This window comes from Homalodisca vitripennis, chromosome 4 (assembly GCF_021130785.1).
Source record: "Homalodisca vitripennis isolate AUS2020 chromosome 4, UT_GWSS_2.1, whole genome shotgun sequence".
Classification (NCBI taxonomy): domain Eukaryota; kingdom Metazoa; phylum Arthropoda; class Insecta; order Hemiptera; family Cicadellidae; genus Homalodisca; species Homalodisca vitripennis.
This window is the reverse complement of record NC_060210.1, coordinates 6,181,767-6,242,714: the sequence shown is the minus strand read 5'-3', so window position 1 is coordinate 6,242,714 and position 60,948 is coordinate 6,181,767. Positions and strand designations below refer to the sequence as shown.

Here is a 60,948-nt window from a genome sequence, read left to right as displayed (position 1 = left end):
CACCCTAGTTAGAGAGAAAAAACAGTTCTTCACTTTACGCTCTCCGCCTCCACCTATCTTACTTTACCCTCAGTACCAATAGTCCTACTGACTGAAGCTCACATTGCACCTAGTTACAAGGGAGAAACATTCTTTACTTTACAGCTCGTCGCCTCCACCTATCTTACTTACCCTCAAACCATGCAGCTACTGACTGAAGCTCACTTTTGCACCTAAGTTAGAGGAAAACATTCTTCACTTTACGCTCTCGCCTCCACCTATCATACTTAACCCTCCACACCGTAGCCTACTGGGACTGAAGCACACTTTGCACCCTATGTTTAGAGATTAAAGCAGTCTTTCCAATTACGCTCTCGCCTACCACCTATTCTTACTTACCCTCCACGCCTAGCCTACTGACTGAAGCTCACTTTGCACCCCTAGTTAGAGAGAACCAGTCTTTACTTTACGCTCATCGTGCCTCCACCTATCTTACTTATTCCTCCACCCGTAGCCTACTTGACCCTTGAAAGGCTCACTTTGCACCCTAGTGTAGAGAGTATATGTGAGCTAACATTCTTTCACTTTACGCCTCCATCAGCATCCACCCTATCTTACTTAATCCCTCAGACCATTAGCCTACTGACTGGAAGCTCACTTTCACTTTGCACCCTTAGTTAGAGAGAAACATCCTTCACTTTACGCTCTCCGCCTCCACCTATCTTACTTACCCTCAGACCATAGCCTTGCTGGACCTGAAGCACACTTTGCACCCTAGTTAGAGAGAAACAGGTCTTTCACTTTACGCTCATCTGCCTCCAACCTATCTTACTTACCCTCAGACCATAAGCCCCTACTGACTGGAAGCTACACTTTGACAGCTCCGTAGTTAGAGAGAAAACAGTCTTCACTTTACCTCTCTGGGCCTCCTCCTATCTTACATACCCTCAGACCATAGCCTACTGACTGAAGCTTCACTTTGCACCCTAGTTAGAGAGAAACATTCTTTACTTTAACGCTCTCTTGCCCTCCACCTATCTTACTTACCCTTTCAGAACCATACCTACTGACTGAATAAGCTCACTTTTGCACCCTAGTTAGGAGAAGAAACATTCTTCAATTTACGCTCTCTCGCTCCACCTATCTTACTTACCCCTCCATTCCCTAGCCTATTGACTGAAGCTCACTTTTCACCCCTAGTTAGACGAGGAAACAGTCTTCACTTTACGCTCTCGCCTCCGACCTATCTTACTTACCCTCCACTCCTAGCCTACTGACTGAAGCTCACTTTGCACCCTAGTTAGAGAGAAACATGTCTCACTTTTACGCTCTCGCCTCCACCTATCTTACTTTACCCTCACACCCGTAGCCTACTGACTGAAAGCTCACTTTTGCACCCTAGTTAGAGACAAACAGTCTTTACTTTACGCTCCTGCGCCCTCCACCTATCTTACTTAATCCACCATCACCTAGCCTACCGGACTGAAGCTCACTTTGCACCCATAGTTAGAGAAGTTTATATTGAGCAAACTTCCTCACTTTATCGCTCTTCGCATCCACATATCCATTACTTACCACTCAGACCATAGCCTACAGACTGAAGCTCCACTTTGCACCCTAGTTAGATAGAAACAGTCCCTTCACATTACGCTCACGCCTCCCACCTATCTTACTTACCCTCAGACCATCACCTACTGACAGAAGCGCACTTTGCACACACTCCTAGTTAGAGAGAAACCATCCTTCCACTTTACGCTCCTCGCCTTTCCACCTATCTTACTTTACCCTCAAGACCATTAGCCCTACGGGACTGAAGCTCACTTTGCAACCCTAGTTAGAGGAGAAACAGTCTTTCACTTTACGCTCTCGCCTCCCACCTATCTTACTTTACCCTCAGACCATAGCCTAACTGACTGGAAGTCTCACTTTGCACCCTTAGTTTAGAGAGAAACATTCTTTACTTTTACGCTCTCAGACGACCTCTCCTCACCAGTCTTACTTACCCTCAGACCATAGCCTACAGACTGAAGCTCACTTTGCACCCTAGTTAGAGAGAAACATTCTTCACTTTACAGCTTCTCGCCTCCACCTATCTTACTTACCCTCCTCCCGTAGCCTACTGACTGAAGCTCAACTTTGCACCCTAGTTAGAGAGAAACATCCTCACATTTACGCTACCTAGCGCGCCCACCTATCTTACTTACCCCTCCACCCGTGAGCCTACCTGACGTGCAGCTCACTTTGCACCCTAGTTAGAGAGAAACAGTCTTCACTTTACGCTCTCGGCCTCCACCTATCTTACTATACCCTCCGACCCGTAGCCTACCTGACTGAAGCTCATCTTTGCAACCCTAGTTAGAGAGTAACAGTCTTCACTTTAACGCTCTCCGCCTCCACCTATCATACTACCCTCCACCCGTAAGCCTACTGACTGGGAAGCTCAGCACTTTGCAGACCCTAGTTTAGAGAGAAACAATTCTTCACTTTGAATTACGCTCTCGGCCTCCACCTATCTTTACTTACCCTCCACCCGGTAGGCCCTTACTCGACTGAAGCCCACTTTGCAACCCCTAAGTTAGAGAGAAACATTCTTTACTTTACGCTTCGCTCGCCTCCACCTATCTTACTTACTTCCGGTCCACCTATAGTCCTAGGTAAACTTAGGGTCACTTTGCATTCCAACACAGTTCAATAGATATATTGACAAAAAATATTAAATTTAGTAAAGAAAATAACTCAACCAAAACTGATCATCAGATTTCCTTAAAGGGACGGAGCATTAATTCTGTATAAGAAGGTCCTCGAATTAGGTACATATGTTTGTTAAAGTTCAATTCCCACGTACGAATTATTGTTTTTCCCACTCCATTACACAACTAGTGCTGTCATAAGAAATTCCTTCCTACATTGAATATAAACTTTTAAAACAAAAAATATTAGCAGATCATTTTGTTTTAAATAATTCATTAGAATTTAGACAATAAAAAAGTTTATTTTATATGAAGTGAAACATATTATTGTATTTATAAAATACACAGTTTTATATTGCAATTCTTAAGAAAAAAGCCGGTCTTCAGACGCACGGCCGGTATTTCACTAAGCGATCCGGGCACTTTTTTAGGAACAGGGTTCCGTTACTAAAAAATTCCTTCAAGGGGGTTAATACAAGGTCGCCCTTTTCGGGAGTGATGGATACCGAATGGACGAAAGACAGTTGAGCTCGGATATATTCTGAGGTCGTGAGAATTGAATAATCCATACAGCAAGTTTATTTTTAAGAGTTTAAAAGTATGGCTAATAGAAACCTAAAAACACCACTTTAAGAGATGTAAAAGTAAATGATTATGTGCATTTGCCGCTATTTTGCTGCCAAAATAGGAGTAATAGTGAACTATATTTATATATCTTGGCGGTGGTTGAAAGAATGGCTCAAAACGATAACAACGGTGGTTTCCAATATTTTTTTTGGAATTCTGCCTACGAACTTCATAAAACCTTACAAGAGACTTCCTCTCACGTTTATGTTGATTCACACACCCGCGGCGTCAGCATCAGATGTTTGGCAGCTGTAGTCACCAAAAAGAGAATATTAGGGAAGACTCTTTAAAAAAAAGCGCGAAGGTATTAGCATTTATTACGGAGACAACCTTATAATCACGACAACATGGTCTCGTCAAAGACCACATTACAACTACATCTGGTAATAAACTGGCAAATAAAACTTCAGTCATAAGGTAATTTAGCTTTACTATGACAAATTAGTACATTAATTACATTAGTATTCACGCCATGAAAGATCTCATTCATAATATCCAAAAATTTTGGAGACAAAATACTAGTGACAGTTTAAAAAGGGTTTCAAATAAATATATATATATATATAATAGTTATATATATTATATATAGAGAATACAATATATAAATATATACACCAATATATAATGCAACTAAAATAACGGGGTAATGTAACGAAGACCATACGTAAGTATTAAAGGGGAAATTTCTACTATCCAATACTAGCCCAAGTAGGACTGATTTAAATTTCTTTTCCTTTCCCTCGTTTTAAATTGGCATGTAGACTTTAACCACAGAACCAGTGCGGTTACAAAATCACTTACTTCTTCACCAAGTCGTAATAGCAAGGAATATATTCTCAGTCCCTTATCTTTTCTGGTTCATGTCAATGATATAAATCATCACTGACGCATGGTTCAAATCGTAAATTAAGCAGATGATACGAATTCTTTGCTTTAACGATATTTCAAATTCAGTTTGTTTGGAACGAAACCCTTTTATGGCTTCAAACAACTGCGTTTCAACATTTTCCACATCCTTAACCAACGAACAAAGTCTTCGAAATCCAATTAGTCTTTGCACTCGGTATACATCCCATGGTGGTCCCTGCCAAATGGGTAGACTCGACCATGAGAATGAAAATTTTTGTTTGTTTTGAACGTCGAGAAAAGATGTTGAATGGAAACAAAGGTGTTCGAAAATTTGACATCGTTCGGTCATACAAAAAAACTCAGTAAAACTTACGCTTTCGAGAAACTGCAATCATTCATTTCTCCATTCAGGTAACATAACGAAGTGAAAATCTTATATACTCCGGAAATCCTGTTTCCGTCAACAACAGCAAATAAATTTTACTCTTCAAAAATTTTCACTAGAACGAGCGTTTCAAGTAAAACCAACACGTCTGCTCAAAATTAGCCTCAGAGTATTTCATGCTCTGAGGTACCTTAGCCGAATACTGTTCATCAAAAAGGTCCTTAATACAAGCATATTATGGATTGACTTATCCACACCTCATCTGTACGGACTGGAGTTTTTGGGGGCATTTGCGCCACCTAGGTTCGTGAGAGTGTTTAAATAATTGCAAAAACAAATCAAATTACAAAGCTGAAATTCAAGAGTTTGGGTGCAGAGCCAGATTTTAAAGGTTTTTTTCAACTCTTGACTGTGCACCTAGAGGCAGAGACAACTACCGAAACTCCCGAAACAACAGAACGGTGATTACATGGAATCGCTTGCCCTCGCAGGAGTTCAATTGACCAACAAATTTAAAAATTATATAAAAATTCTCCGACGCCTGGGAGACTATAATCATAGAAAAAGCCCGTATTTAAGTGGGAACCATTGGGCGATGATTGAATGGAAATAAAAAAGTATGTTCTGTGTTGTGAAGAATTGGTGGTATGGAAGTCTAAATGTTTAGTTTACATTATTGTACAATGACGTTTGCTATAAAATATATTCGATCTTGCAATAAATATTTACAATATTAATATGAATATTAACATCTACAGCATCTGCTCCTCTGGGAACCTCCGATGGAATTTTTTTTTTTACCGCTGAACATCGTTAAATTATTTGTATCATGACGTTAGCCACATCCAATTGTTTTGGGGGGGGGTTTTGTTGAAATTTAAGATTTGAATACGAATATGGATTTAGCTTTTTAAAGTTTTGGGCCCCTCGGAAAAACTCGGCGCTTTTCCCTCTTGATCGATGGTGACCTATCCCACCCGCCAGCGTGACGCACAGAGAGTTTGGCAAAAGAGTGACCTTGTGCCAATCAGACAGCACTTGAGCCCCCCAAAATACCGCTGAAGTGCGGGGCCACTTCAACTTAAACCCTGTTTCTCTACTTTGTTTAACAGCGAGCTGCGAGTGGGCTGGAAATAGTGGAGAGTCATTTTTTTAACGGGTCTGTGGAGAGGAACCATTGGTGGGCAAAATGTTTAAATGTGAATTAGTAGGGGCACCCGTCCTTTCCCTGAGCCACAACAGAAACAGGGTGATTATTAGCTCTATTTGTGGCTGTGTCGATTATTCAGAGAGAAATCCTAAATTCCGGGAAATGTAACGAATTCAGAAACAAAATTTTTCCTTGGATATTCAAGGGGCCCAAAGTGAAAAGGGTTTTTTTAGGTTTTTTTAAAAAATTATAAAAAATTTTCCCTGCCGTGAAAGGGGTTTAAAAAACCATTGATTTTTTTCATATTCAAAAGCAAAATTTGAAATGGTAATGAATTTCATAAGCACAACACTAGAGTTAGCTTAATTTACGTCAGAATATCATAGTTCAGCTTTAGCTGGTAATTTACGACAATGCTGGAGCGATGTTCTTTCTTGTTTTCACCGTAATATAAAAAGAACCCAATGAACAAGATTTTTAAAAATCAATGAAAGAGTTCTTTTATCAGTTGGGAGTTAATTTATTGTTTTTTTTTTTTTTTTTTTTTTTTTTAAATACATTAACAGGTAGAGAAATTCATGAGCACAACAAATGGGGGCATAAATTTACGCCAGCCTCCATCTTTCAGCTTTAGTGGAATTTATTGACATTGCCGGAGCGGTTTTTTCCCCTTGTTTAAAAGAAATATAAAAAAGAACCCAATGAACAAGATTTAAAAGTAAACTGAAAGGTTCTTGATCAGTTGGGAGTTAATCATTGTTTTTTTTTTTTTTTTTTTAAAAAAATACATTAACAGTAGGGGAAATTCTGAGCAAAACCCAGAGTGGCATTAATGACGCCCAGCCTTTTCCCTCTTTCAGCTTTAGCTGGCAATTTGAATTCCAAATATGAAAACCTAAAAAATTTAAAAAAAAAATTTCCGGGAGCCGAGAGTCGATTCGCATTTTAAAACTACAGAGCAAGGAGGTTTATTTTTAAATCGAAGAGGAAGGTTTATAAGAAGGAAAACTATTTTAAAATCGCACTATTTTTTGACGAAACGGAAGGGAATCAAAAAGGGTTAAAATATAAAACAATTTTTTTTTTTTGGGACTACTTATTTTGGGGGGGGTATGGATGTATGTCTGCACGGGGAACACTGTATGTTTATGTTTGCTTTCAAATTTAGAATACGGTTTTACCAAACTTAAAAAACCATTAAGGAAACACTTGATCTGAACTATCAAAAGTTGCGTTAATGAAATCTTTGGGGAAATTAAAAAGGACAAAACCACAAAACCAAAAAAACATACAACATTTTATATGAAAAGGGAAAATTTACGAAACCCTCTAGCTTATTAGTTTTTTTACAATTATTTCATAATTTTTTATAAAAAAAAAAATATTCCGTACCCGGGGATCTAAATTAGGGGTTTGGGGAGAGATGTGTAAAAGGCATTTTTGAGGGGTAGTACAATAAAAAGTTTTTGTTAGCAATTTTTGTTTTTAGCTCTATTTTCAACTACCCAAATTAAATGTTTTATAAAAATTTATTTTGGATTCTGGGAAAAAGTAGAAAACAGCATATATAGAACAAAAAATAGATCTGTGTTACAGATAATTACGATTTTTTTTACAAAATTTTAAATTTCTGTTTTTATTTACAATTTTTTTAAAAATAAAATGAAATGTGGTAATTATTTCAAATGTTTTAAATGGGTTGATTTTAAAAAATTAAAAAAGAAAAAATTGTTAAATTTTTTATTTTTGAATTTAAAGTTGTGTTTGTAAATTAAATGTAAAAAAAATTATATAAAATATATGAATTTTTAAAAAATAAAAATTTTTTATTAAAAAAAGATTTTGTACTAAAATATTTTTTTTGTTCTTTTTTGTAAAAAGTTTTTGTTATTTTAAGCTCGAAAAGGTTGTAATAAAATAGTATAAAAAGTTTCGGGGTTGGTGTTGTCTTAGTCAGTGGGGGGGGGGGGGGGTTCAATAAATAAAAAATTTTAAAAGAAAAAAGAAAAAGGGGAAAATGACAAAAACAAACGGGACCCACGCAGTTTTTGGGGTCATTTTTTTAAACCCTTTTTTTTTCCCTTTTCTTTCTGTTCTTTATTTTTAAAGTTTTTAATTACGTCTCCAGACGAAGGGGGATAATTCCAACCCTTTTAAACGTTGGTTACCCTTTTGAAAACATATACGTTGGAAAAAATCCGAAATCGGGGACCTTTCAACCGTCCATCTCATTAAAAAAACAAAACAAATAGTATCGTCAGTCCCGGATTGTCTTACTTTATTTTTCAAAGGAACAGGATTTTTCCGGGCATTTTCCATCGTTAGTAAACCAAAATCATAACACTACGTTTCGTGATGTTCAATCTTTAGATCACTTCGGTAAATAAAGTTTTTCGATTTTTTTATAATTTTTTTTTGATTGCATTTTTCTTAGTTTAATACGCGTACAACTGACCGCCGACCAAAAAATATTTTATATCATAGTCAGAAAAATAGGTATGGAGTTTGAAAGTCGCCCTTAAAGCGGTACCAAGTTTTCTGACGCTGAATTTACAATTTTAAGCGTTTGACTTCTTTTAAAACTAATAAAATATGATCAAATTTTGAATTATATAATTTAAACCACTTAAATATTCTACTCAAAACCACTCGCCTGAAACTCGAAGCATTATTAGGGGTAAAAATTTTTTCAAGTGCAGGTTTTTCTTATCAACCAAGTTGGTGTTCTGATCCGAATGGGAATAAAACAATGAAAAATTTTGTTCTACTTTGCGAAGAAAGTAAAAACGAAACTGAGTTCATGATAATTATATCTCCAACTCTAATTTATTAAAAAAAGAAAAGTTTTTTAAAAACAGTATAATTAAGGGGAAAATAGGGTACTTTTTAAAAAATTTTATGGAGCATAAATATTTTTATTTTTAAATTTTAAAATTTTTTACAATCTCTTTAGGTCTCTACAAAACCCTGGCCTTTTATTTAAAATTTTTAATTACATACACTTCAACAAAGCAATTTTCATTATAAACAATTTTTTAAAGTTTAAAATATCTTTTTTTACTACGTGAAATCAAGACTTTACTAATTACAAACCCTCCTAAAATTAGAGAAACCTATAGATTATAAATTTTATTTTGAGAAAAAAATACTTAATATATCAAAATAACCTAAATAAAAATTTAATCGAAATTGGCAATTCAAGAAGAAAACAGGGCGATAAATACACACAAAAATTGAAAAAAATTTTTTACAAATAATGCCCCGTTTTCTTGTCTAGACCCTATTTGTTACACTGCTGTTTGCTCACCACTTTCCCAACTTTTTTCGCTAGTTGTTTTCCACATATCTAAAAGCATTAATTATTGTATATTTTTATAGAATTAGTAGGCTTTATTGTTTGTGTTATCCAATATTATTAAATTATTTCTGTAAATTTGGGGGGATACCGTTTCGATGAATAAACATAAAAAACAAATCTTAAATACAGAATATACACCAAAAAATCAGGAAACAAAAAAAATAAGAATTAATGCATTATAAATATGAGGCCCAAAGGCAAAAAACATAAAAACTCGACAGGAAAGAAGAAACACAAGTTCATGGGTACAAAAAAAAAACCTTTTTTTACAATCTTAACAAAAAAAACGTTTATGACAGAAAAATAAAGGGCACACAGGTCCGTAGCGACACAAAATGAAAGCCCCAGGGAACTATTTAGTTTTGCTTTACATCAATTGTATTGCAACCACGATTTCAATATTAATAATTATTACATAAATAATTATATTTTTGTAAACAAACGCATTTTATATCTATCCTATCTCGATTTTGGCATAAATAAACAATTCTCGCCATATCCCTTTGGTGAAAAAAATTCATTGCTTAGCCTAATTTCCCTTTTGGGCAATTTTTCCTAGGGTAACATATTCTGGGCAGGATACCCAAAAAGGGGTCCAAGAACTTTTAAAAATGGATTTTTAAAGTTTTTATAAAAACAATTTAGTAAAGTATCAAGGAAAAATGGTTTCATTGGGCAACTAGTAAAAGGATAGGGAATTTATTGAACAAATGTGACATTGCGATTGCTATCCTTGTGTTTATATTCAGTGTATGGTAAATACATCTTTGGGAAACAAGGGGGGTTTTGCAATTTTTTAAGGTTTAATGTCTGGTTAACTATCATTGGAAACACCCCCAATCTCAGTAAGGCTTCCGGGCCTAGCTAATCGATTCTCAAACATCGGAAAAAGGGCCTGTTGTTACAGCAAAAAGGCGATTTAGACCCAAAACTTTAAAATTTCCAACATCATACGGAGCTAAAAGAACTATTGCCCTTAGCTCCGCAGGGCCTTGTGGGAAGGCCACAGCACAAAGCTTAAGCACATCGGTTAATAAGGTCTAAAACTATTCCAGCTTTAAATTACAAGGATAGGAAAATATAAAAAAATTATAGGAACAAATTCAAGGCCTCAAAAAAACTAATGTTGAAAAAAGGCAAACTTTTCTCTATTATAGACATTATCCAATTACCTAACATCCTAGCATACATTAAAGGGGACCCTACAGACATTTTGGGGTTATGTTTTTTTAGTTGTTATTGGGTGGAAGTGGTAGGGCCTTTAGTATTGAGGACGTCTTTATTATTTCTACAACATTCTACTTACACGCTTTCCCCCGGGCGGGACATCAACATTTATATAAACAGAAACATCTGCAAATTAAAAAAAATCTTTAAAGCATTAAAATGAATTGCAAAAAAAAATGAAAATACCAAAAGTCAATAAGTATTTTGGAAAAATTATTATTTTAAAAATTTTTAAATTTTTTGACGGATTTCTTTATTTACCAAAGGTGGGAAAATTCATTGAATTTAGGGAAAGTCGAGAAATACATTAATACCAAATTCATATTTTTTTTCATCCAAACTTATTTTAAAGTCTGGGACTACTTCTTACTAAAATTAAACATGATTAAAGCCTAAAAAAAATTTTTTTTTGGTTGGGTTTTCGAAAAATTTACAACGCAATGTCTTTTTTTTTGTTTGATGTTGCTTTTGACATGCAAGGATCTTAGGGAAAAAGGGGTTTTTTGAAAATTTGCCATTTTTCCCGTATAAAATTGTATTATGTGATAGGTTGGTTAATCTTTGAACAGAGTCAGATTGCAGCTCGCGAAAGTGTGTTTCGATTTTTTAAAAAATGCAAAGACCGAAAATCATTTTTCCTTCAAGTTTCTTATTGGGGTAACGCAGACCCTATAAGGGTTTTCCCGGCACTGTTATGAGTGAAGGAATTTTGGAAGTGCAATAGCGGGGGTCTAAGCCGTCGGCTTGGATCTGTGCTAGAGAGGTGTAGGTATAAAACTGTATTTAATCGTTGACTTTTATCAGTATCATCACCTTTTACTGATCGAGTCTCCCCCTTACCGATAGTAGATCCCCCCCTTTACTCCAGTGGCATGAGGGAAATCTAAGGCTTAAAAAGGGTTTGGGTTTCATTTTTTAAAATTTTAAATTACTAATTTTCTGTTGTCAAAAAGTCTTATACGAAACGAGCCGATTAAAGGGTTTAAAAAAAAAAAAGGGGCTTGGTATTTTACTATTCAGATAAATTTTTAGCTAAGACCTGATTATAAGATTTGAACCCAACTAAACTTTTATTTTACTTACTAGTTGCCTGTTTAAGAAGCATGCTAGTTAGTTTTTGGCCACGCATCTGAACTAGGCTCTCAACATGGGGAGGGTTTTAAAATTTGGTTATAAATAAATTTATCTCAAAAAACCATGAATGGGTTTCCCCTTAAATTAGAATTTAGTGTTCATTACTAAAAAAAATTTCATTTAAAATAGGTTTCTTTAAAGAAAATCTATTAAAAAAGATGATTCCTAAAAATTAAGCCCGGCTGAAAACAGAGCCCAATTTTACATACTACTAAAAGCTCTCTTTTAATTTTTGCTATTGGTGCAACTTATAATTTTAATATTTTATTTATTGATTTTAAAAATTATTCCCGGGGGATTTTAATAAATTTGGGAAGAGAAATTGGCCAAATAAACCTTTGACATTTTTTGCTTTATTTTACTTTTTTATATGTAAAACTCCATAAACAGGGTGAAAGCTCTGGGTTCCGATTGTTAAACTGATACGTTTTTTCAGATATTAAAAACGGAATTAGCGAATAAACAAGGGTTTTACCCTTATCTACACGCTTACATTTTTATCCTTCATTCAACTTTAACTTAAAATATTATGTACTTGGATTGTCGATGTCATAAATTTGGGAAACTCGGCTCAAAGAAAATCGACCTAATCAAATCCACGTTCTTTTCTTGAACAACATGTCAATTTTATATTAAAGTTTAACTATGAAAGTTTCCACGAAACTCATAAATCACTTTACAGGAGCTAGACTTAAAATGCCGGGTTCATACATTTTGGTTAAGTGAAATTAAGGACTGAAAATTTCTTTTATAAATCAAGTTTTTGGAAGCAGTTAGACCAACCTTTGCAGATCGTCGTGGCACACCTATGTTCAAAAGATGGTCATGATGACAAAACTCCATTTAGAAAAAAACATTTCAACCATATACCCCGGGGACAAGAATTCTAGAAGAATACTTTTTAATTGTACACCATATTGGAATATGGTGCTTTAGCTGTCATTTAAACATTGAAAAAAAGTTGGAACAAATTGTTGATACAGGATGATAGCAAATGCTTTGAAAGGGACTGCACACTTCAAAGTCACTGAGAGTGTCACGAAGTATGAAGAGGTATTGAAACATCGTAAAAATGAGTACAAAACAAGCAAATAAAATTTTAAACATGACTAATTGAAAATAATGATCATTTTGATGTCCCAGAATAAGGGTATCGTCTTCATTTATTCACTGTAAAAAACGTTAACTAAAAGTAATTTTTGTTAATTCTGTTTTCCACAGGAGGTTTTCCCGAAATTTAGTATTAATTACTCCCACGTAAAAATTGTTTTACACTAAATTTTTATTCTAAGAATAAGAAAACTTTACTACCGTAATTTCTAAACAATCTTAGTATTTATACGATGAAGTAAGCAAAAAGTTTTGAAAACGTTTCTGAGATAATAATTCAAAGTACACAACATTTCAGTACATGTGAAGTAATAATCTTCAAAATTTTTGGCATATCCCGTAACTCAGATAAAGTAATAATGTAGGTGTAGTACAACAAGTATGTGACAAATGTAAACATTGTCCATATGGGAATAAAAACAAGAGCGCCATAATTAAGGGCTTTCAAAATTTCAGGGTATCCATAAACTCCGATCATTACTGCAATCTTCGGAAGGTGGTTACTGAATAAACTACGATTCTCGCCGACCTTTAAAAGTTATTTCCAACTTTACACAAGTGATTTCCTAAGTTAAGAAATGTATTCCACTATACATTCATGAAGTGTTCACTAATGCTCAGCTAAATCCCCATGGGTATGGACATGTTGCCTATTAAGAAAATATATTAGGTCATTCTTTTCTCGATATATCGTGCGGACAGACATAATTGACATTTTTTTCAATCTACACGAGTATTTAGGACTTCAACAATCTATTCAATGATTGAATTTAAAAAATTGAGTTACGAAACTTCTGTAATGTTTTCAAGTACACCTCTTGTGAAAGGAACTCTAGTATACCAAAAGCTGAAGACTGTTAGAGCTACTACGGGGGCTGAGGAACAGTAGGAGTTTGTCGTTCTCACCTCATCAATCTATCAGCTGATTAAGTGGCAGTGGCGGTGGCATATGACACCACACGCACAGCCACAGCCTGCGATATAACTGCGACACTCCACTGGCCTCCTCGAAATCCTACTGTTGACACACGCGTCACGAGTGCACTGGCGCCTTATGGTCCCCCTCCTTCCCCCTCCCAGCGCACCCAGTCTTTCCCGTAGACACCTTCTAAAAATAAGCTCAAATTGTCATGCAATATTTACTTGTATAAATATAAACCACCAAAGTGATCTGCTTAAATTAATCCATGAGGGGGTTCAGTGCAGTGGCCGTATCTAGGAATTGAATTAAGGAGGGGCCACACAACTTATATCCAGGAAAATGTTTGGAGGGTCCCAAACAACTGATGTTTTTTCCTATAGTTGGACAGATAGTTAGTTGCTCCATTTTGTACCTTAAAAAACTATTTTTCTGCAGTAACAATGTCAGTAATAATACTGAATAAATAAATAATAGAATCGATTACTAAAAACGTAAATTGAACAAATTGAAAAAATTTGGTGGGCGGGGGGGTCCGGAAAACCTCTTTGCTCCCTCGCTGGATACGTCCCTTGGGAGGCGGTAAATTCAGCAAATCACTTTCAGTATTACGTTTAAAGATACAAGACATTTAAAATGTAACTAAAAACATCGAAAAATGGACAAACTAAACTGATTACTAGAAAACTATAATAAACCAGAACCATCTTCTTCTGCCATATTAAATGTCGATCTTCACTACTGAATAAAGCGCATAGTTTATTTCCAAATCATGCGCTAGTGCAATAGTCACAGTGTGCGAATACCTCCGTGCAGTATTCTACGATGGACTCAAACACATTTGAAAAAGAGAGGCCCGAACCCTATTTAAGCCTGTTTCTGCCTGAAACCTCGTGGCCCACTAATATGGTACCAAAAAAATAAATAAAACAAAGGTCAAATTAAATAAGGGTGTTTGGAAAATGGTACCTTTACTATCTAACAGAAATTATAGCTGAATTTCTTTCTTAAATTAATGTCTAGTAAGTGCACAGGAAATCCAAATATATGAACTACTGGCCGATCGGTCTACGACTTCGAGGACTTTGGAATCTATGTTGGAAGATATTCGCTAGTTCAGGATCCTGTTTGAGACCAAAGCAACTTTTTATCAGTACCATTTGACCTTGTTCTTGTATGAAGTTCTCCTCCACATTCTGTTTGATAAGATCCACGCACAGGCCCAGTGGTCTAATGAGGAACGCGACCAAAGAAGAACATAGACTTTGCGAATCGGGGCGCGCGGCTTGGAAGCCGGTAATCACTCACAGAGTGGTGGGGATGGCAGCGGATGAAGTCACCCACTACCGAGCGTCCGTGGTGGCTAGGAAGGGCTCGCTACTCTCGATTGTTTTGCTTTTGCTTGCCACCCGATTAAAGATTTCCGTATATTATTGGAAGTTTGGCATGTTTTTTAAGAATGATCAACACCCCCTAAAAAAATATACTTCGCTGGTAATTGGTGTACATGTGTATTTCATTTGTAAGTAAGGGAAATATAATACTGTAAAAACTATAACTGTAACCTGTATTTAATGTTAGATCCCATTCATTGGGATACATACGTGTAACACCAAATAAACAGTAAAACATGTTAAACTGGTAACAATCACATAAAAAGTAAACTTACTATTTAAGTTAGACATTTAAATTATTCCGTATTGTAAAAGGTTGAGAATTTGTAGGCTTTAAAAATCGTACATATAATATTTCATTTTTATTATGTACTTGTGGGTTTTTGAAACACGCTACGAACGATTAGTTGATTTAAAATCAAAATTTAATTTATTCCCATAATTAAAAGTTATTAATGTTTATAGATTTTTTGAGTATAAAAACAGGTTGAGCATTTAAACATTTAACCTATTTGTCAGCGTATTTGGAGGCGAGGCGGCGGGTACGTGTTTGCGCCGCATGAAATTTGTATCTGCTTTATACCTCGTTTCTCGACAATTCTGTTCACATCCATAAATTATAAAAAATTACAATACGGTAGAAATTTGGTTTTATTATCTCAATACTTTCTCGCAGACTAGAAACTCGCCTGACCAATTAAATAAAAAAAGTAGCAGCCGACTCATTATTTCATGTTTCATCCGCCAAAGCTTCAATTTGGTTTTTAATTAATAATATTTATTTTATAATACTTGTAATAAACTTTTAAAAATGTTTAATCTACTAACATCATCATTGTCCATAGTATTGACTACAAAATTGTGAAATTTCAAGTGTTTATCCCGAACTCTAACTGTATAATCCAACGGTGTTAATGAAACGCGGCGAATTAAAATGTATACACGCCGCGAGCTGGGTGGCCCGGCCCGGTTTGTCACCAGAGTGGGTGTGGGTTGGCTTCACACTGCCGTAATGTATTAGGTTATAGGGATTATCCAGTCTATGTTCTTCTATTGATTATCGCTGATGAGGACGGACCACATATACTGGGCCACCATCGGCGGATCGTTTGCCTGTGCGTTCACGCAACCGGAGGCGTGTGTCCCTTTAGGGCCCGCGAGGCCCGCCCACGGCTCGCTCTTTGTTCTCCGGAGAGCGTGTATGTCCGTGGGCGGGTAAACACGTCAAGTTTATAATTTTTTTCTCTGAATGCGACCTCAGTACTTTTATATGTTACGTATTTGCATTCTTTAAATTTGTTAATAAATGACAATAGCCTAATTTAATTTTAAATATACATTGAAACTCAACATTTACGGGACTAAAAACCCGGATCCCTCACTTGCTGGAATTCAACTTTTTACGATTCAATTTATTTTTTATTTGGGGACCGTTTTCTTTCGCATATGCTTTCAATAACCAAACTAACCTACGATCGGTAGAACTAATACCTGTCAAACTATTTTATTTACATTATGTAGTCTTTCTGGTCATAAGTTAGTTTGGTTATTTAAACACTTAAGTGAAAGAAACGGCTAGATGGTAAAAATAATTGAATCATAAAAGGTAAGGGTTCTGTGGTGTAGTGGTAAGTGCTACTCACCCGGCAACGTTAGAGATCCAGTTTTCGAGGTCCAGTGGATTAAGTACTTTTGTGATATTGAAATTATACATATACTAAACAAAGATTCGTTGGACTTAATATATACTTTTCCTACATCCAAAATGAGTGATAATCATCCCATGGAAAGATATCCAATCCCAAAATACTTGGGTCCCAGTTATAATTTTTAAAATGCGTTCTGAGAATTACAAATAACCAAACAAGTAATTGATAATGGTCAGATTCAACCGAATAAACTTAATGTTTGACTGATTAATCAGCCTGAAATGCGGTCTAGTGGTGATGTGGTAGGCCCTACCAAATATTTGAAGGCAACGTCAGAGTCCACCCGCGCTGCGGTTCTGGCCCTAGTGTTGAAACCGAATGATGCCTGAGTTCTGGGTGGAAATAATCATTCGAATATATTTGCTCTACAACCAATAATTTTTGTTTTTCATTCGTCGCTAAATCAGAGTACATAATGCTTTTTTTAATTTTCCAGCGTGCATTGTTTGGAAAAGTATAAAATTGTTGTTCTAATTGCTGGACAATTAAGAAAGACTGGAATAAATGTTGAAGTATAGCACTGGAATACTTATCAAATTCGAAAATTACAAATTTCAAATTCCTTTTATTGTCGTAAGAACAACTTTTGTTTGGTATGACAGAGTCAAGTGCATGCTGTAAATACATAGCCTTATAAAGTAAAACAATAAAAATACAATTGTTATACAACAGTAAATATTATACTAATTTTTTTTTTATTAGTCTACATAATTATAATTATTGTAAAAAAAAAAAAGCTAAAAAATGTATAACGAGTCACAACTTTACAAACAATTGTTAGTTTATGCCCGATTATAAAAAGAAGTTTACAATTCCAACTAATAAATAGCAAGAAAAAACAAAACAATTAAAACAAAAACATTATTATTCTAGAAACTCTCCCAGGCCGATGTAAAAACAAGCCCACTAAATGCTCCTTTAGTTTTCTTTTAAATTCTTCCTTAATTTGGAATGTCACTTCAGCGGTTCAGGAAGTTCCAAAAGCACCTGGCACGACATTGTGCGGTAAACTCGCTGCCCAAACGGTCCGGTGTGGAGTTTGGCGAAGGTTTACTCGAGCCCGGGCGTTGTGCTCGTGTACTGCGGAATCCATCAGTAACTGCTACACTGTTAAATTTTGCAAACATTAATTGTTTCAAAATATATACAATGACGGTAGCGTTAAGAGGTTCATTTCTTTAAAAGCAATTTTGCATGATTATCGGTTTTTTCAGTCCAGCGAGTACACGAACAGCACGCTTTTGCACACAAACACTCTATTAATTTGTGCTAGTGTAGCTGATCCCCAGACCAGCAGGCCATATCTCAAGCGAGACTCAACGAGAGGGGGTAGTATTTCAAGTTTAAGAAGAAACTTGTTACGGTATTTGGCAAGTTGGGAAAATTAGGAATACAGTCGAAGACAGCGACTGGCATACACAGTTGATATGAGTTGCCAGTGAGGTCATCATTTTTGTACCCCCAAATATTTGAAACACCTTTTTTTGTTGTACTACTGAATTATTAATTAGAAAAAAGGTGAATTATCTTCATACTTTTTAAAAATTCCAAAAAAAAATGTCTTTTTGAAGTTCAAATTCAAATTTAAATTTTTTTTAAATTGGTACAGCTGGTCAAAAATATATGACTATTAATTTCTAAGTCCCCCACTGTCCGCTAGAAAACCGGGCTTGTTTTTCAGGTAATAAAAGTGGTTATGGGTGGGGGGGGGGGGGGGTGGGGGGGGGGGGGGGTGGGGGGGGGGGGGGGTGGGGGGGGGGGGGGGTGGGGGGGGGGGGGGGTGGGGGGGGGGGGGGGAAACACCAAATTGAAAACAAATTTCCTTTGTTTTACAATGTGCTCAAGTATTTCTTGACCAAAATTTTCCCATAAAAATGTACGAACTAAAACTGACAATAAAGAATAGATTGATAACAAGATTACAAACTAATAAACGAAAGGAATTACAGAAATTAATAAACAAACAAAAAAGAAACTTTTAATGATAAAACAAGTAAATCTGAATACATTGTAAAGCCAACTTTGCAATTGGTTAACGCTGAATTTGGGAAAAACAAAAACACTTTTCACCAACAAATTGAATTGAAACATGAGGGAAAATGGTATTGATCAATATGAGGTAGTGAACTTACATGGTAGATAATTGAATAATTCCCAAAATAGTTAATCAGTTCTGTCAAAAGTAAGTGGTCCTCAGGTTATGATCAGATTCCTCCTAATGAATTAAACATTTTCTATACTGCCCTCATTATTAAAGGTTTGAAAAATGTATGTTAATACAATTGACCGATTACTTTGAAAATAATAACTTATTAGATAATCTTGGTTTTAGACAGAACAATAAATAAAATAGATAGTAATGAACAACTAATAACTGCATTTATTGATTTAACTAAAGTTTTTAACAGTGTGCCACACTTTATTTTGATTGAAAAATTAAGTTTTTATGACGCCGCTGGTAAAGATTTGGCTTTAATTTAAATCTTATGTAACAGATAGGCAACAATATGTTGAAACCACACAAATAACTAAGAATAGAATCTTAATAATAAAATATAAAACTAGACTAATTAAATATTCAGTGCCACAAGGATCTGTACTTAGGCCATTTTCATTTCTTTTGTTATATAAGTAAATTGCCACAATGCCTCGCATAACTGAAAATTAGTAATGCGTTTTTATCTATTTGTTTACGATATAAATTTAACTGTATTCGTCAAAATGTTGACAACATTTATCCTGGATTGGAATCAGCAATAAACACAGTAAAAAAAAACTAAACGCATTAGATCTATTGCTTGATAAAAATAAAACAATTTTTGTCAAATACTTATGTCACAATCCCAATAACTTGAGTAAAAATCAGCAAATTCCTGTTAAATTTCATGATAATACAACATTTTAGGATTAGTAGGAGATAGCACTATTGGTCTTTTCACATTGATCAACTATATTTTAAATTAAGTTCTGTTATTTTTGCAATTAAAAGGTTATCTCTATCTCGTAATGTAATAACGCTTAAATCTATTTATTTTGCTTTGATCCACTCACACATCTTATATGGAGTGGAAGTGTTGGTCAAAATCTCTTTATAATATGAATTGTATCCCTTACAAAAAGTCATGAATTATGTTAAATCTTAATCATGATGCACGTTGTAAAAGTCACTTCAATGAAATGGGAACAATGACAGTTTACAGTATATATACTCATATATATTTTATACTCAGTATATATATATATACATTTTATATATTTCGTCTCAGCGTACGAAAATTTATAAAGAGTTTTTCAATTTTTTATTTTTGCATGAAGATAATTCGTATTGATATAATTATGTATAAAACAGTTTTGCATGTGAAAAATATTATTGTCACATTACTTAGCAATGTTGACAAACATAGCTATAGCACAAGAAATAAAAACAATTTACAAATAATTAAACATGATACAGAAAATTGTAAAAAGAAGTTAACTTATATACGAATACGCCATTATTTTTTTTAACCACCTCCCAGTATAACGTAGCTATGGTAGGAAGGGTTGATTCAACTGAATTTTGAGTGTAGCTCCAGTTCACCTTCCTTTTATTGCAGCGTCTTCTATCTGACGCTGTCTCAGATTTGACTCCTGAAATCTGGAGTCATATTCGTCTGAAGAGATCCAAAGAAAGTCGGCGACAAAGAAGCTCAAAACAAAGCATTTACATCGTTTCGACATGAGAGACACCTTAGATAGGTGAAGTGGTAGTGTCATTGTCTCATCAGGTACACAATTGATGAGACAATGAGACTACCACTTTTATGTATTCAACATTTAATAGCCACACAGACTTCCAAAAAGGTAAACTCATATAACTAATGCGTTAGATCTACTAATAAAAGTAACATATATTCCTACACAGATAAAAATAACATTAGATATTAATATCACCGTTGATTTTTTCCTGTATGGAATCAAGAACTAATCTGTTGGACACGGCAGGAATACACCGGTACTATGATGGCATCGCCTAAACAAGATGTCCCACAACGTTTTACCCTATGGATAGTCAACGTTTACATTTTTTACATTCTTTAATCATCCAGCAGATAGTTGAACCATAGTTTTTTTTCTAATAGACAGTTATTCAGTCTAATTCTATTACTTATAGATAAACAGTACAAAAGAAATGTGTGTGGTTGAGCAATAAAGTTAATTATACTATCAGTTATTAAATATATTTGAAGTAAGGAAATAATACTTGTAACAAAATTCCATAATTTACTTTTGTTTTGGAACAAAGAATAAAAGTAGAAAAATTACGGTATTGTGCTACTTACATTTCAATAATTTAAAAAGTGTGAAATGTAAATCAATCTACTATTTTCGTTTTTATCGAAAGAGAATATCCGACAACCTTGGAAATTTATTTATAAAATAAATCAAAGATATAAATGAAATTAGTATCTTACATTTTTTTCATTTTAAAGTGTTTTAAAGTAATAATAAAATAATTAATATTGAACAGAAACCTGGCTGTTGAATAAATAATTTTGCATTGTTGTAATACTGTAAGTGATGTAAATAATATATTTGTATAAAAATCCCTTTTTCGACATCATCCATTTCTAGTGTGGTGTATAATCTATGATATTCAACCAAGAGCAACGTCCCTAGTTGATGTGATGCTTCTGCTAGCTTGTCAAGTGCTAAACATGCCAAGAGATAGTAGTATAATAGGGTTTGGTATGACTCATTTTCATTAAATCGTTTTATAGTGGATTAATCCTTAATATTTTGTACGGATTTATACAGCAATAAAAACAAATATTATTGTCAAACTTTTGAGATCAGTGGTAATCATCATTAGATTGTAGGTATGCAACATTTTATAGGTTAGCCTAGAGAGTTTTTAATATTACAATATGTAATTGAAAATACATTATTTTGTGTTATTCAGTTAATTTATAATTTAAGTATACAAATTTAAAGTCCAATAATTCTTTCTATGTTAGAAAAGTATTTCAGAAAGTTATTAAACATGCTTATTTATTTGGGACTTATTTCAATTTTGGAAAAGTAAGATATCACTTTTACATGTACTCTGGACACCAAAGGCTTAACTTATATTGTCAAGAAAACAGCTTAACATGTTTGGTATGAGTCAATCCATATGAAGTGATCCTTTAAGTGATCCATATGATTTTTTCTTTAAATAAGTATAATATAATTAAAATAAAAATATAAATAAGAATTAATTGCTTTTCAATGTTTATGCGTAGTGGCCATTTTTGTGAAAAAATCCTGCGATTTTTGGCTTTGCAGACATTAGCATTAAATTGATTATCTTTGGATTGAATTATACTAAAGCTTTCACACCATCACTATTCTTTTTAGAAAGATCGTTTCTACAATATTTGTTATCTTCTTTATAGCTCTAAATGCAAAGTTTAATTTCTTAAATAATGGTCTGTGTTAAAAATTGGGAATCTTAACTTTTTGAAAGTTTAAATAGTAAAGAACAAGTGATACTTTTTATTTATTTAGATGTTATAGCTTGTAACATATAATGGAGTTTTAGCCTTAAAACATGCTTCCTTTATTTTTTATAAATTTTTTAGATCTGAAATTTTTTAAAATTTGTAACGTTCAAAGCCCTCTATCTCTCTGGTAGGCATAGGACTTGTTATAAAAATCTGATTTTTGTACAGAATATACATTCTATTCCATATATATATATATATATATATATATATATATATATATATATATATATATATATATATATATATATTAAAGTAGTGTAAGAATATCAACTCTGATATTTGACTCAGAGCAAAGTTATGATGGGGTTTGGTGACCCTACAGGATTTCACCAAACCACTGTTTGGGAGATATATTTTTTGATAGATGTCTTACAAATTTAATTGGGGATTGAGGTGGAGAGGGTATATTTTATAATTAATAAAATAAAGAGTATTATTACACATGAATCACGGGTGGCTCATGCCACACACAAACTATATTGCTGACGCAGTTATTTCTCATTTGCGGCATGAGTCTTCCATGACCGTGACATGCACAGTTGTTTTCCTTATTCGTGCTAATTTCAGCTGCTTATGTTCGGAGTCTCCTGATTGATCATACCTACAATCTCTGTACAGATAACAATTCCAAAACGTAAAACCACTTCATATGAGAGATATTAATGTGCAATGATTCTAGGCTCTTCTACCCTTCTCAGACGGATTCGTTGAGGATTGAATGTAGGCTGTGTGTGGTTGAGAGTTAGTTAAAAGAATTGTTGCAGGATGTCAAGACAGTGTTGAGAATTTTCCTTCCAATAATTTTACTTTAATGGGCATCTGTAAATGAAGGTTTTAATTTTGTTATTTTAAATGCATGTGAAAGAGCTATATATTTGCTATGTCAAAATAAAAGTAAATGTTTTATTGACAAAGTAAATATGCTATTATGTGGCTTTTGTAGCTGTTTAAATAAAGAATAGCTGTTTTCTTTCTTTCCTAATATCACATTTATTTAGAGTTTATAATTTTGTCCTAGAATAAAACTGATATTTTAATTTAATAATTCTTAGGTTTTTATTATTCAATGTGATAAGCTAGTAAGTAGACCTTATTGGTCTTAACATTTTGGAATGTTCATATATAATTTTACTGTATTATATCTGGCAGATGGCTACTAGAACTGAACCATCAAGAAAGAGAGACATTGACTGGAATAAATTTGGTTTGGTTAATTCCCATCACTCAGAGACCGAAAATGGACAATCTGGACGATATGGTACTGACGGACACCAGCCCACAGATGCTAATGAGTTGTTTGCTGGAGAACAGGTAAGTTCTATGTGTCATGGATCTATCGTGTTTAGCTTACGTTCTTCTTTCTTCAAACTTTTATAATTGAGTATTTTGTATGTATTTATAATTATAAATGCCCAATGTTGCTTAGCTCAGTCATTGTGAGAGACCTCTGTAGTGTCAGCTGACCAGCTGACCAGCTGACACTACATGATACCTATACCTCTTTACACACTATTCACCCCCGGTCTCCATAAACTTATAGGCCCAACAGGAGAAGTGATTACTGATCCTCAGAAGATGGCAGATTTGATGAATATCACTTTTATAAAAGCTGGCTGATAAAGCACTTGCAGCTAATCCCCAATCAAATCAAGTTGTAGCAACTAGTAGTTCCAACACTCCAGACCTCTACCTACAACCTACTACAGTTAGGGAAGTAAAACATATTATAATGTCCTTAAAAAAGCAAGACATCTGCAGGAATAGACGACATATCCTCCAAACTTCTCAAGGCCTGCTGTAATGAGCTTGCACAGCCACTGACTCTTCTCATAAATTTGTCACTTAAGGAGGGTAAATTCCCATGTTACCTAAAATTAGCCAAAGTAATGCCTTTGTTCAAGGAAGGCAACTCTGCTGAAATTTGTAATTATCGCCCAATATCTTTAATATCAACATTGTCCAAAGTTTTTGAAAAAATTGTGCTGTGCCGCCTCTTGGAACATTTGAAATACTACGATCTACTAACAGCACAGCAACATGGCTTTATAAAGGGCAGATCTACAACAACAGCAATAGTAAGTCTAGTAGAATGTATTATTGACAAGCTTGAAGCTGGAGACACCACCACTTCAATTCTACTAGACTTCAGTAAGGCATTCGATTGCCTTGACCATCACCAATTATTAATGAAGATGGCACATTTTGGGATAAGAGGAATTACGGCTAGTTGGTTTCGAAGCTACTTAGAAGGCAGACAACAGCTGGTTGAGCTGAAACACATGGATAAGGGGTGTAGAAGATTAGTGAGATCAAAGCCCTTAACAGTCACAAGAGGGGTACCACAGGGGTCCGTTCTTGGCCCTGTACTGTTTATTCTTTTCACCAGTGACCTTCCTGGATTTCTGGAACAATATTCAACTACCATCATGTATGCTGATGATACGGTGCTCCTACTAAGTGACAAAATGCCTAGTAGATTAGAGGTTTCATCACACATTGCCATGGAGATGGCAATTCAATACTGCCACAATAACAACCTGGTGGTAAATGAGGCTAAATCGAAACAACTAGTTATGGGTAGAAGGAAACACGAAGTAGGGGCTATTACCCAATATTGTTCCTGTGGATGTAGCCAAGTACCTAGGAGTGGTTATTGACAATGACCTCAGTTGGACTCAGCACATAGACAACCTATGTAAAAAACTAAGTACTGGACTGTATGTGGTGAAAAGAATAAAAGAAATTAGTGACAAGAAAACAGCAACTGTTGCATATTATGCAGTGTTCAACTCACATCTCCGATATGGTCTTTGTTTATGGGGAAATTCTAGTTTACGGAATTTACAAAGACCTCTTGTTTTACAAAAGAGGTGCCTGCGAATTTTGGCTGGAATGCAACCAAGAGAGCTGTCGAACAGCTTTTGTCGAGTATGGTATCCTTACCGTAGTAGCACTCTACATTCTTCAAGTGATAATGTATGCAATAGACAAAAACTTGACAAGAGGCAGTAATCTCCACAGTCACAACACTCGTCACGCTGCAAACTTCAATTTGCCAGCTCACAGGCTAGCATTGTTTGAAGAAAAACCTTCCTACATGGGAGCAAAGTTATTCAACATGCTGCCTGATAACATCAAATCTCAAGAAGGAAGCCTGAACTTTAAGAAGGAACTAAAAAGATGGCTGCTGAGTCATCCCTTCTACACCATTGAAGAATTTCTGAGCTGGAGAACTCAATGGACTACATAAACCATTATGAAAATCTTATTATTTTGTATTGACGCTAATGTAATTCTCTAAGAATGCACAAATAAAGAATATTGTCTATTGTCTATTGTCTATTGTCTACACACTAGACTATGCTATTATTAAGTATTGGTACTATGCAATATCAGTTTGGAGCTAAATAACAAGTAAAATAATATTGTACCATTAATATATTTTATTCATATCTTGTTTGGTCTTTTTATATAGAACGCTAACCCCTGGTGGAAGTCTCAGTTCTTCATTTCTCAACCAGTTTTGTTCGGCACCTGGGACGGTGTGTTTACATCTTGCCTCATCAACATATTTGGAGTGATTGTGTTCTTGCGGTCAGGTTGGGTGGTTGCCCAAGCTGGTATCCTCAATGCACTGCTTATAGTACTTTCCACAGGTCAGTATGTAAGCTAAATACCTTTAAGACTAAACAAGATGCTAACAATTCTAGAGATATGGTTAATGAGGATCCTGTCTTGTACAGTTGGGGTGGCACTGATATCTGTGCTATCAGCTGTGGGCATCTGTGAGCGCTGCCGCATGGAGAGTGGTGGTGTGTACTTCCTGTTGGCTCATGTCCTTGGGTCTCGACTAGGGGGTGCCATCGGACTACTCTATGTTTTTGGACAGGTAAATGATTATAACTTTATGATATTTTACCTGTAAAATTGTTAATGAATTATGAAAAGTTAGTTATAATGCTAAACCATGTTAGTAACACATTTGTTGCCAATATAGTACACCTTGTTTTATTCTATCAAAGCTGATTTCAGATCAAGTACTTATTGTTCTCATTTAGTGCTTTTGGATAGAATGCTTAAAAATTTTTTGCTTTAGAAGCTGTATCGCTGCTTTCCATCATCAACCTCGTCGCTGGGGTCAAGTGGGTGGTGAAGCTACAGTTTATGGTCTGTGCAGGCTGTAGGATGCTCGCTGTTTGTGCTGGGGCTGGGAGAGTCCCTGGCTGGTCTGCTGGGGCTGGGCTTCAGTCCTTGGGCTCAGAGAGGGTTTGCCTCAGCAGCTGTATTGCTGCTGTCCATCATCAACCTCGTCGCTGGGGTCAAGTGGGTGGTGAAGCTACAGTTTATGGTCTGTGCAGGCTGTAGGATGCTCGCTGTTTGTGCTGGGACTGGGAGAGTCCCTGGCAGGTCTGGTGGGGCTGGGCTCCAGTCCTTGGGCTCAGAGAGGGTTTGCCTCAGCAGCTGTATTGCTGCTGTCCATCATCAACCTCGTCGCTGGGGTCAAGTGGGTGGTGAAGCTACAGTTTATGGTCTGTGCAGGCTGTAGGATGCTCCCTGTTTGTGCTGGGACTGGGAGAGTCCCTGGCAGGTCTGGTGGGGCTGGGCTCCAGTCCTTGGGCTCAGAGAGGGTTTGCCTCAGCAGCTGTATTGCTGCTGTCCATCATCAACCTCGTCGCTGGGGTCAAGTGGGTGGTGAAGCTACAGTTTATGGTCTGTGCAGGCTGTAGGATGCTCGCTGTTTGTGCTGGGACTGGGAGAGTCCCTGGCAGGTCTGGTGGGGCTGGGCTCCAGTCCTTGGGCTCAGAGAGGGTTTGCCTCAGCAGCTGTATTGCTGCTGTCCATCATCAACCTCGCTGGGGTTAAGTGGGTGGTGAAACTACAGTTCGCACTGTTGCTGGTTCTCCTGCTCGCAGGTCTCGACTTTGCTGTTGGCAGCTTTGTGCACACTGATAAGCGTGAGTTGAACCACCAGTTTCTTTTGTATTTTGCTAGTGATATGTACCAGAGCAAACATTTTGAAATTTAGAATTAACTCTATGTGGTGTTGTTAGGTTCAAGGCCAAAAAAATTATGGAAAGAGTATAACCATTTATGTCTTCAGTCTTTATTATTATTACAGATATGAACAATAAATTAAGTGCACAGAGTTGAGAGTTAACGTAAATGAATAAAACTAATCACCTTATAAACAGTTAAGTATTTAAGTATGGTATAGCATACTGTATATTAGCATGTATAGTGCAGTATATTATAGTGTGTAAAAAGTGTAAAGTGCAAAACTCAGTTTATGAAACCTCTTTGTTTCTATAATTTGGTAAAACTGAATAATTTAAAATTAATTCTGATATTATTTCTTATTAAGGTGGAGAAGAATATTTATAAAATTAATATACTATTCAAATTTGCAACTGACGTACTGTTCACAGATAATTTCATAAGTACTTGACTTCTTAGAAGTTTGTGCACATCAGTTGCTACATACAGATCTATGTAATATTGCACAAAAATAAAATCAAAACACAATAGTAGTTTTCATAAATAGGAGCAAAAGTGGTTGTTTCCGGTGCACAATCATGTTTTACAAGTGGGGTAGCAGAGCTTGTAAATATGATAAGGTACCGAAGACACTTTTACTCTGCGTGATGAACGTTTTTTTATCGTACGGGAAACAAAAATTACTGGTTTTAGTTAGTTTTTATGACATAATAATTCAACACAGTTATATTGCCAAGTGAACTTATAAAAACCTCTGTGTTTCATACAACTACTTCTACTGGAACATAACAAAATTTTAAGTTTTAACGTAGTGAAAAAAGTTAAATTGTATGCCAGCTGAATTTTTAGGACCCTGTTACAATGTTATGTAGAATATTCACTTCATGGAATAAGTTTATGTATAAAAAACAGCTGTTATTTGTACAGTATGATAAAAACGCTTTTCTAAGTGGTATTAATTGTTTTGATATCAGATAAATAATTGAATAAAAGTAGTAAATAATTAGTTTAGTGTTTTAAAGTAAAAAAGTTTTACATTTGTGTTAGGAACTGGTATGTGGAATTAGTAAAAGAGAAGATAACAGCTCTCGAACTGCATTGCCTGTCTCACAGTGATTGAGGATTGGTCCTTATCATGTCAATTGTTCTGAGCTACAAGATCAATTGTTTCAAACATGGAAGGTACATTTGAAAATATATAAATAAGGCATATTCTTGTGTGTATTTTAATGGCAATAAATACAAAAAGTGAATTTTTCAATTTCAGATAGTGGATTCCAAGGATGGCTTTCTGGTAACTTTGAGGAGAATCTTCTCCCAGACTACTTTGATGGCTACAGCTGGTTCACCACTCTGGGTGTGTTCTTTCCGACAGTGACTGGAGTTCTTGCAGGGATCAACATGAGTGGAGACCTCCGTCACCCTTCCACTGACATCCCCAACGGCACCTTAGCTGCCTGTGCTACTGGGTAACGTCTTGAAATCTTTTTAATGTTCTTTGAACATATTGTGATAATTCTAAGAAAATTTAAATTTTCTTAAGATGGAAGTAAAGTTTTAAATATTTATTTATTATAAACTTTTTAATATTGATTCAGTGTGTCAACAAGGTTAAGCTATTTCATGACATTTTATTTATATAGTTTAGTTTATTAGACCATATTTAAATAAAGAAGTTTAATTGAGTATTTTTATTCTGATAACAACTTAATACAAGAAAAGTTAAAATTAAACTTTAATTTACTTTCAAACCAGATGTTTCAAATTGCGTATTCTTTTAGTTGGTCTGTAATTTTGTTACTCATAAATAATGTTGAATATCAGTCAAACATGTGAAAAAGCCATACATCTTTTTTGTTTATCTGTTAGCCTATGTATCTAGGACTATGTAAAAAAAATATGAACACTCTACCAGGTCTGAGACCTGAGATATTGCAATTTTAGTAAATCCCAACAACGGTTTTCAAATAAAAAAAATTTCTGATTATAATATTTTTATTATTTTTTGGAGTTGAGATAGGTTAGTGAATGTATTTTTCTTTATTTTAAATATATTAATTAAATATTATGCAAAGTTTCATGGTGATATCTCAAATAGTTTTCAAGATATTAATTTTTTAAGCTACAAGTTACAATGCAAGACGCGAAATCCGAGGCCTAAAATCGTGTTAAATTAAGAAAATTAAAAAATTTGTAGAAAAAAACTATAAGAGATAGAGAAATAAAATTTAGTATTTATCAATAGGATAGCAAATGCAACAATTGTGCCAAGTTTCATCAAAATCTAAAGAGGTGGGTGTCATGACCTGGTTGACTTGACATGGAATGACCCGACTTTAAACTAAACTCTCAAACAAAAATAATCGTAGCTTAGCCAAAATAAATTATTTGGATGTTGCTCTTTTATTTTTCTTATTAATGAAAATAAAAATTTAAAATAAGTACTGACCTATACCTGAAATAAATGTTTAGAATTAAGACAACTTGTTATCTTAGTTGGCCAAATTTCAAAAGGTGACATTGGTATTTTGTGATCATGTGGACAAGATGTTAAATATGATTAATAACTAATTTCCCATAGGCACAAGAATTGTAGTGAGTCCTTTGAACAATCATTTTTATTAACATAGTTATTCACATCCAAATACAGTCAATATTATTCCTTGCTGTACCACAAATCTAGAAAAGTTTCATAGAAATCTGTTAGAATTACTTTTATAGCTTTATTATCAAGTTTAATCTTTTTTCAGAATTTACTAAATACTTGTAGACACAGCTAATTTTATATAATGTTTTTGATAAATTTGGAATTTGTTTTAGAAAATGGTATTGTTTTGTATTTTACTGAATTTCTAATTCAGTAGTGAAAATAAAATAAAAAGTATAAGTTAATTCATGAAAATTATTATTATTCCTGATAATTAATCATAAATAATTAGCGATGTCATGAATTTTGTAAGTAAATTTCCATTTTTTGTTGTGATTTAGTACTGTAAACATTTACTATTTTGAAATTTTACCTTTATTTCTTATAACTACATACATTATTGTAATACTTTTAAACATACATGTTTTCTAAATTTTTATGTAATGGATCTTAACACCAAATATTTTATATTCCTTTTGTTCTACATATACCAAGTGAGCTAAAATGGTTACAAAACATTACCGTATTTATAGAATATTGAAGTGTATTTTCTTGTAAATACAGCAGCATGCAATAAGATGGGATAAATATGAAAACTACTTATTTTATGAATTTTAAAGTATACCTGCAAAGACACCAAAATTGCTTTGCTAGGATGGAGTTTCACTATTGCTAATTCTAGAGTTAGAAATATTAGATTTTTCTTGTAGTATTTATATAAATTGATAAAAAAGATGTAGGTGAGAACTAATTTAGTTATTTTTTGTTTAAGGACATAGTAAACCTGTAACTAGTAAACCTGTAACTAGTAAATATTAAAATTGTTTCATGAAATATTTAAGAACTGTTTTGAGATGTACAATGACTGAGTGAACAAGCAATTTATTTTATTATCTTAAAGACTCAATAAAAATAAAGAGTTTTATGTTATTGGTAAAATACAGCTACCTAAGTAGGCTCCAAATTTTATTTTTTAAGGCTTTAATAATAGCTAGTTAAATAATTTGTCAGGTTCGAAAGCATCCTCCCATAATACAGAACAATGTTTGTCTAGTCTATCTTTGTAATACAAAAGAGTTGTATAATATATCGGTAGTTTATTTTATATCTTAATTCTCATATGGTACAACACTCACAGGTAATCTAGTTACTCTGTGATTAAGGTGTATGGGTTGTTTAATCTAATATCTAAGTTGTATCATTTTAATTAATACACTACATTTTAGTTTAATTATAAACTAAATTTAATAATTTTGTTACATTACTATTTTGATTTGAAACATATTTTACTATTTAGAAAAAAGTAAAATATTAATGTTTCAGTTTTTGAACATAATTTTTAATTTATTGTGTTTACTAGGCTTTTCTAATACTTCTTTAGTTTTTATGATTATATTAATGAGTATAATATTATTTAATACGAATCTCAGCTCATTTAGTTGTTATAAAATGATTGTAAACTGGTGTATAGTTAATAACACAGATTTCCAATTTTTATAATTGAATTTGAAAGGGCAATAGGATTTCGGACATTTGCCATTATTATATGTTGCAAAATGTATAACTTTATATATTTCTGTATTATTTTTTTAACATAACGATGTAATAACGATGTCGAATATCTGAAATCCGATTATTCTTTCAAATCATCCATCATCAAAACTTTAAACAAGTACAGGTATGTTTACTAATTATAAATTCAATAATACTGATCGCGAGAGAAAAGAAGAGACCTGGATTCTGGCCTATCTGAAATTTGCAGGCGCTACTAGTAGTATGTTGCCGCGCCTTGTTTCGTAATTCCATTATTGTTTCACTGTTCCATTGCTATGATAAACAATTCGCAGGGTTGGCTGTGGGGCGAAGCGCCTGAAATTACCGCGCAGCAACACACTAGTACACAGCTGTGCGCCGGCACGAGCCAGGTCTCTTCTTTTCTCTCACCAACAGTAGGCTCCTACCTTATTAGCCAATATTGTGCAAATATTATTGCAGCTAAGGTTTGTTTGTTTCAGGACTGGACTCTACTTGATCTTTGTATTGTTTCTTGGAGCGACGTGCACTCGGCAAGCTCTCAAGACCGATTTTATGATCGCAGCTAAAGTTTCAGCACTTCGTAAGTTTTATTTAATATTTAAATTAGTCTGACTCACTGTGTGTGGGTAGAAATGGCATCTTGGATAAATAAGGAGATTTAAAATACAGTTGCTTGATTCTTTAATGGTATTATAATCAAGTAGCATTCTGGTAAATCAAGGAATTTATTACATTGATATAGGCCAAACAAATAAATTAAATGTTTAATGTAGGAAATCTACTTATTTAACTAAAAGATCTATTACAAAATGTGTTCTGATTTATAATTGTTGTGAAATCATTCTTCTAATTATTGAATGAAAATATGATTAAAGAATTTAGAGGTGAATGTAGCCGATTAATTAATTTTATATTTGGATAAAAAATGTTGTATTTTACATGTAAATTCCTGTTCAGGAAGTCAAGTATACGAGATTTGTTTGAAAAGTATCCTACCTGCATTCATATCCTTGCATTGGTGCTATTTTTCATCATTCGGACTGAGGCATCCTTTGAAGTAGTCTCAATTTAATTTAACCACACACTTGCAGTGGTGCTTCCACATATTAAAGCAGCCCTCAAACATAGATTTTAGAATGGCCTTCAGCTTGCACATTGCATTATTTTGAATCGTCTCGATGTTATTGAACTGCTTTCCTTTGAGCGCCATTTTCAATTTTGGGATCATCCAAAGCTCACAGGGAGCTGTGTTGGGTCTGTACGGAGGCTGAGAAGCTGTGCAGTCTTGTGTTTGACCAAAAATTACTGCACAAGATTCGATGCTCTGGCGCATTATCCTGGTGAAGAAACGCTTGATCAGAAATACAGCCTTTTTCATCTCACAGCATCATGCTATCTTTTCAAGGCTGCAGTGTAATATTCTTTGTTGATTGCCTGACATTTTGGAGTAAATTCTTAGTGCACAACACCTTCACAATCGAAAAAAATAATCAGCATTGACTTGACATGGCTCTGACTCTGATGTGCTTTTTTTGGCCATGGCTCGCCTGAACTCTTTCACTGTGAAGATTGTTAAGTTTCAGGATCATAACCGTAAACACATATCTCATCAACAGTAATAATCTTCTTAAGGACATTTTCATCATCACCATCCATTTTCATGTAGTCCAGAGCAATTTCACAGCAAAAGTTTTTCTGCTCGATCGTGAGCAATTTTGGAATGAATTTCGCAGACACGCGATAATGAAAGGGTTACCCGAGGGTTACTGTCAACAAGTATGCGTCTATTTTTAAACTGCCTGTACCATTATTTTATCTGTGTTGTGCCTATATTTTCATCCCCAAAGACCTGTATCATTTCAATTATCTCCTATATCTCTTGCCGAGATTGAAGCAAAACTAGATTAGTTCTTTTTGTCATTTTCAACAGTAGACAAATGCGACAAACAGAAAAAAACACTAAGTCATAAACACATGCTGTGTAGGACCAAGGTGTTGACCTAGAAACTACAGCATTCTGGTAGTTTGTGAGGGACTACTAGTTACACTTATACCCCGCAGAGGCTGCTCGGATGCTCTGGCACGAAGATTTAAACCCTGGTTGGATACTTTTCGGACAGACCTCGTTTGGTTTAGAATCCTGCATACTTCAGAGGTCAAGGCCATTTATTTTATTTCATACTTGTGTGATTTTACTGGACAAGTTAAAGAAAGTAAATACTACATCACTTTTAACTATCGAATCCATTATTAATAAAGTTAAAAAAAATCAGTGTTATTCAAATAAAATTGATACGTTTATCACTGGTTTAATATGCTGATCAGAACCATGCTTGTTAAAATATTTTATTTAATGTTTTACTTGAATGTTTTTCTGAAGGAAGTTTCTCATAGTTCTTATACTCAAGTAGTTTGTAATATAACATTCAATTCAAATTTATTAATCATACTCATGGTTTTTCCTGTTACTAAAAATTAGATATTCAACCTTCAAACAATCCAATGATCAAATGTTTCCAAGATGACGTGTTTTAACACATTCGAGTCTATTGTTTAAACCCCCGGCCGGCGCTCGAGCGTGACTCGAGCACAGCTTTGCCGATTGATATACGGAGTTGCTCGAGTGATATTCGAGTGCCGTCTACTGCATTAGAAAGCCAGCTTTGTTGGTTAGTTCAGAAAAATTCCGCTAGGCGCTGCTACGTCATACCCGCTTGAGGCTTTTGTTTATCCACTAACGTGGCCACAACAATAATTTTTTTAGCATTTGAAATTTTTTTGGCAATTAAAATTATTTGTAAATATGTATATAGTAAATGCCTTAAAAAAATGAAATTACTTGTTTTATTTATTCAAAAGTTAGTTTTCAAGTAACACAAGACATGCGGGAGTTTTTATTTTTCTTCAAAAAAGGTGTTTTGAAATTTAAAAAAAAGTTAATTAGATTTTATAGGAATACAGTTTTACATATCATTTTAAAGAGGAAAAATAGAACTTTCAAGAAAATATAATATAATTTACATAATATTTAACAGTTTTCTAAAAAAAAATCTTAAAACCAATTAATTTATGCAGACCAGGCTATAAAAACAGCAAATAGCGAGCCAGACTCCAATGTGTTAAGGCTATTTATTCCTTCATCATCGGACCTTTGTAGCCATGGTGGTGGATGGTAACATCATTAAATTAAAATATAAAACTTAACACAGACACAAATAAATAAGTATAACATTACACATACTCCATAAAAGAGACAGTTCGTCCACCTGCCGTTGCAGTGCCGCAGTCTAATGCATGCATTGTTAGTGTGCATACGTGTTTTATGTAATATATGTAAAGTGATATGTATTTGTATGTGGCTCTTGTGGTGCATATTTTAATTTTAAGATGAAGCCATCCAAAACCACAACTACAAAGTTTTGACAATGAAAGCCTTTGAAACATGTTATCATAGAAACACATGATTTTAGATTATTTAATGAAAGGATATAAACCTAATTTTTAATCATTACAAACCATCCTGGTCTATCCACAAGGAATTATAACATTTTAAAACTCTTCTATTTTCAAAAACAAATTTTAAACAAAGAATTTAGAACACAGTTTGGCATGAAAATCGTATATTTGGTAATCTTATAGTAGATACTTTAATAATTTTAGTGGACTAAAAACTTAAGTGGCCTTTAGAGTAAAAATGTAAAAAACACTAGGTGTTTCACTTTTTTCATAATTTTTTACAATCCTTGTACAATTCTCTCATTGGCACACTCTTTTATAATTATTTAAAAGCCTCAAAATATGAACTAGTTTTTATTAAAAACTTACTCTGTTGTTTAAAAAAAATAGAACTATAGTTCATTACTTTAGTTCCTCTCATATATAGAATGGACCAAATGTATCAAGTACCACTTTTGTTTAGTTCGTAACAAATGCTGGGCCTCAGAATTTTAGCTATCACTTGAGTTGTCCGCATACTGACTGCCTATTCTCGACGGTTTAGCTCTAAAGAGCCTATTTTTGGGTTGTGTATTTGTGTAATTTATCAAACTGCTTGGTGGTTCTTTTTTTGGTAACATAACATGCTAACTCTACGGTGTATTGTTTCTACCACAAATGTACTCCATTTGTAATTTGCAGGGGTTTTGTTTAATTATTAATTATAGTGGGCATTCTCTAACATGCTTTACATTAACAACCAGTATAATGTTATTAAAAATATAATTGTTAATCTAATTAATGGTTTTTACAGTGATACGTTATAAATACAGCTAGGGAACTTTTCTAATGGGTAAATCTATTTGGAAGACCATCCTGGTACAGAACATAAAACTTTTCATGTAACAATATAAAAATAATTAATTGATTATCATATTTGATACATTAACCCTTTAGGGTAAGCAGAAACCGTGTCTGTCCCATTAGTAATGAGTGGCCAAGTACAGCACGGGTCTGTCTCAACATACTAGGGTAACGTCAAATTTTCATCGTTCATGTGAAAAAAAGTTATATTTTCTTACGAAATTGCATTAAAAATTCGGATTTATTTTTTGCCTGAATTTTTTGAAGTGAAAACTTCTTTAGGCGCGTTGAGCGTTTTGGTAGAGGGTAAAATCCTCGGTTCGCGTCACCGACATGCTAATGATACTAACCTGCATGAAAACGTCAGTCTCGCTGTGTTTTTTAACCGTAGACTTGGCCGCGGACTACTAACCTGCATGAAAAAGTCAGTCTCGCTGTGTTAAAACTGTCCCGGCGGAGTATGAAAACAGACTGCGAAAATCAGTGACCTTTACGGCTTCCTCTCGCGATTTAAAAGTGAAGCCAATGTCGTACAATTCTGTAAGATGCGTCAAATTAAAGCTCTTAATATTGGCAATCTATTGGTTACATTTTTAAATATTGTGGCGTTTGCCACTTTATTTTGTTGGTCTTTGGACGGACCGGGAGCTGTTTCCTTACAGCTGGTCGAGCCATCTGTTTTACCAGATGGTTGTTCTCTTTCTAGAAGTTTCTGTGGCTTTCTGGCTTTTTGATTGGTGCTAGTATTTTCAGGTTTTCTAGATATCGGGAATTAGGTTTCTTGTGCTCTTCTCTTCTGACTTCGATAGGGCAAGGACATCTTGGAGTTTTCTGTGGTCGGAGTTACAAAATCAAAGCTGGCTGCCCGCTCCCTCTACGAACCGGCACGGTGTTTTGGTGTTAATATCGTATGCCTACCCTCCAATCAACGTTTCACGACCTCGTTTAATATTTAGGACCCAGTCTTTCCAAATTCAGTGTACGAATATCGTCGCATATTGGTAGCAGAGCGTGGTTTGAAATGGAAGGCTAGGCTTGTTGGTGGGAGCGGAGGAATTCTACACAGCTATGAGAGCTAAGTCCTAGTTTTAAGTTTTTTTAAAGGGGTAGACGTTTTTCTAAATTTTTTTTAGTTTTCTAAATTTTCCTTACACTGCCTTTTTTACTCAAAATGTTAAACTTTTTCGAAGTAGCTTGTTTTTAATGTGCAGGTCTGAGCCAAGCAGTTCTTGCAACCAACTGCTACCTAAGCCTAGTTGTGTAATAATTGAACATGTGAGTGGCAGTATTTCTTAAACTTTAGTAACTTATTCTCACTAATTATTTAGGCATAGGTATTTGGTTGATTTTTTTTCTAGCTTAAAAGTTTACTTTAAACCAATTTTAATAAATTTTTTTTCTCTCACCAAGTTAACTCTTAACCTAACTTTTACTTTCACCTACAGTGTAGCCTGTTGCCTTAAACATACCTGGTACTTAATTACTTGTGCTTTCTAAACTTTATTTAGCACCTTTTAGTATTTTAATTTAAACTTTGGCTCAGATCTGTGCAAGTAAAGTCGAAGGATTTCATAGATGCTGTTGGTGACTGCGTATTGTACTGCCGCCTATGTATAGCCTACCTTTTGTTTTTAAAGTTCTTAGCTTTCTGGTTAATATTTGAAACCCCCATTCAGTTTCACCAGATTATTTACTTTGGGTTGGCTTATAATTAAAAGTGTTCTTTTTTATATAACTTGCTTTCCTTCTGATATTTCATCTCTACTTCTGATTTAATTAAAATTTTTAACCTTTCCACACCTACCCTTAGTTCCAAATGCAATTAATTGTTGTTATTCTAGGATTTAATTAATTATTTAGTTATTTATTTATTCTTCCAGCGGATTTACTCCACTTGTACATGTTTTAAGTTGATAAGAGTTTAAATTTTTAATAGCACTAATTTGATGATTTTGTCTACTGCGTTGAATTTATTCGAGTCTTACACAATTTTGTTAATTAATCTTAGTCTATACACAAGGTAAGTGAAGTGTTACTGTTAAATTTATCTGATAATTTTTCTACTTAGAAACATGTCAAACTTTTATGTAGGCCTATGCTATTTGATTGTTCGGGGCAGTTCAAGCTTAAGGGGTTGATTTAGTCTAACAGTTTGCAATTTTTTTTTTAAAACCTTCTTCAAAACTTTAATGTTATTGTAAAAATAATAATTCTTTCATATTCTATTATTAAAAGCCCTTTGATTCTTTTGACTAGTGCCTGTTTAAATTAAAACAGTTAAAGTTAATATGGAGTACACCTTTAGTTTCAACTAGTATTGAAAGTAACATAGGCCTAGGCTTGTTTTGTAATTTTTTATGAAGTTGCAGCTTGGGGTTGGATTTGACGTGCTGACATACATATAAGTGATTTAATTACTTACAAAACTAAACTTTCTTTCCAAAATGTTGAAACATCCTTTCTTTTACAAACTTTTAAAACTATAGTTTGCCACCTTGAGGGTTCACTATTTTATAATATACCAAACCCTAGTGGACTCTTTGGATTGATTGATATGTCAGCTTGCTTGATTCAGCTTCGGGTGTTTAGCTTACCTAAATTTCAGTTTAGCCTAATTTAAGCCTTAAGTGGTTAAATAATTTTTTTTTCCTTTGGTCTTTAATTTCTTAATTTTTTAATTTTTCACTGGGGTTTTTTTTTTTGGATTCTTGGCCTCAAAAGAGTTTTTTTTTGGGGGTGTTCTAAATTATTTACAGTTTAAAGGGAGAGTTTACTATTTGGGCTTGTGTCTTATTCACTTGGGACTTGTTGAACTTTATGTAGTAGTTACCGGTAGCGCTACTTTACGACTCGCTCCACATATATATATATTTTTTTTTGCTCTTCTACGGTACAGTTGCTCTTGCTTTTGATTAATTTTTGTTTACTTTGTTTCCCTCTCTTATTCTTTTAGGTTTTGAAAGGTGTTGTTAGGTTTTTTTGAATACTTTGAACTTTCTCAACCTTTTGAGAGGAAACAAATTGAGTCTACCCCCGACTGATGGCAGCCGACTTTTTTTGTTCTGAAAGCCAAACTTGTTGTATTTTCTGCCTTCACCTGTTGGTGATACTGGAATTTGGTTTCATGGTAATAATAAGGAAATGTACTATATGCTTTTATTTATTTGTATTACTATAAATTTATAATAGTTTTTTTTACAACTTGTACTTTTTCTCACACCACAGTTAAATTGCTCTAATGATTTTCTGAATACTTTTTGCTGTGACTTTGAGGTGTCCCAAGTCAGGGAAACTTATTAGGTCGGCCCATGTTTCCCACCTAAAGAAATATTTTGGGCCTATCTAAGACCAAAGCACCGCTGCCGGGACGTTTATAGGGATGGTTTAGGGCATAGTGATGTTAGTTTAGTTTTTTCCCTCCTCCTTCTTCTTCTTCTTCTCTTCCTTACACCACATTAACACTCTGATACTTTTACTCCTCTTCTTTTACAGTACATATACACGGGGGGATCAGGATTAGCATTGGCTGTTTAGAGAATTTTTTTTGCTTCGGCAATTTTTCTAGGCTGTACATTGGGAGTGAATTTTATGTTTATTTATTTTTAACATTCCCTAATGCAGTCGCGCAGCCTGCTATCCTTGGTTCGGCCAACCCATTACATTTTACAACACAAGCTTACATTTTCTTTCCCTTTTCCTTTCCTTGTCTTTCTCTTGCTTAGTAGGGTCAGTCTTTTGGCAGTAGGTGGAATTCTTTGTTATTCAGCTAAGTTAGCAGCGATGGATAGGTTTAGTTTTTATTGTTGAAAATATTGTTGAAGATTGTAGTTTGTCTATATATTTTTTGTAGTTAGTTGTTGTTGTTATCTCTTTGTGTCTTTAAGACTTTATAATTTTGTCTCTGAAGCTGCTAGATGTTCCAGCGGCTATATTTATTGTTTGCTGTTTAGTGTTTATATTGGAAGTGTTTTTTTTACTGTTGTTACTGTTATCCTTTGAAGGCTTTTTATTGTTATTGTTTTAGAGGTTTATTCATTGTTAACCTAATTTTGTTGGGTTTTGGCCCAGTTAGTTTTTTTTGGGTCTCTTTTCCGTAGGTTTCAGGGTTTTTTTTTTTTGCCTTTCCTGGCCAACACTTAGAATCTAGTTGTTTTTTTTTTGTTTTTAAAGTTCCTAATTAAACCACTTTACCACGACCAAATGATTTCCTTACTCCGTTAAGCTCTTCCCGTAGCTCTACAGTTTTTCTTTCACGCCTTTTAAGAGCCTGAATTTATTTGCTCCAAGTCTCTAAATTTAAAAAACTAGTATGGAAAAATAAAACTTTATTTTGTCTTTTCCCACTGGCCACCAATTTTTTTTTCTCAGCCGTCCCGTAGGGGGAGGAGAGTACTGGCCCACTTTTGCTAAATTTTGCCAGTACCAGGTTTTTACCTTATTAGCCTTTACAACACGAACTTGGGTCTGTTGATATTATGATGGGTGTAATTTTCTCATATTTTTAATTTTCGCTTTGGAATGGTCTCTTCATCCCTTCTGTTCCTCCCATCTTTGAAGAAAAAAAATACAGACCTTATGTCTGGAGTAATACTCTCCCGGCGGTCCAAGGAGTTCCGCCAGCCGTTCGGGGTTTCCATTCGGGTGCTTAAGTGGCCCTTGGGTTCCGGGGTGGAGATACCCGGAGGGTGGAGACTTTAGGAAGTGCTTTGGCTAATAAGCTTTGGCTAATAAGTGTACACTAATTTAATTTCCTTCCCAACCTTACTGGAACACCCTCTTGTAGCCTTTTGACCACCAAGCGTATTAGTGATGTAGAAACAAACGAAAAAACCCATCCTTGTGTCAACACTTCAGACCTTTATTTATTGGTAGCTACCACAGAAAGTAGTTAATTTTGTTCAAGTTTTTTTTACTACTACTAGGCTTTTCCTCAAGCCTCTTTAAACTAAAAAGATTTAATCTTGAGTAGTGTGGTCAGTCGGAATGGATTCTAGCCGTTACGCTTTTGGAGCGCCTCGCGAGCGTGCAGGATATCCATACTAGAGCTATTTCTAGCTGTTTGCTAACGACAGCAGTACCAGTTGTAGTCTCTAATCTTTCCGTCCTTGTCTTCCTACCTTATCCTTTGAGTTTTTTTCTTTTCTCTCCCGGGGTAGAGGGAGAGGATGTGGCGTTTGCCACTTTATTTTGTTGGTCTTTGGACGGACCGGGAGCTGTTTCCTTACAGCTGGTCGAGCCATCTGTTTTACCAGATGGTTGTTCTCTTTCTAGAAGTTTCTGTGGCTTTCTGGCTTTTTGATTGGTGCTAGTATTTTCAGGTTTTCTAGATATCGGGAATTAGGTTTCTTGTGCTCTTCTCTTCTGACTTCAATAGGGCAAGGACATCTTGGAGTTTTCTGTGGTCGGAGTTACAAAATCAAAGCTGGCTGCCCGCTCCCTCTACGAACCGGCACGGTGTTTTGGTGTTAATATCGTATGCCTACCTTCCAATCAACGTTTCACGACCTCGTTTAATATTTAGGACCCAGTCTTTCCAAATTCAGTTTTCGAATAACGTCGCAATATTAAAAAAATTTCGAAATAATTTTGATTATTGTTTACATTTTACATAGCGTTTACAATGACAAGAAAAAAGTAGTAAGCGAGGATTTTTTTTATTTTTTGGTCAGACAAAATTTGTCAGCGAAAAAGTTGTGTGAAAATAGATGAATATTTTTTTTTGTAATTCATCATTTTTTTATTGGAAGTTTAGTTTAGCCTGTAGTAGCGTATGAAGTGATGAGTGAACGTTTCTGCCGGAACTGTAGTTGGCGCATTGGCTCACTGATACCGTATTAACTCAATAAATTAGTTTATTGTGCAATAAAAATACCTTTACGAAAGAACCAAGTTAATTTAACTAATTTATTAGTTTTAAAAATATTGTGGGTTTAATTGTTATTGCAATTATATACTTTATCCGTAGCAATAACTGTATTATTTACAACGGTGTTCAACTCACTGTTGTTCACTCGGTGTTTACTCACTTGTTTAATATTTGTACGAATATTTGTATTTAAATTTTAGCATTATTCATTTTAGTTATGTTTTTAATATTTAACCTCTTCATCATGAAATTAGTATTATTACGGTATAAGATTTATCTTACTAGCGTGGTAAAATAGATTTCTAATTATTTGATAATATTTTTTCGTGGATTTTAAAATTGGAAAATTAAAAAAATGTTATAATAATTTTAGATTTTAAGAAATATGTTCATTTATTGTTTTTATTAAGATATTGTTAAGATAATTGTATATTAATTATGTTTTCAACCACTTTGTATTTATATTTTGTTCATGATTTGTTTAACCCATCATATGTAACTAATAAATAAAACATAAAAAATTTCATATAATTTTTGCATATAGTTTTAATTACTCTCAACTTAATAGTTCCGTTTTCACTTCTATCGGCAGTCCCACGACTGCTACTGTTTTTTTTTTGTAATGGTTATGGTTTAATGAGTAAACAACTTACATCATTAGTTATTACTAAAACATGCTGTTAAAACCTATTTTATTTGTAAAGGAAATTTCACAATTTATTCATGTAATCAAAATTACAACCTTTCCTGTTATTATTGTGATCATTATTACTGGTATTGTAATAATATACAATCCTTTAATACTTTTAGATCAATAGAAAGTTTTGTAAACTTTTATTCTTTCAAAATTGGTAATTTAATTTTCTACAAGAAACTTCAAACCAATGAACTAAGTAATAAGTGAGCAATGCGCAAAGTGCGAGATTTGCAGCCAAGACAAGGCGGGTCTGTGCAGTGTTGCTTCACAAGGGCGGTCCGAGTCAAGTACTGCAGATGCCAAAGGGTTTAACGTAAATAATAATGGAATTATCTGGTTTCAATTGTTAAAAATATAGATAAAATTAATTTCTGAGTGTTGAAAAAGAAGCAGTTACCGTTTTATTCAATTTGCTAAAGGAAATGAGGTTGGTGAGCATATCAGGAAGTGGGGGACTCGGAGGTGGTCAACTTGGGCTGTAGATACAGTGAGGTAATGTTTATGTAAGAGTTGAGGAGGAAGAAGATGAAAGTCCATATTTCAAGTGTGGACGGTTAATATTTGGTAAATCACCATTATCATACTCTTAAACTAATGTGATATTTCTGACCAAATGGATATCGATCCTCTTGTTTTGTCTTGTTTTAGACAACATCCCATCATGATATTGGCTGCTGCAGATAAAGTGTCCTTTGTGAGTTTGTGTGGTGTGTTGGGGTGATATAAAGTGTGACATAGATAGTGTGACATATATTTAATGTTTGTGTGGGTGGTGGTCTAGTTACTTTAGGAACAATATTAGTAAAACGGGTTTTTTCATGTTAATACCTTCAACTACATAAAGTCTCATAACATCTCATTTTTGGTTTTTGGTCAACTATCGGTCTTTTGCCTAAGGTTCTCTATCCTTGGTAATATTATTATATTAAAAATTTCTTTATCTCAAATGCCTGTTCAAGCCTGAACTGTCATGCTTGCAAACATATCCTGCTTTTGCTATGTCCTTGCAGTTTGTTAACTAGTTAAGTCAACTATTTTGCACATTCATTTTATCAGGAAGGGGAAATAACTGCCAAATAACCTGCCATTGGTACTAACCTACTAATATATTCAGTCCCATTTGGATTTTGTGTAGCTGTTCAATCAAGTCAGATTAAACCAAACTGAATCTGTGAACACAAGTCCTGACTCATGTATAGGGAAGTGTCAAAATGAACTTATAAATGTTGAGAACTTACAAGCTGTGAAATTGTTCTTGCAAATCACAGCATAGTGGTGAAAGTAATGAGCTGTATTTTGAATACAATACAGCTCATTACTTTCATTTACTTCCCATTACTAGTATTTATATTTAAGTGTGTGTGTGTGTGTGTCCATTACTAGTATAAGTGTTGATATTTTCTGACAGTGCTGTCAATTTTAGGAAGAAAAATTTCTCTTTCAGAGTAAACCACTGCTTGAATTTGAGTACAAACTCATAAAATGACTCCAGGAACTCTATGATCCTATTTTGTTCATGTGCCACTTAATAAAGTAACTGAATGTAATTTGATTAAGAGATACATTAATAATAGCAATTTAACCACAGTAAATGCTGCACAACAATATGGTTGTATAAATTGTGAATTTAATTGTTACTTTCGTTGGTAGAAATCTTTTTTGGCATTGGGATATAAGCTAAAGCTGAAATCAGTATTTGTTACTGCTGGTATTTAATTGATGATCAAAATATAACAGTTTTTAAGCATAACATGAGTATGATCAATTAGATCTATTATGTACACAAAATGCATTGTGTACAAGTGAAATTATTCTGGGTGGGGGAAAACAAATTAACTATTAGAGAATTGCTTTAGAATCTTAGTGCAAATACAATTTTGTCATTGTGAATGCAATTTGGTATAATGCTCTACATGTCTAAGCCAGAATACCTGAACTGTCAGTTTAATATGTACACTGAGGCTGCAGGCTGCCAGATCCTTTAATCTAGCTACTTAAAGCTCCATTATGTTGAAGATGTTTTGAGACTAGAACCAGTCTTCCCATGTTATCTGACGTCTTTACTAATCATCCTACAATGCTTGTGTAGTGTCTAAATAATCTTTATTTTATAAATGGAACTTGATTGTAAGAACTGAATTTTCACATTCAAACTAGCTAAGTCTTCTGTATGAAAATTTTAATGTTTATTTGAAGTTTGATCTAAAGTACTTCTTTATTCAGTTTATTGATCTACTCCCAATGTTTTTAGCTCTGATCAGGAATACTGTGTCATATACTTGACACATACATATTTACATTCTTTACAGATGTTTTTACTGTTTCAACCAAAATCACATGACTCATCATGTATTTTAATGCCTAAAGTTAATTCAATCACCTCAAAAGTAGTAGTGACAATTTTATGACATAAATACATCTTGTTGTGGGTGATTTTATATTGCAGTTGTAGTGTGTATTTAAAAGAATAAAGGTTTAAAATTCCATTGTGACACTGATGACTCAGGCAGAAAAGTGTAAAAGAGGGTATAGGTAGTGAAGAACACATAATTTGTATGAACACTTAATCTGTGGTAGATGTGCCTCTGCTGGCCGGCCTGTACGTGTCCTCCATGTCCAGCTGTCTGGGAGCGATGTATGGAACTCCCAGAGTGCTGCAGTCCATCGCCAACGAAAACGTCATTCCTGGCATCCACATCCTGGGGAAGGGTAGGGGACCGAACCGTGTGCCAGTGTACGCCATGGGAGTAGTGGCAACGGTCATCATCACATTCACTCTGTGTGGCAACATCAACACCCTGGCACCCATCGTTACGATGCCCTTCCTCATGATGTATGCGACTGTGGACTACGCATACTTTGCACTCGCACAGACCTTCGACATCCAGCATCAGCGCGAGCAAAGATTCAGGTCTGTAACTGGGATATAACCCTACCCACGCCGTAGACGGATACATCAGAATGGTAGTCTTTGACCAAAATGCCAAACACAAGTATATTCAATATTACACATTGTGTCTCTTGAAGAATTTTTTAGTTCACAAAAGACTTTCAAAATGGCAGGTGCATGCTCCATGCCTATCATGGTTGATAAGGAAGTATTTATAGATGACCTTGACTTTGGCAGGGTGAGAGGGGTGCCCTTTTTGTCTAGCGCCCTCCATCTGCTTGTCTGTTTTGTCTGTCCTACAGAGTCATAACCAAATATATCCCTTGTCTGCCCAGATGATAAGATAAGATGATAGACCTTATCTGTGAAAGCTTAAATAAGGAAATATTCTAATAACTATACAAAAAACCACAAGAGAGTGCAGTTGAGGGAGGAGCCTATTTTGCCCGTGACCTTGGAGCGGCCAACGAGAACTGAGCGACGTTGCCAAACTTGTTCCCCGCTGTAACCACAAGCCGCGCGAGTCCAGCGTTCTTAAAATGCTTAACCGTTACGCTCGAAAGAAATGTTAGAGCTGTCTTGAATTAATTAACTACGTATTACAAAATGTAATTTTACGGTCATTTAAAAAAAGTACATCTCTGTAGCTTATTTTCATGTTGAGTTAAATGGATTGAAATAAATTATTGGATTATATTACTCATATACGAAGATCGTAGGATTAAAATCTTTAGCCGAAATATAAATTAAAAAGAAAACATAAAAATGCCGCAAAAACGTTAATTTCCCGTATTTAACAGTTAGATAATGCCATTATCACTAATATAATAATAAGGCATTAAATGTTTGCATAGTATAATCATGTTATGTTAAATAGATTTTCAATTTGGTAAGAAAGTTACCAATACATCTGAAATATATGTTCTTTTCCATAAATATACTTATTCAGTACATAATGGTGGGAACTGTTGCCGCAATGGTTTTGTTACGCACTTTGGTTCTCATAAATTTATAACCATTTGAAAGCATTTTTCCTACCTGGCTATTAATAGTCTTGAATCTGTGTTGTGTAAAATTGTTTTCACACATGGGTGATTTAAATATTTAAACTGGCCATAGTTGAAAAATCATACAGCACAAGTATTTTTATAATATGAATGCACTTTCTTATAAAATTCTAAAGTAACGGTTTTCTACAACATCCAATGAAATTTGAACACAGTACATAATAGATGATGTCAGACGAGTGAAAATGTGGAGGAAACGGGTGAAATACCTGTAAACAAAAGCCGCACCAGCCAGCAGTGGTGGTAATACCAGACGGATGAGTCATACTGTTTCCAAGAAACAGCCCCTTCCTCCTTCCGGTCTCTGACCGTCAGTCAGTGCCTATTGTCGCTTAATCAGTGGTGGTTGAAAATACTGCATTCTCTTCAATTCCAGTACACATATATTATTTTGTGCCGAATTTTACTGTTGATGAACGTTTTCGTGTTTTTAAGTGTTGTTTATTGGTAGCTATTATAAGTGTGCAAAGGTAGAAGATTAATAATTTGTCATGTCAATTCGGCAAAAGATGGGTTTTTGCAAGAATGTAAGTGGGTTTTTTCGGTCTAAGACATCATCCAGTTCGGACTATCACGATGAAATGAACGCTGAATCGTTTAGAAAATGGTTTAAAAAATTGCTATGTATTTTGGAAGAAGGCTCGATCATCGTTATGGACAATGCTCCATACCACTCAGTACTTGCCGAGAAAATTCCAAATTCATCGTGGAGAAAGGAAGAGATTAAAAATTGGCTGTCTCGAAACAACATACAATACTGTATGAAAGAAACGAAACCAGAACTTATAATAAGGGTTCTTCCATATAAAACCCAACAAAAAACTTATGAACTCGACGTATCAGCCAATGAAATGGGACATACAGTTGTCAGGCTCCCTCCTTATCACTGCCAGTACAATCCCATTGAAATGGTATGGGCTCAAGTGAAGGGAGAGGTAGCAAGTATTAATAAGACATTTAAAATAACCGACGTTGAGAAACTTGTTCATGATGCTCTGGACAAACTGACTAAAGAAGACTGGCAATCAAGAGTTCAGCACGCAGAAGCCTTGCAGCAAGCTGATTTTGAAAAGGAATGTATCCGCACAAGTGTTGTAGAGCAAATAATTATAAACTTAGCAGACAATTCTGACACGAGTAGCAGTGAGGCAGAAAGTGAAAATGAAGAAGACTCCGAGGTTTTGGCTACGATATTGCCGCCTGAGAGCGAATAAATAATATACAAGTGCAAAAGTAAGAATATTATTAAGTCAGTCATGTTTTTTTTTTAACTTATTTCATTTTAAAATAGTAGGCCCTAAAAGTTATTTAGTGGAAAATTTTATTATTTCATAATTTAAAAATATAATTGTTCGATAATTTAAAAATTGATTATATTGTTATATTTTTCTAATTATTTTAAATCAAGCAACACGTCATTCAGTGTCCAATATAAGCAACATGTATATTAATTTTGTGTGTGTTTAGTAATCGTTTAAAATCACTGAAAAGATTGTTGTATCGTATGGAAATAAGCAAGTACTTTACTCTGACTAACTGACGGGACAGTTTGTTTGTTTTAATCGATAGTTAGTTTGTAATAACATTAATAAACTATACAAGTAATTTAAATATAATATAGCAAACTGTCAACGCATTTTAAATATTGTTTTTCAATTATACTGATAAGTTTTAAATGTTCAGTATCAGTGTTAGTTGTGACAGCGCAGCGGTTTATCAGCCACAATGCGCCAGCCGTGCCGGGCGGCAGCGGCAGTTGTGTGGCAACGTCGCGTAGGCCAGTCTATTCTATTGGTCGCCGCCAACTGCACTCTCTGGTGGTTCCTTGTATAGTAGTTTATCAGTTTGTACCAAGAATTTGAATTAGGTCTAATTCACAGTAGTATAGTAAATTGTTATTTTTAGATTTTTATGAATAAATACAGGGTTAGCCAGTGAAATGGGAAGATTTAAATAAGTAACTAATTCTTTAAGAAAATTAATTTTATTATTTAATGGTTATAAATATAAAGAAAAAAGGTAGACATTTACTGTACAATAAGTGAAAAAATTATTTTTCGAATATAACACTTGTCATATGTCCTCCATTGTAATCTATGCACTGCTGCAGCCGGGCCTGGAAGTTTATCATGACATTTTGTAGCATATTGACTGGTATTCCTTCGATTTCGTCCCGAATTAGTTTTTTTAGGCCTGGGATAGTTCTAGGTGGATCGTTCTGAAAAACTCTTGTTTTTAAGTAACCCCATAGAAAAAAGTCACAAGCTGTCAAATCTGGAAAGGGGGCCAAGGGATATCATTCGGGAAATGACGCCACCTGGAAACAAAGCATTCACAGCATTCATAGCAACTCTTGCAGTGTGGCTTGTTGCCCCATCTTGTTGGAACATTGTGTGTTCATTCACTGGAAAATGGGAGAGTTGTGGCGTAAGAAAGTTCTGGATCATTACAACGTAACGCACAGAGTTAACAGTCACAGCACTTCCATTGCTACCCTCAAAGAAAAATGGGCCTATGATTCCTGTTGCTGATATTGCGCACCAAACCGTCACTTTTTCAGCATGAAGAGGCGTTTTATGAAGTGCGCCAGGGTTTTCCTCCGACCATTATCTGAAGTTTTGTTTATTAACAAAACCAGAGAGGTGGAAATGCGCCTCATCGGTCATCCACAAGTTGTTTACTTGGTCGACATTTTCTTTAAGTCTTCTGGCCATTTCCTCACAAAATTGTAATCGTTTCTGATGGTCAGTTGGTTTGAGATATTGCACAAGCTGTATTTTGTATGGGTGATAATTTAAATTTTGATGAAGAATCCTTCTCACTGAAGTGTTACTTATTCCAAGGCGTAGAGCATGTTGTTTGGCAGATCGGCGTGGACTTCTGAGCATTGCCTGTTGAACAGTAGCGATATTTTGAGGGGTTCGAACTCCCACCTCATTTTTTAGACGTTGATCCAGTTTGTTTATCCACGAACGAATTGCGTTATCCGAAGGAATAGGCCTGTTGCGCGGTATGTTGAAATAGCGTCGAAAAGAATGTCGCATTTTCACCAAACTCTTACCATTCATATAATACGCTTTAACCGCGATATTCACCCGTCCAACAATCCATCTCAACTAAATGGCAGGACACGCTGGTAGAAAGGAGCCGGCCACTATTACCCACACCACTAACATTCCAACTGTCAAGGCCATCTCCAATCTTCCCGTTTCACTGGCTAACCCTGTATGAAGTACAATTCCCTGTTTAATATTTTTTTGCGTTTACCTCTGATAGCATATTTATAATACAAAAAATTAGTATTGAACTTAAAGAAAAATATATTTTATAAATGTCATGGCAGTATAGGGAAACCAATGGATTTATTAGCGGCATGCGAATGGTTAAACTTTCATTATAGGAGAGTGCTTTTATTTTTTGAATGTGTGTTTTTGAATGAATAAGTAATATTGAAAAAGATTAATTGAGATTGTACCTTGTTCTCAGATCGTCAGCAACTAACGGCAGAACATATGGATCATCACCGTCATTGCCACATTCAGAAGGCAGCTCTGACCTAGACTCTTTGTTTCCAGAGAGAAGTCAGCATAGGGCTTACAATCAGGTCTGTAGACAATGTGTGTGTTTAAACCTCATCAGTAAGAGAAATTATTAGTTTTTCTGTCTTTATAAACATTTACAGTAATACTCAGTTAGGGAATAAGTACATTTAAAAGTTATTATCGTTATATTAGTTCCTTTCTTTTTTTTGCCTACAAGGATGATGACTTCCCTGAGGTAAGAATTTAAATCATGTCCATTCTGCTTTGTATGAGTTGTAATAGTTTTGAAATAGGTTGTGTTTTTATTATAAACAGAGTTGCTTCTCATAGGCACGTTAATGTAGCAATGTGTTCACATTACTTTATTGATAATCAGATGGCTTAGTGTTTGTTAAACCTCTACTCATCCATACGTTATATACAGGATGTAGAAAAAGTCCTGCACAGGCTTGATGATTACTGAACGATTACGGGTAAAGCAATATAACTAAGTACATCATTACTGCACCTATAAGTCTACTTTTTGAAGTAACTACAATTTTTTATCATGTCAGGGGGGTGGCCCGCAAGGAGTCAGAAGGAAATCTTAAATTAGAGCATAGGTCGAGTAGTAAATAAAATTAAAGGTCTCTATTAGTAGAGTACAATGCCGCAAATCCGACCTGAAAAGGTGTGCTCTTTAAAAAATTACGCTGGTTTAAATTTTGAAACATTTCGATGTAAGTCCTGTTATAGGTGGTTTAATATTCTTGTTTTGGCTCAAGTTGTAAAAATTAAACTTAGTAAAAGAATACTGGACTTAAGAAATAGTTTTTAAGGTAGTTATTGACTCTTTTTTGCTTATAGTGTTGAGTTCTTCATGCTATGGAACATAACATGCTTTTGTTATGGTGAATAGCATGTAAGGCTACTGGCTTTTTTCGTCTTTTTTATTTACTGAAAAACAGTGACTGGTCATTCTTACCCATAGAAAATGTGAGGTTTGCCCAATGTACTCATTGTGGTAAAACATACAGGTTAGCTGGTAAATTGCATTATTGGAGGTACAGTCCAATTTACCAGTTATTGGATAAGATTTTTGGTGATGCTACTTTTGAATTCATTGGTCTTATTCATAGATTTGCAAATAGCACACAATGGCTTATATATAGGCTTATACATAGTTCACAGCCAAAAGATAAATTTAAAACATTTTTAAACATAAATTTTGGAACACAAACATATTTTTCAAATTTTGAGGTCACAAATACTATTCTATGTGGCCTGGACAATAATTTGTCTGTTACGGGCGAGTTTATTACAAATTTGTAGCCAACTTTTATAACTCTATTGAATTTTTGCAAACCAAGATAACATTTTGTTATAAATTTACGATCATTTTGGAAGTGGAACCTGTTTAGGTTGTCTGAGCTGGTTCACAAGTTTTTTAGGGTAGCTTCTGTTAAGTTTACTTTTGTACATTTTTAAATTTGAAGTGTTTGCATCTAAGTATTTGGCTCTAGTGGAAAATCTTTTAGGTATGTATTTTTTGACTTGATTTAAAAAGGCAGCTACTGTAATGTAGATAATTAATTTTGTTGGTACTCTTAACATGTATTTCACTTCTATAATATAATTTTCTAGAAAAACTTCCAAAATCAAAAAGGTGAAGATTTTGTGGTTAATATTCAATGAAAGTTTAGAAATGATGTGATTTAAATTGTTTAATTTGGGCTATTGTATAAACATTACTGAAAATCTATTTCCATTATCAGTAAAAATATCCTAAATCATAGAAAAATCGACAATGATAAACCTACCAGCTTGTAACTTATTCTCAGTGTTTGTCTTTTGTGTGTTGTTTGACGGTGGTCTATTGTATAAAATAAATTTCTCAGTTACTTGCCTCATCTTTTGAAATAATTATTTTATTGTCTGTAAATAATTTTTAGGATACTACTTTCCGATTAACTTGTAGTGGTGTAATCATTATAATGTATATTGTTATTTTAATGATAGGTAAAAATAATATTTCATTGTCTTCATGTAACACATATCTAGTTGCTATTGAAGTATATTTCAATATTTAAAGTTAAATTTTAATGATTTATTTTGCGTTTTTTACTATTATTGATTTATTGCAAAATCTCATTACAGTGTAAATTTTTTAATTATTAATAGTGCCTATTATTCATGTAGACATTATTATGCTCTTATTATTGTTAGTATATCATTATGTAATTAATTTTCCTCAGCATCATATTTTAGCTAGGCATTAATTATGTAAAAGCGTTTAAGTTACTTTTCCACAACTTATAACATGCTTAACAACTTGCATGTTTTTAACATGCTTTTTCAACAATATGTTAAATAACTACACCGTATAATAAAAATAAATGTGTGATGTAGATAGAGACACCAACTCAGGAACAGGCTGCCAACATCAGGGTCCACAACAAGCGAGGGAGTTGGTACTCTAGCTTCTGCAATCGCTGGCTGTCGTTGTTTGGTGTGAGTTCATTCATAGCACTATTATTTCCTGCTGTCAAATATGATTGGTCCATTTAATGTAGTTGTAACATTTGAGAATTTAGTTTTGCTATTTGTATATTGTCAGTTAAAATTCTGAAGATGATTCAGAATTTCATATTGGAAGAGGGGAGCATAAAAGAATAGACTTATATAATCACTGCAGTATAATATAGTATGTGTTATAATTTTAGATTGATTTTGTATACAATATTTTTTAAAGTGCATGGGCCTATCCCAATGGGTTAATCTTAATTCTTTTTACCTTAATCTTAACCATGGAAAATGTAAGCCACAGGAAGTTGTGTTGCAGGCTGTAGTGAAACTGACGATGATGTTGCTGGTTAACTGGGTCATAGCTCTGGCCAACTTCGGGGCAGTATTCCTCATCTGGGTGTATGTGGGTCTGTCCAACCCCGCTGTCAAGCCTGGAGTCGCCACGCAGTTCAGGTTTCTGCGATGGTTACACATCACCCTTCTAAGGCTCTGCGGGTATGTTAAGGATACATGTTAGGTGTCACTTTGTGTTCTCTTATTAACACGTGAAAGGTTGCATGGCGGTATTGACTAATTTTCGAAATTCTGTAATATTGTTATAATAACAATATTAGCAGCTTGAGAACTCGCCTTATCTGTCAACTCTTTTACTCACTTTGTTTTTAAAATAATTAAAATTTCTTTGTCTCCTGCATCCAGCTCAAAACTATTCCATGACACAAACATTTAATTTAAATTCATAAATAAATAAATATTGATTTGTCCTACAAATTGAACAAGCATTGAAATTGTTATGTGTTAGCTGTCTTACAGTAAGTGATATAAATATGTGTTTATAAATTAAAATAAATAAATATATGTACATTAAAATGCAGTTAAAATTTAAAATAAAAGTTTAAAATAACTCATATTGAACAACCATATTGATACTCTCTTGATGCTAATTAAAACAGATCATCACATTAAATGTTTTCTTGTTCAAAGAACTCAAGTAAATATAAAGGGAATTGCCTAACAACCGCATATAAAACTTATGAAAGAACACACTTAGTGGATATAAAACAATTATTATATATAGAGATGACAACAACGTGACTTTCAAAATTTTTTGACAGCCTATAATAATCTATTACAACATTTGCTCTGCTCCTAGCCTTATATAAATGGGTGTTGGAAGTAAAATTTAGTTTATCTAAGTTTTCTAATAATGAGATTAATTACTGTCTGAATTAGCATATCAGCAAAAAAGGGTTTACACTGTCATAAAGGTTGTAATTTTGTGATAATCCTTTCTGCCTTCTTCTTTAAAATTAATATGTCACTTATTATAGAACAATTTCCATAAAGTCTTAGGCCATATCTGTATACAGACTGAAAGAAGGCAAAGTATGCTGTTTTGATAAATTTCTTATATTTCTTTCCTTATATAAATACAATCACTCACTTATAATAAATTCAAGTTCCATTTTGCAAGATACATTTTTATGAATAAACACAATTTTTTATTAACATGTGTAAAAATGTACATGCAGCAGTGCAACTACCTCTTGGGTAGTATACGTTTTAAGGCAAATTATACAGTACTTGTAATATGTTTTTTATTGAAAGTTTTATGTTAAGATGATTTAAAGTAGTATGTTCAGAGACACTGTTAGTCAAACTAATCACAGGATTTTTATGAGAATATTTCCTATTGAAGGAAAATATAAAATAATAAAAAGTAAGCGTAAGCAAATTTCTCTTATGCGTTCTCTCGCATCCAGGAAAGAGGTGTAACCTCTTGTGTTAACAACACTCTTTCTTGAAGCTTTTATTGGCATTTTTCTAGTACCCTTTCATGTTTTCTGTAATATAAACATGCTCCAAATTCCATAATGTTCATAAGGACACAGAGATTTAGTTGTAATTTCAAGTAAATGGGATCAAGTAATTTAGTTGAACACCTCTATCAAGTAAAGAATATAGCCTCTATTATATTAAAATGTTCTTTTTCCTTCAGTTACTTATTCCATTTTCGTTTCAGATTCATGAAAGGTATGACATGCCCATTCAGAGGTTAGCTAAGAATAGAGACAACTATTAAATGGGTACATAACATTAGGTATAAAAAATGCTATTATGGAATGTTATCACTCACTATAGATGCTCAGTTTTTGGGGTTTTGTATGTATAAAATTTGACTTGTTCAACGACTGTAGATGTTGCACTGTGGACCACACTTAATTCCATGAACTCTTGTCTCATTACTGTAAGCTAGAGTCTATGTTTGTGTACAGGAGGAGGGGTGTAGATTATGAAGAAATTGTGATCCCACCGGAAGTGCCTCACTTGAACGTAAGTTCCGACCAAATCAATGAAGAGAATGAAGACTTTGCATATCGACAACGCTTCCACCAAACCGCCTCAATCCGACCAATGACACTACAGCAGGGAGAGCAGACCTACAGAGACGTGCAGCTGCTCAGATAATAGGAGTGTGACAATCAAAGTTTGTAGTCTAGGAACATGTGATGTCCGAGGTTTAGTGGTGACCTACCTCCGAGGTGGCAGTGCCTTCCGTTTTCCAGGTGCTACGCAATTAGTTACTTTGGGACACATTTCTAATTGTAATTGTGAACTATTTTGAATTCTACTTAATAACAGCAAACGTATTGGGGCAAACTTATAATCATAGATAGAAAAACAAAATCGAAAGAAAATCAGTCTGATGTATCTAAATACATCGTCAGAATTATATAAATACACTGAGTTTGCCATTATTAGTTTCCTCAAGGCAACCTCAACGACAGAATAACCATCTGATCTCTTTTTTGCTCTAAGTTAATAGTGAAATATTAGTGGTTCTTGTGTTTTAACACATTCACTGCTGCTAAAAGATTAACATATATTGCAACAGTGTGCGAATGTCTCTGATTGGAGGCAACAACATCCGGAGTGAGCTCGGTGTACCTCTTTTTGTTATTATGCTAACTATGCTAGACCCATTAATAAAACAGTAATATCAAAATTAATTTTTAAAAATTGTTAAAGATATTCCTACTTTATTGAAAATGGTACTAAAGCATGTGATTAGTAATATATTTCAAAAAAGTAGATATGATGTTAGGGCTGGGTTAGGATCAAACAAAACAAAAAAAAACTTTCAGGAAGGATTGGATATAAAAAAAGACCATTTATCCAATCAAGGTTTCTAGTTTTGAAAATAGTCAGTTTTTTGTCTTCAAGGAATTTGTTTTAAAGTTTGGTGACTCTAAAATAAACAAAAAAATATATTTAATTTAAATTTTGAAGATGAAATGTTTTGAAAATAATAATACTCCAAATGTTATTGTTTAAAAATTGTACATTGCAAAATTACATTAAAAATATTTTTCAAAGTATTTGCAACTATTTTGCCCTCTGAAACGACTTCCGTTATCGTAAAGTCTTAAAGTGTATCCATGACTTAGATTTTCATTGAGTATATCTTGTAAATTGGTTATTTATCTTATTTAATTATTTAATTATTTATCTTAATTTTTGTTTAGCCTCCATTCAAATAGTAATAGTTCATTTTCGTTGGTTTTTAAAGTAATTTTTACGAATATTACCTAAATACGTATCAATATAATTCCTAAAATTAATTCTAGTATATTAGTATTTAAAAGTGATACTATTTTTCCTAGTATTTAAAAAGATATTGAAATAGTAGTTATTTTACATTTAAATATTTTCTGGGTAAACACAGTTGTAACTAGAATCAAGTTAATTTTCTATTCGTACGAGCTTGAATATATTTTGTTAATGATGTGAAATATGATATCATAAAAAGTATTTTCTGTGAAACCTTAACTTAAACACATTAATGTATTTGGTTTTTTTTAATGTGAATAACTAAAATGCTATTGACGGTAATCTTGGTTTTCAATTAAATGAAAATCCCATTCAAATAAGCATAATAATTTAAACAGAGCAAATAAAAAATTAATATTGTAGCAGCAATATATTTGTATTATGCATTAACCCATATGCACGCTAATTTTTAATAACGTTTTAAAAGCTAGGAATTCATATTTTTTTGGTTTAGCTAGTTTCACAAATAAATTAGAATAGCTTGAAGTTATATTACAAAACTTAAGTAAATTACACTTTAATTGTTTGGATAAGTTTAGGATATGTTGACAGCCCTCCCAGTGCTGCTATCCTCATTACAGTTATCTAGTTAAAGTTTTATGCCGAGACTGTCTGTCGTAACAACTTGAATGTAGTCTGCAGTTTTAACACGTGTCATAACATGCTAATGGGTTAAAAACAGTAAATCGGGATTTTCAGTCAAATATATACATTGATGATATATAAAATTGTGAATATACCAGAGTTTTGCTGACAATTCAGCTAATTGGTTAGTAATCAAAATTGGTTTAGATGAAGGTATTTTAGTAATTACTTGATCCTGGCTGTTCTTATTTTTGAAAGCAAGTTTTATCCACTACCGGCTTGCTAGACCTGACGTAGCTTCACCAGAGCCCCGTTAGCCGTCTCTTTGAGCCGTTGCCCGTCCCTCACGACGAGGACGAGGGGTTGGACTTAGAGGGACGGTACGGAATGAGGTTTGGAAAGGATACATGCAAAAGACTAACAAGAATCAAGACATGGAAGTTAAAAGATACGAAAGTTAGAAAGGAGTTTGTAAATAACATTAGAGGAACGATACCCAAGGGGGAGGTCAAAACAGGAGAGGAGGAATGGACAAATTTCAAGAATGCTATAGTCAAAGCTGCAGAAGAAACATGTGGACGAACTTCAGGTAAAAGAAGGGATAAAGAGACCCCTTGGTGGAATGAAAGAATTGCTGAAGCAGTTAAAAACAAAAATAGAGCTTGGCGAGAATGGTTTAAGGATAGGTCAAATGAAAAGAGGGATAAATGGAAGAGACTTGCAAGGGCATCAGCAAAGATGATGAAGGAGGCAAAGGAGAGGACATGGAAGGATTTTGAAGAAAAACTGAAATCAAACTTCAAAGGAAATAAGAAGATTTTTTATGGGGTGATAAGGAACAAGACGAAACCTAAAGAAATGTTGACTAAGGTGGTGGATGTTTCAGGGGAAATCAAATGGGAGGAGAAAGAGGTTTTGAAGACGTGGAAAGAGTATTTTAAGGAACTACTGGAAGGAACAGAAAATGAAGAGGAAAGAAGAGATATGACAGAGGAGACAGAAGATGAAGAGGATTTTAGTATGTGCGAATTGGAAAAAGCGGTTAAAGAGATGAAAGAGGGGAAATCTGCGGGAATAGACGAGCTGACGGCTGAGATGATAAAGGCGGCGGGCCCATTGGGAATTCAATGGTTGTACAGAGTGATGAGAGTGATTTGGAAGGAAAAGAAGATACCAGAAGACTGGAAAATGGGAATAATAGTGCCGATTTTTAAGAAAGGCAATAAGCAAAAATGCGAGAATTACAGGGGAATAACTTTGTTGTGCCATACACAAAAAATTTATGAAAAAATACTGTTGCAGAAAATTAGACCAGTACTGGAAGAAACAGGAAGAGAGGAGCAATGTGGTTTTAGGAAAGGTAGGTCAACGGTGGATGCTATTTTTGTGATGAGACAAGTGTTAGAAAAGAGGTGGGAATACGGAAAAGATACAATGGTAGCGTTTATAGACCTACAGAAGGCATATGATAAGGTACTGAGAGAAAGGATATGGGAGAGTATGAGAAAGAGAGGATTGCGTGAGGGAATAGTAGAAAGAATAAAGAACCTGTACGGCATATGTAAAAACAGGGTAAGAATTGAAGAAAAATATACAGATACTTTTAAAACAGAGAGAGGAGTAAGGCAGGGAAGCATATTGTCACCTTTTCTTTTCAATATTATAATGGATGAAATTATTCTAGAAGTACAAGGAAACAGAGGAGCAGAAGAACTTAAGACAATAGCATATGCGGATGACATAATGATATGGGAAAATAGGGAAGAAGAGTTAGAACGAGAGTTAAACAAATGGGCAAAAGTGGCGAAGAAATATGGTTTAGAGATGAACATACAAAAATGTAAAGTAATGAAAGTAGAGAGAAGGGATGGAAATAACAAAGATGTGTTAGTTGAAGGAAAAAGACTTGAAAAGGTGAAGGAATTCTGTTATTTAGGAAGTATCATAACAGATAGGGGCACAATAAGAGAAGAGATAGGAAACAGAATATGGAAGAGTGGAAAGTTTTTCAATATGGTAAAGAAGATTGTGTGGAGTTGGAACATTGGGAAAGAATCAAAAGTATTGATGTATAAATCTTATTTCCAACCAATTTTATTATATGGAGCAGAGACGTGGACGTGGACTAAAAATGATTTAAGCAGATTGCAAGCTGCAGAAATGAGATTTTTAAGAGGGATAGAGAAGACTACAAGAAGAGATAGAATAAGGAACGAAATAACTAGAGAAAGATTGAAGGTAGTTTCACTGCAAGAGACAATGGAAGGAAGAAGAATACAGTGGATGGGGCATGTGAAGAGGATGGGAGATAATAGAATGCCTAGAATAGCACTGGAGAAGGAGGAAGGAGGAAGAAGACCAAGAGGAAGACCGAGAGGAAGATGGGAGGACCAAATGTGGAAAGACATAGAGAGAAGGGGACTACAGAAAATACAGGTGGATGAAGAGGAGACCTGGAACGATAGACTAAAGTGGAGGAGGCTGTGTACGACGACCCGTGAGAACGGAAACGTCTGACGATGATGATGACTTGATCCTGGAAACGTTGACTGACCCTAGTGGTGTTGATCGCGTAACTTCTAAAGTGCGATTTACAACGAAAGTATTTATTTGTATTTTATTGGTAAAAGTAATATTACCAATCAAAGATCTTTAATTAAACATTAATCGAAAGCCATGTGTTGTTTTTAATGTTTAGTGGTCTTTGATTCTTTTTTATCCTGTTTCTAGTAGCTGATCTGTGTGGTTTTCTCAGATGTGATTTTGTTGTTAACTTCTGTACAGCGGAGATTATTTGTAAAAAAATCATTTTGTTCTGTGCTCAGAAAGGTTTTTTAATTCAAAGTTTATCATACACTGTTGATTGTATTAGTTCAGAATAGTCGTATTACCTGATTGAAAAAATAAATGTTTTCTTACAGCAAACTAATGGCACAATTTAGTCAAATGCATCATAAATATATTGGAGTAGTGTCGTGAAATAAGCCTCGTGATTAACAATTTACAATATTTTTGTCCATATAAAATACAAATCATAAGTAAAACTTTGAAACTGCGAAACAAAATTTTATACAAATTATTCAATAAAAATTATTAAAAATAATACAGATCATAAAACTTTGTCTCTGTACATACAATTTTACACATGCTATTTATCTAGTAATTTTTACGTATTTTCAGTATACTAATTTTATCGTGCTTTCTGCATTTTATAGATTCATGTAAATGGTGGAAAAGGTACCTTCTTGTATCATTTGTAAAAGCCGCGATGGAGATTTGGTGAAAATAAAAAGTCGAGGGATAGATACTCTCATTTCGTCAAGTAAACAAAGCAATGATCAGCGGTACAAAACATTTCAGAAATTGACTGAGGCACACATTCATGATGGATGTCGATCGGCATACAATAGACCTCGATCAATTGTTACAGCTTCTAAAGAACAAATAAGAAAAAAAATCTATTGGGAAGAAGATTATGAAAAAAGCATGTGATTTTGAGCATCATTGTGTTTTTTGTGAAGAACCTTGTAACCAAAATAGAGCATTTCGCGGCATGCAGAAGTTTGAGACTAAAGAAAAATTTTATCAACTTTAAAGGGAAGAGATGTTTCACAATCATTTAATAAAAGTCTGTTAGTTAGACTGAATTTTCTCAAAGAATCAGATGAAGTTCAAGCTTATTATCATAATAGGTGCATGTCATCTTTTTATGATGGGACAAGCTCAACATCTTGTAGACATACATCGAGTGTAGATTCTAAAGATTTCATAAGTTACTGCGTGTATTACTTAAAAAAAATTCATCCGAGTGCCAATTTTCCCTTAACGAAATTAAAGAAGATTTTGATGGTGATATCCCAACATTAAATACATTTAAAAAGTGAGTGATAGTTTTGATAACGATCTTGTGTTTCCTTCAATGAAAGGAGATACAATCATTGAATTTAAAAATAGCAGTGAAAAAATTGAGTAGAATATGGTATGAATCACGATCAGATGACGTAGAATATGAAAAAAAAGATATTTATATTTTTAAGTTCACTGAAAAAATACATAAATATTAAAAAAAAACTTTTGGAAAGAAATAATGGTTTCTTGATTCAATTTCAATAAGAATTGTAAAAAATATTGTAAATAAATCAAAAATATATGATGAAAAATATAAATTTAAAAAAAAATTACAAAGACTCGAATTCTGTTTTTTATTTATTTAAAAATTTCCACGTAATTGCTAAATATGCATGATTCATTATTATTTTGCTTAATGCTTACAAATAGCACTGGTATAAAAAAAATTATAATTAAATAATAACAATTTTTCCACGTAAATAATACAATGTATTCAAAATGTTGATTAAAAATTATCAAAATATTTTTTTAAAGTGAAATTTTATTATAACGGCTGAATATTTCTTAATGAAAAAAATACAGTAAGTTTAGAATAGCACAAAGTATATTTGATCAAAATTTCAGCTCAATCGAACCATTTTTGTAAAAAAAAATTAAAAACCAAAAAAACTGTTTTTTGAATTTTTTGGGAGATTTTTGAGGTTAGGGCAAAAATGATTATTAAATAAGTTGTAGATTTTTTCATTTCCAACAACTTTTATATTTGACTTTTTTCAATAGGATGCATTGTTTACTCACA

General features: G+C 34.0%; 1 protein-coding gene across 1 annotated transcript; it reads left to right on the top strand.

Moving 5' to 3' along the window:
- The first annotated feature begins 21,188 nt into the window (after positions 1-21,188).
- Positions 21,189-55,997, top strand: LOC124358897 (solute carrier family 12 member 8-like). The gene is made up of 12 exons (XM_046811145.1): positions 21,189-21,386; positions 23,209-23,370; positions 25,535-25,715; positions 25,803-25,948; positions 26,780-27,014; positions 28,322-28,523; positions 31,717-31,817; positions 44,677-45,010; positions 49,543-49,660; positions 51,987-52,088; positions 52,420-52,598; positions 54,380-55,997. Exons 2-12 carry the CDS (start codon positions 23,209-23,211, stop codon positions 54,570-54,572), a joined length of 1,953 nt encoding a protein of 650 aa, XP_046667101.1. The 5' UTR covers positions 21,189-21,386; the 3' UTR covers positions 54,573-55,997.
- The last annotated feature ends 4,951 nt before the right edge of the window (positions 55,998-60,948 follow it).

Coding starts and splice junctions, on each gene's coding strand:
- LOC124358897 (XM_046811145.1), top strand. CDS start 23,209: ATGGCTACTAGAACTGAACCATCAAGAAAGAGAGACATTGACTGGAAT. Junction 23,371..25,534: donor AGTTGTTTGCTGGAGAACAG/GTAAGTTCTATG, acceptor CTTTTTATATAG/AACGCTAACCCCTGGTGGAA. Junction 52,599..54,379: donor ACCCTTCTAAGGCTCTGCGG/GTATGTTAAGGA, acceptor GTTTGTGTACAG/GAGGAGGGGTGTAGATTATG.